The sequence below is a fragment of the Lactuca sativa genome, chromosome 1 (genome assembly GCF_002870075.4).
Source record: "Lactuca sativa cultivar Salinas chromosome 1, Lsat_Salinas_v11, whole genome shotgun sequence".
Lineage (NCBI taxonomy): Eukaryota > Viridiplantae > Streptophyta > Magnoliopsida > Asterales > Asteraceae > Lactuca > Lactuca sativa.
Window position 1 is genome coordinate 25,338,446 of NC_056623.2, and position 72,089 is coordinate 25,410,534.

General features: G+C 38.2%; 2 protein-coding genes across 2 annotated transcripts; both read left to right on the forward strand.

The window, feature by feature from the left end:
* Positions 1-17,635: 17,635 nt before the first annotated feature.
* LOC128127036 (uncharacterized) lies at positions 17,636-44,591 on the forward strand. Its single transcript, XM_052765261.1, has 3 exons — positions 17,636-17,868; positions 18,027-18,157; positions 43,936-44,591. Exons 1-3 carry the CDS (start codon positions 17,636-17,638, stop codon positions 44,589-44,591), a joined length of 1,020 nt encoding a protein of 339 aa, XP_052621221.1.
* Positions 44,592-69,088: 24,497 nt separating this feature from the next.
* On the forward strand, positions 69,089-71,828 carry LOC128132575 (uncharacterized). The gene is made up of 7 exons (XM_052769162.1): positions 69,089-69,178; positions 69,919-70,517; positions 70,607-70,748; positions 70,840-70,983; positions 71,064-71,435; positions 71,518-71,589; positions 71,681-71,828. The coding sequence occupies exons 1-7, from the start codon at positions 69,146-69,148 to the stop codon at positions 71,792-71,794; spliced, it is 1,476 nt and encodes a 491-aa protein (XP_052625122.1). The 5' UTR covers positions 69,089-69,145; the 3' UTR covers positions 71,795-71,828.
* Positions 71,829-72,089: the final 261 nt, after the last annotated feature.

A 72,089-nucleotide genomic window follows, 5' to 3' on the forward strand; every position in this document is an offset into this window, starting at 1 on the left:
CAACCATAGAAGGAAAAAGAACTACAACTTTTGAAGACTTTGAATCCTCTCGGGAAGTTGGAAGTTGATGAATATGGTAAAGACTCCAAAGTATAAGCTATCTTTATGTATCCAACAAGCAAGGGTAAACCACCAAAAGATGTTAGTCTTCACTTGTATTATATAATTCTTAAGCCTTAAAAAACTTGTACCAAATAAGTCTTAAAGGAGAAACAACTTAGAACACCCAAATCTACACAACCATTGCAAGAGGGAGAGAGGAAGTGAGGGAGAGAAACTCGTGGTTCAAAAGAAGAAAAGAGATCGAGAAAAGAAACTAGCTTTTTTCAAGTCAGTGATCTCTATTATACGGTAACATTTAAGGTAAATAATGTTGGATTAAAGTGTCTAAGCTCATAACTAAATTGATATAAACTTGCAAATAAAAGCAAAGTCCTTTTTGGGTTGTCCTCATAACTAGAGCTTGATTATAATGACATTTATAGAGAGGGGATGATTTATTAGATTATTATATGATTAATAAACTAATTGAAAATTATGAGGAAATGATTTGTTAATATATTATATGATTAATATATTAATTGGAAATAGATAGTTGGTTTGTTAATTTATTATATGATTAATAAATTAATATAAGATCAATTGTTATTAATTTATATGATTAATAAATTAATGAGAAATCAATTAGAATTGATTAATTATTAATCAGAATTAATCTGGAATTAATTTAAGATTAATTGGAATTAATTAAAGAAGCAATGGGTGAATTGTAATTGTCCAATAGTTGAACAAAATATGCAATTCTAGAACCATCCTAGGGTGGACGGTTTTGGGAGCCTTTCTAGGGTTTCCAAAAACCTCCTGGATGCTAATAATGAAAAGATTTGAATTTGATTAAATCTATTACTTAATTATTCAAATCCTACTTAGTCCCTAAGTTAACTAAACTATAAATAGGACCCCTTGGGCATCAATTTTCGTGACTACTTTTTCTTAAAAGCTTATGAACGAAATTTATGCATTTCCTCCTCTCTCCTAAAAGTGGATTCTAGTTATAGGGTTTAGGTGTGAGGCATTGGAGGCATCATCCTTTTGGTGCTAGCTTTCCAAGCTCTTCAAAGGAATTATTGAAGTAACTTGTTTGGTATAACAATTTTGAGGTACTGTGATTATTGAAATTACTAGGATACATATTAGGGTTTTGTTATTCAAAGTATGTTATCTTAATATGAAGACATAGATCCTTCTAGGTTGCATGTGCCATTCTTAATTGTTAAGTGTTTTTCTGTATTATGCATATTGTTGTGACCTAATAAACATGTAACATTCGTGAATTGATATGTTTCCCTTTTAGCCCTTAATGCAAAATCTTTATGTTTTTGGTCCCTATCTAGTACACAGGGCATACTCTATGATTACGCTTAGCGTACTAGCTCTCTTCTGGACACAGGATTCACCTACATACACAGGGTGTATATGGGGTATGCATGGCATACGTGGTGCAAGGGCAAACCCTAATTTTTAGTGTTTTCACTTTATTTAAGCAACTTATACCACCTTTGTACATTCTATTGATCAACCTCCATCACCCTAAACCCTTAGAACGAAACCCTAGTGCATTTTATGATCTTTGGAGCTTAGAAGTGAGTTTTGGTGGTATTTTTGGTGAGTTTAAAGAAGAAGAACTCCTGGAGATTGTCTTGGGATAGCTTGAGCTTATAGATCCAGATTCAACATCATCATCTTTGCAAGCTATTTGAGGTATAAAGTTCTTTACTTGATGAATCATTATGCTAGATCTAGTTTAGGGCCTTGTTTATGCATTTTTGGGTCTTTTGAGCTAAAGTTGAGCTTTTGATCTACTCCAGAAGCCATGGATGTAGATCTTAGCTCCATTAAGGTCCCTTGTCCTTAAAAATGTAATCTTTAAGAGATATTTTGGTCCATGCAAGTGTTAAGATGCTTAATAAGCTTCTTTTTGAGTGTTGGGTTCCACTAAGTCATGCATGGGTGTAAAGTTGCCAACTTTACGTATTAATCCACCATTTAGGATCAGATCTGAGAGTTTGGCAAGTTTTCTTAATTGAATAAGTGCTTAATGGAGTGAATTTGTGATCTGGGGAGTATGCGGGGTGTACCTAGCTGATACGCTTAGCGTACTGGCCCCGAAAGGAGTACACTAAGCGTATGAGCTGAGTATGCCCCATGTACTTAGCAGATTGACCTTCAGTTTGACTACCTCAAATTTAAGACATATTTTGGGCTTTTAGAATTTGGGCCTTGTGATGCCATTTAGGATATTGGGCCATTTGAGCAAATAGGTTGGGCCTTGGTTTTGGGTCAAGTAAGAAAAACAGTAAAATGGTCTTTTACCCTAGATATTGGACAAATAGCATAGATTCTTGATTATGGGTCGAGATCCAATTATTAATTGGATATTATTTGATGATGTTAGCACAAGGATTTTTCGGACCAGCAGACCAAGATTATTTGAGAGATTTAACAGCTAAGGTGAGTTTCCTCACTGTGTTTAGCGAGTGGATGACACCAATGTCGGTGCATAGTTTGTTATGTTTAGGATGCTAGTTGTCTGCGTGACTCTTGCATGTGTTACGTGTTTATACGTTTACCAGGCGGGTCCAGATGATTATTTTTGTGCTATTTATCTTTGTGATTTTTATGCATGTGTTTATATGTTATATGTTGGGTGTATACCGGAGGGCCCAATGCGAGGCGAGGCCTGATGACTAATAGATCTGTTCCGAGCGGGGACCGATAACGGGCGGGGTCCATTGTATGTTTGATATGTATCGTATGTGATATTTATGAAACTTACTAAGCTTTGTGCTTACGTTTTTTAGTTTATGTTTCAGGTACTTCTGGTTCGAATGAGAAGAGCCCGGGATGATTGAAGTGCACACACTACATCGTTTTGCATTTTTACATTACTTTGATGTACTTGGATGTTATTGATACACTTTGATTCACCATGGTTTCTATGATGTTGTTTTGGGATAATGGTTTTATTAATTTAAAATTTGAAATTTTTAGTCTTAATTTTTGGGACGTTACAAGTTGGTATCAGAGCCTTAGTTTGAGGGATTCAGACATACTCTCGGGTGTGTCTGAACTGAAACTGAGGGTTTGGTAGAATTTTTCAAAAAGAAGTATTTTATAAAAAAAAAAAGGTTTTCTAATATAAGAAAAAGGGTGTGGTGCATGCAATCGATCGAGCTCAAGTAAGTTTTCCCAAAATACCCATACATGTTTTATGATATACTTTGATTTGTGAATTTGTGAACCGTATGCTAGTTAGGGCTAATGATCTGCTCAGGATTTGCATGATAGAATGCTAGGAGAGATGCCTTTATATGCCTACTGTGTGAGCTTGTAAACTTGCATGCTAGTACTAATTAGTCAGGGATAGGATGGTCTGTTTAGGTTATGCTTGTTCTGATTACTCGATGCTCAAATGTTGCTTGCTTTATGCTTTTAGGAGTTCCCAGTAACTTCAGCTAACTAGTAAGCAAATATAATAAGTTACTTATTTTTTAGAGTAAATAATTTTAGAAGGTTAGGTTTTAACTCTATTGCGCAGCTCGTGTCTGAATCCAACCATTGTTGTGTGAGACCTTTCATTCGAAGAATTATTTGGTGTCGGCGATATGTAATTGTATTCATGAGCTAGTTAGAGGATGTTATAGGGAGTTCCTTCTGCAACTGATGATGGAGATTAGTGTGGTGGTTGCCCTAGGAAAACCTAGGAAGAGATTTAGTGTTGGGAGCCTTGTCTTGTTGAGGATTGTAAGTGTGGTCAAGGAGTGACTTGGAGGATTCAAAGCGATCCTTGAGGAAAGTACAAATTATAAAACCTAGATTCCAAGTATTTGTTTTAACCCATGAGTTGTGTTTATTTTGCACATTTAGTCCCTGATGGCATTTCTATAAATTTGAAGACATTTGCAGTACGCAGGGCGTACACCCTCGTACGTAAGGCGTACTCCAGAGTGCCTTAGAACGTTGAGCGTACACATGTATGCATGACATATGTAGTCAGAGTGCAAACCCTAAATTTTATGGTTTGGACCCTATTTAAGCTCTTTTCTGGCCTCAAGCACCTTTTTACCTTCATTCTCCATCCTTATCTCGAAAACCCTAAGTGTGTTTGTGCTTGTGAAGTTTGTTGGGGCCATTTTGGTGCATATTTGGAGCTCTTGGAGTAGAAGGAAGAACATCGAAGTGGTGGTGTTGCTTTCAAGGCTTTAGATCCAACATTTAGTCCCCCTTGTATACCATGTGGAGGTAAAACGTTCCAAACTTGATGATAGAATCTCTTGGATCTAGTTTTTCTCAAGCTGTTTCCTTTTTGGTCCAAAACTTAGCCTTATGAGTAGGAGGCACTCGAAGGCATTTGAGTTGTCCTTTCAAATGTTTTTAGGGATGTTAAGTCATAAAGTTGGGTTCTTGGTGACTAGTTTTCCCTCATGCAAGTGCTAGATGGTCTTAATGGTTTAAGAGGCTAGGGTTTTTGGTTGTAAGGACTTAATAGCCATGCTAGGCCATAAATTTGGAAACTTTATGGATTAGGGTATCTTATGTGACCTAGATCTGAAGTTTGGACGTGGGTGCTTAAGGGATTAAACACTTGATTAAGAAGTTGGCAAGCAGCCTCATACGCAGGGCGTACCGAAGGGTATGCTGAGCGTACGAGGTCAGCTCCCTGTCCTTCGGTCAACTACGAGGTATGCCCTGCGTACCGACTAAGTTAACTCAGTTGACTTTTACCTGGTTTTGACTGGGGTTTAACCTAGGGGCATTTTAGGTATTTGAATGGTAGTCTGAGTTTTGGTGGTTTTCTAATTGTAAAGGTGATTGGTAGTGTGAGTTTCGGAGCAGCGTGTCAGTTCAGCTTTCTATATGCCTTTAAGGTGAGTTTTCTCACTATATCAATGGGTTGAAGGCACTAAGGCCAACCTATTATTTGTGATATAGAGTGTTAGCTATAATTGAGATATGTATATGAAAGACCATGATTTGGCCCCTGGAACCTATATGAAAGACCAGGATCTGGCCCCTGACATTTGTATGAAAGACCAAGATCTAGGCCCTGGAAACTGTGTGAAAGACCGGGATTTGGCCCTCGATAGGAAATTGTTTGTAAGACTATGGTTTGTCCCATAGCACTAGTTTATTTATGTTTGGTGTGTGGTACTTTGTGGTTTCATTTACTTCCAGTACTAAGGGGAAAGGCCTGGCGTGATGACATTGCATTCACTCCTCACTATTTTCCGCAATTTTGATATTGTACTCTGACGATTTAACATTATTATTATGTGATGGTTTTGGAACAATGTGATGATTGTAACTTTTGTTTTTAATACAAAAAATTTTATTCTGATTTTTGGGTTGTTATAAGTTGGTATCAAAGTCTTGGTTTGAGGGATCCGGGCACACTTTCGGGTGTGTTAGAACTCAAATTGAGGAAAAGATAATCTTTTGAAAAGAAAAAGAATTTGAATTTTGAAAAAAAAAATCTTTTAAGTAAAAGAGGGGAGTGCAATGCGTGCAATCATTCGAGCTCAAGTAATTGTTTCCTAAGTTACCCATACATATTTATTGTGATTAGGATGCTTGATATGTGAACTGCATGCTAGATTAGGGCTAAGGATACCTTCAGGAACCATATGATAGAATTGTCTGATTTGTGTGATGCCTTATAGCTCAGTAGAACTTGATGCCATGTATTACTTGGAATATATATGGGCTCAATTATTTGCTAAGTGTATGCTTTCAAGTTGTATATGTTTAGGATTATATAACCCTAGAATGAATGATTTAATGTCATTTCATGTTCCTTGTTTGGTTGTGGACTTAGGGTAGAATCTTCATTTGATAGTCTAGTGATCCTACTTTCTGTATAACTTGCATTCATAAGGCAACCGACTGTGTTGATTAAGGGTTTTTGGTACTACTAGTGGTGAGGGTTGAGAGAATTCCTAGAAGAGTCTAGGATATGTATGTTGTGTATTATAGTGTGGTAACTTAGAGCAATCAAAATTTACCTTGAGAAAGTTACAGGTAGGTGCAGAAGGTAGTATTGAGCCAGTATTGCTAGATGCACAGGACCTGTACCTAAGACAAGTGTAGATCCAGGGATCCTAAGGGTACTTGTGTATTGCGAGTTTCCCTTGAGTGTTTACTGATAGTTTACATCTTGTGTTTCAGTTTGAGGATGTTGGTTAGTCGTTTGGGATTAGGAGATACCGGTGTTGGCGCTAAATCGGCTTCAGGTTCTGGCTATGGCTCAGAACCGATTGATAAGAGGCTGCTGGAGCTCATTGAAGCCGAGTTTACTCGCAGTATTCTTGATGCTACCTCGTAATCTTCGGTATTGTCAAGGGGGGGGGGGGGGAGGGATTTTGGAACTCATGGAGGAGCAGCTCAAGTCTTTTCGAGTCGAGATTGTTGCAGGGTAGGTTGGGGCATGAACTCCCTCATTCCAAGAGTTCAAGGCGCATGGAGCTCCTAAGTTCTTTGAAGTTAAGGACCCCATCACTAGCCGTCGATGGATCGTTGGCATAGATAATGCGCAACGCACAAGCTTTTTCCCTGAGGGGGCAAAAGTGGGATTCACATCCTTCTTATTGTGGGACAGAGCATGAGACTAGTGGGAGGAGATTACTCGAGTCGTGGAGACGACAGGGGTGGTAAAGATGTCATGTGAGGACTTTTTTCAAAGGTTCCAGAGGAATTTTGCACGAGCTATAGAGGTGCAACAACTAGTGAGGGAGTTCTAGGACCTTCGCTAGACTATAGAGACTGTGACAGAAATCACCGACAAATTTAGGGAGAGGGAATTGATGGTCCCATAGTACATTGTGAATGAGGAGATGAGGAAGAAGAGATATCATGCTATGCTAATGGATGAAATTTGGGAGTTTGTTAGTTTTTCGGGGTGTAAGACCATGAATGACATGATCGAGAAGGCCCACGTGTAATGCTCGCAGATTTGGGCTAGTCAATTTAGAGACAATAAGCGCCAAAAATGACATTTTTATAGAAGATTATTTAGAATAAATAATCTTAACCAACTAATAGTATATGTCACAAGGATTCCATACATATAACGTGTGACATCCCCAAAATCTCGGCCAGAAAAGACCGTTTTTCATTTATGCTTTAAAAATATTTTCGGAGTAAATCCTTTTGATTTGAAAGAGTTGCGGAATTTGTTCCCAAAAATAAAACATGATAAAACAATGTTTACCAAAGCATTTCATAAAAGAAATGTATTTTTCATTATATAATCAAAACTCGGGGTGTCATGTTCCGATACAAACCAATTAGCATAAACGATAACATTACAAGTCATTCAACAAATATATACATATACAGACTTGCAATCAAAACAACTGATGGTTCATCCATCTCATGCCCTCGCGCCACTTCCTGTAATACAATTAAAACTGAGTGGGTCAGGCTTGGGAGCCTGGTGAGCATATAGGGTTTTCAACCCACAATAAATAATCATATTTAATTTTCACCAACCAACAATAACCCAATTACCCATTCCCGGTATTCTCACTTTATGTCCCTAAAACAACTAACACAAGGGACCTTGTCTAAGAATATTTCATCGGGGCGACAACACATGCTTCGGGGGTACCTCAGCAATATAAGCCAAATAAGGCAACCATGAGGGGGATGGAGTACAACGAATGAACACCCGAGTTCATTAACACCTACAGGTGGCGAACCTGCTAATGTTTCCACAAGACTGTCTAGAATAGCCAGTGGTCGTCATCTAAACTCCGCTAGATGACTAAATCAAACAACAACGAGGCCTCTCATCTGTTTATTACACACCAACTATCTACCGATGTTCTACCCAACATATTAGTAGATAAAATATACATTTTTATACATAGTTTTGAAAACCTGTATAGCATGCTTTAATCAACACATAATCCACATAACAGATGAGGCACACACACACATAACACATATCTCATAGAGAATAAATCATATCTATGAGATGGAAGAGAGCGAATACTCATTCACACATAACACAACCAAATATATACACATAGCACGTATTTTATTTAAAATACTTCATATTATTGTATTTGGAAGAAGGTAACTACACACTCACACTTATAAACAACAATATACTTAATACACTCGAACCAAACTTGTATTATTATCGTGTTTATGAAAGGTAGTATACACTCACTTGATCAGAAGATGATCGGACAGCACTACGGCTTGCAGAAGTAGTAATCCTCAGCAGATCTGGAAGATCTCTTCAAAAATCGAACTTCTCGCGGGCAGAGCTTCGGCTCGGGAACTGCACTTCTCGGGATCTTCGGGATCTCGGGACTTGCCTCGGGGCTTGAGAACAATACCGGGGCTTCGGGATATTTCTGGCACGCAAAACGATGCAAAACGGGAGAGAGAAGAGAAGAAATTGGCAATTGGGTCGGCTGCCCTCGCATCCTATTTATAGGAGGCTGGAGCCTCGGAGTACGCGGGGCGTACTGCAGTACGCAGCGCGTACTGCTTCCGAAATCGTCATTGCATGCGTCATCCGAAATGTCGACACTCTTCGGAGTACGGGGGCGTACGTCGGATTGGACCGGTGATTCGTCTTCGGATAATGCCTCCGAATTTCCATTTAAATTTAAATACAAAATAATTAATAAACTTCGGAAATTCATATCTTCTTCATACGAACTCCGTTTTCGACGTTCTTTATATCCACGCGAAGGTGAGACTACGCTCTACAACTTTCGTTTAGACTCCGTCGGCTAATTTCGAATTTATTTTTATTATTTATTTTTAATAGGCCGCGACAGAAAAACTTCGTTATAAATTCATAACTTCTTCGTTTGACGTCCGTTCTCGCCTAACTTTTTATCGCTTTGATACCAACAATGAGACCTTCAGTCCATGACCGTTAGTACCAAACACCAACGTTTTACCCAAACGTTCCTCCTTTCGGTCATTTTTCTCAGAAGCTTCCTCTTGAGCTTTCTTTATACTTTCCACAATGGTCGAGACAACTTCAATTTTCAACGCTCTTGGCCTCTTCCTTTCAAGATTGACCTTCCGACTGAGAGCATCAGCAACAACATTAGCTTTACCGGGGTGGTAAAGTATCTCGCAGTCGTAGTCTTTAAGTAATTCTAGCCAGCGTCGCTGCCTCATATTCAATTCTTTCTGATTAAAGAGGTATTGGAGACTCTTATGATCAGTGAAAAGTTTGCACTTCGTGCCATAGAGGTAATGCCTCCATATTTTTAGAGCGAAAACTACCGCTGCCAACTCCAAATCATGAGTCGGGTAATTCTTTTCATGCTCTTTCAGCTGTCGAGATGCATATGCTATCACCTTTTCTCTTTGGGTCAAAACACAACCCAATCCAACACCAGACGCATCGCTATAAACAGCGAAGTCTTCAACTCCATCGGGTAGAGAAAGTATCGGTGCCTCGCATAGCTTCTTCTTTAACTTCTCGAATGCTTCTTTATGCTTCTCACTCCAAGCATAAGTAGCTCCTTTGTGGGTCAAAGCTGTCAATGGAGTAGCAATCGAAGAAAAGCCTTGGATAAACCTGCGGTAATATCCGGCTAATCCTAAAAAGCTTCGAATCTCCGTGGGACTTTTCGGTTGTTCCCACTTCGTCACAGCTTCGATCTTCGCTGGATCAACCATTATCCCTTCTTGGTTGACCACGTGACCCAAGAATTGGACCTCACGAATCCAAAAATCACATTTGGAGAACTTCGCATAAAGCTTCTCCTTCTTCAAAACTTCTAACACTTCTCGCAAGTGTCTGCCATGCTCCTCCTGGCTTTTCGAGTAGATCAGAATGTCGTCTATGAACACTATCACGGATTTATCAAGGAAAGGATTACAAACCCTATTCATCAAATCCATGAACGCTGCTGGAGCATTGGTTAGTCCAAACGACATAACCAAGAACTCGTAGTGTCCATATCTAGTTCTGAATGCAGTCTTCTCGATATCTCGCTCTCTTACTTTTAGCTGATGATATCCTGACCTAAGATCGATCTTCGAGAAATAGCTCGAACCTTGCAATTGATCAAACAGGTCATCAATCCTCGGCAACGGATATCTATTCTTTATTGTTGCCTTGTTCAGCTCTCTGTAATCGATGCACATTCTCATACTTCCATCTTTCTTCTTTACAAATAACACCGGAGCTCCCCAGGGCGATGAACTAGGTCTAATGAAACCTTTGTCCAACAACTCCTGAAGTTGCATCATTAACTCCTTCATCTCCGTCGGTGCTAATCGATAAGGTGCTTTTGCAATTGGTGTGGTTCCTGGTAACAAGTCTATTCTGAACTCCACTTGTCTATCAGGTGGTAATCCAGGAAGATCCTCGGGGAACACTTCCGGAAAATCACACACCACTGGAATGCTCTGCATCACCTTCTTTTCTTTCTTAGCATCAATCACGAATGCTAAATATGATGTACATCCCTTGGTCAAACACTTTCTGGCTTTCATTAGAGAAATGATTCCAGAATTCACTCTGCGTTTGTCCCCATACACCATAAACGAATCTTTTCCAGGCGGGTTTACTTTAACTATCTTCTTCTTGCACAAAATTTCGGCATCATTGGCGCTAAGCCAATCCATTCCCAACACGATGTCGAAACCATTAAGTTCGATAGGCAATAACGCCTCGAGAAACTTATTCCCATTAAGGTCGATCAAGACGTTTTTCATACGATGGCTAACAGGTACAAACTTGCCACTAGCTACTTCGACTAATAAAGCATTATTTAGTCTATCAACAGGCAAAGCTAGCTTTCTACCAAACTCATGCGAAATAAAGGAGTAGTTGGCTCCAGAATCAAACAATATATGAGCAGGTAATTCGTTTACGAGAAAGGTACCTGAAGCGACATCAGCTTCATCTTTAGCAGCCTCAAGTGTCATCTGGAAGGCTCTTGCCTTCGGCTTTGGCGGAATGTTGGGCCTAGCTGCCTCCTTCTTCTTCGGACAGTCTTTCAAAATATGCCCCTCTTCATTACACCCAAAACACATCCTTTTGTTGTTCGGACATTCATTGGCAAAATGTCCAACCTTTCCACACTTGTAGCAGGTCACATCCTCGCTACATTTCCCAAAGTGCCTTTTCTTACACTTATCACACCACTTTGCTTCGCCTCCTTTTCCTCCAAACCTTTTCGAATCAGATTTCGAAAATTTGCCTCTTTTACCGGAACCAGATGTTCCCTCAAACTTTCTTTTCTCACCAACCTCAACCTTGTCGGTGGTTCTCCCCTTGATCATGTTCTCCACAGACTTGGCAGCCCAGATAGCTGCCTCTAGAGTAAGTGCCTGACGTACCGGCACCTCGTACTCCCATGGAAGTCCCTTCGCATACCGATCCACCTTTGTCAGCTCGTCTGGAACGATACGCAAGGCAAACTCCATCTTATCGGTGAAGTTATTGGTGTACTCATCCACTGACATGCTACCCTTCGTCAATGTCAAAAACTTATTCTCCAACTCCAACAGATTTTGAGCCGAGCAGAACTTGCGCTTGAACTGCACCAAGAACTCTGCCCATGACAATTGCAGTGGCTCATTAGGGCTCAAAGTCTTCCCTAGAGTGTTCCACCAACGAACAGCTCCACCTCGGAATTGACGCACGGCATAGATAGTTTGCAACTTACCTCTGCAGCCACACGTCATGAAGGCTAGCTCCATTTCGGAGATCCAATCCATAACCCCAATCGGATCCTCCTTTCCATTGAAGGTCGATGGTTTACAAGTCAAAAAGTCCTTGTACTTGCATCCCATTCCATCATTCCTTCCTTCATGGTTATCTTGCCTAACTATCGGTGGGTTGGCTGGACCAATAGACCCACTGAAGTTTCCACCTTCCGAGTGCCCTTCATTTAATTCAGGCTCTTCCACACGAATCGACAGTTCTTCACGATTCTGTTGAAGCAACCGTCTAGTTTCATCCATATGACGATCCAACATCGTCTGAATCATCAATTGCACACCAGCCATGGTTATTGGCTCAGGTGCTGCTGCTACGACAGGTATTGGCTCAATCACTGGTGGTTGATTCCTGTTTTCGTCAGCATTTCCAACTCTACTTCTTGTTCTCACCATTTTGATCTACACCGAATAAGGTGAAATTAGATCCTCAATCACGATAGATATTCAAATCATCCTTATCACTCCGAAACGTTTACATGCTAGTTCTAATATCGTAGACGTACGCTTAGAATCCTACACACATAAGGTTTCTAGATCCGGTCGGCAACAGACCATAGATCCGAACAAATAATATCATATATGGCAACATATAACATTTAGCACATAAAGCATTTTAGGCAACTTTCCTAAAATAAACTAGTGCTCGTGTCTAAAACATAACAGACACGCATCTCAAAACTTCACTTAGCATTCTAAGTTTAAGTCTAGAAATCCAACAAATTCCTAGTTCGCTTAAACTAATGCTCTGATACCAACTGTGACATCCCCAAAATCTCGGCCAGAAAAGACCGATTTTCATTTATGCTTTTAAATATTTTCAGAGTAAATCCTTTTGATTTGAAAGAGTTGCGGAATTCGTTCCCAAAAACAAAACATGATAAAACATTGTTTACCGAAGCATTTCATAAAAGAAATGTATTTTCATTATAATCAAAACTCGGGGTGTCATGTTCCGATACAGACCAATAAGCATAAACGAATACATTACAAGTCATATAGCAAATATAAACATATGCAGACTTGTAAACAAAACAACTTGATGGTTCATCCATCTCATGCCCTTCCGCCACTACCTGTAATACAATTTAAAACTGAGTGGGTCAGGCTTGGGAGCCTGGTGAGCATATAGGGTTTTCAACCCACAATAAATATCATATTTAATTTTTTTTTCACCAACCAACAATAACCCAATTACCCATTCCCGTTATTCTCACTTTAATGTCCCTAAAACAACTAACATAAGGGACCTAGTCTAAGAATATTTCATCGGGGCGACAACACATGCTTCGGGGGTACCTCAGCAATATAAGTCAAATAAGGCAACCATGAGGGGGATGGAGTACAGCGAATGAACACCCAAGTTCATTAACACCTACAGGTGGCGAACCTGCTAATGTTTCCACAAGACTGTCTAGAATAGCCAGTGGTCGTCATCTAAACTCCGCTAGATGACTCAATCAAACAACAACGAGGCCTCTCATCTGTTTATTACACACCAACTGTCTACCCATGTTCTACCCAACATATTAGTAGATAAAAATATACATTTGTATACATAGTTTAAAGAAAACCTGTATAGCATGCTTTAATCAACACATATATCACATAACAGATGAGGCACACACACACATAACATGTATCTCATAAAGAAATAAGCAGATCTATAAGATAGAAGAGAGTGAATACTCATTCACACATAACACAACCAAATATATACACATAGCACGTATTTTTATATAAAATACTTCGTATTATTGTATTAGAAGAAAATAACTACACACTCACTTGATCAGAAGATGATCGGACATCACTACGGCTTATAAAAGTAGTATTCCTCAGCAGATCTGGAAGATCTCCTCAAAAATCGAACTTCCCGCGGGCAGAGCTTCGACTCGGGAACCGCACTTTTCGGGATCTTCGGGATCTCGGGACTTGCCTCGGGGCTAAAGTATGATACCGGGGCTTCGGGATAGCTTCGGCACGAAAAACGATGCAAAAGACTAGAGAGAAGAGAAGAAAATGAACAAGAATCAAGGCTGCCTTCGGATCCTTTATATAGAGGCTAGAGCCTCGGAGTACGCGGGGCGTACAGGCGTACGCAGCGTGTACGCGTCCGAAATCGTCATTGCATGCGTCATCCGAAGTGTCGACACTATGCTGAGTACGCGGTAGCGTAACCTCGTACGCGGGGCGTACTCCGGATCACACCGGTGACTCGGCTTCGGATAATGCTTCCGATTTTGAATTAAAAATAAATATAAAATGATTAATAAGCTTCGGAAATTCATAACTTCTTCATACGAACTCCGTTTTCGACGTTCTTTATATCCATGCGAAGGTGAGACCACGCTCTACGACTTTCGTTTAGACTCCGTCGGCTAATTTTGACTTTATTTTTATTAATTATTTTTAATAGGCCGCGACAGAAACTTTCGTTATAAATTCATAACTTCTTCGTTTGACGTCCGTTCTCGCCTAACTTTTTATCGTTTCAATACCAACAATGAGATCTTCGATTCTCATTTAGATTGCTTCGGCTAACAACCGCTCGATCTCAAATCGAGTAAAACAGGCTGTATACCGCTAAGCCGGAACTTCGATAAATCATAACTTCCTCATACGAAGTCAGATTTGGGCGTTCTTTATATATTCGGAAACCTCGTTTCAATTACTACAACATTAACCAAAGATATTAAGTTTATTTTACACTTAAATTTTGACGCTTATTTTTATTCTTAATTAATCAAACCACATAATTAAGCAATTAAGCACAAAACACATAATACTCAAATAATACAATCTTATTATTTCAAAACGGGTTACAGAAGTTAACCTAGACTATTACATTGCTAAAAATGGCAAGCCCGGAAACACAGGCGTTACATTAAACAATGTAATCTTCTCATACTGTTAAATCTAAAATCGGTCGAGAATTAGCCGATGGAGTCAAAAGAAGAGTTATAGATCTTTTCAATACCTATGTTTGGATATAAAGAACATAAAAAAAAGAGATCTTATGCAAAAGTTACGGAATTTAGAAGTTAGGATGGGCTGATTCGAAATGGATGACGTGGCACGATCTAACTCACTGTTTTCTCCCCACACCTTGCCACCAGATGGTAAGACCTGGCACCCACCTCGATGAGTTGGAGGCTTAGAAGTCGGCGAGTCGAGCCATTTTTCAACCTATAAATACAATGCGAAGCTCACTCATTTTCCTCACAACTTAACCCTTCTTTCTCTCTCTAACTTCTCGCTAAACCCCTCCCAAGCCTTAGTACTTCCCAAGTGCTAAGAGGTGAGTTCCGGAGTGCCAGAAGGCTCTGAGAAGAAGAGATTTTAGCTCAGAAGTTCTGCCCCCATAGAGCCCGGTTCCAAGCCAAAGCTCCCGGTAAGTGAGTTATGCTTACCCTACTTTAAGTATAGTTTATGTTTAAGTTCAATATCGTTATTATGAACTTATAAACAATAAATATATTATAAAATATAATATAAAAAGTGTTATTTTAATATATTTTTACTACCCATGGTACGGGCAATCTGTTTTGAAAGGCCTCATAGGGTTGTTGGATTTCAGAAGTGTTATAATGCCAAAATGGTCCTGCCCTCCAGTTTTTCATGTCTGGCCTCGGTCTGTATATAGTTGTTGAAAAGTATTGTTAACACTGATAAAACAATATCGCTCATAAATATTCAATATAAATATTTGACTAAAATCTAGCGGTAATGATACTAGGTTTCGTCAAAGGAAAATAGAATCGTTAGAAGCGAAGCACTGCCCTAGTTTGGAATCATCAATTTAACAAGTGAGTGCATAGTCCCTTTCATGAACATGATTTTAATAATAGTATTAATTAAAGTTTTAAATATATGTTTGTGTGTGAAATGTTTGTTATTGCCTGAAATACGTGTTAAGAGCATATTTGATAATATATGATGATTTAGGGTACAGAACAAACCTAAATTAATTGGGATGGATATCGAGTAGTATCTACTCATGAGTGTGGGTGAGATATACATAGAGAGTCGAACTTAAAGTTTTTTCATTGATCCGAGTGCATGGATTAGACATAGTTATTTGTCCTTAGTCCGAGAGTATAGAGAGGACATAGTTATTTATCCTTAATCCAGGAGCATGGAATAGACATAGTCAATCACTCAATTGTCCCTAGTCAGAGAGTATGGAATATGCATAGTTATTGATCCAAGAGCATGGATTAGACATAGTCAAGTGTCCCTAGTACGAGAGTATGGAATAGGCATAGTTTTTGATCCGAGAGCATGGATTAAACATACCCAATTCGGGAGTATGGATTAGGTAAAGAGGTTAATTTTAGATATGAGAGTATAGATCGTGTCGTTGTGGGTATCGACGGGGTGGGGTAAAATGCTTATATGAGGTGAAATTGTATATGCTGTGAGTTCTAAAACACACACACACACACACACACACATATATATATATATATAACATTGTGGGATTGAAATCCCTATGTACTCACCAGGTTTCCCAAGCTGACCACTCAGTTTATTTGTATCATAGGTGTCAATACGAAGCTACATTACACCGAAAGATTAAAGGAGATATAAATCACTAGTGTAAATGAATGTAAGGTCTGTTTATGCTTATGTTTATGTATTGACGGTGACATCCCAAAGTTTTAATGTAAACAAAATACATTTCTTCGAAAATGCTTTGATAATATAATTATCATATTTTCTGGGAACAAATTCCGCAATATATTTCATTAAAACTGTACTCTGATTTTCAAATAAAGCATAAACAAATCGGTCTTTTCTGGCTGTGAAATTAGGGATATCACAGTTGGTATCAGAGCATTAGTTTAAGCGAACTAGGAATAAGGATTTATTTCTAGACTTAAACTTAGAATGCTAAGAGATGATTGTGAGGAGTGTGTCTAATATATTTTAGGAAGTACACTTAAATAGACACAAGAACTAGCTTATTTAGGGAAGATGCCTAAAACGCTTTTATGTGCTAATGATTTGTGATGCTATCGTTTGTTCGGATCTATGGTCTGTTGCCGACCGGATCTGGAAACCTTATATGTTCAGATTTCTAAACGTTTAATTACGGTATCTAAACTGGCATGTAACTTTTCGAAAAATAAGGAGATTTATACGTCTATCGTAAATAAAGCTTTCCTATCTAAATTCCCGTCACTACACACCGAACGCCTGATTTAGTGCATAGATCGACATGGTGGGAAATCGAAGTGGATATGGAAATGGTAACACTAATCAGTGGCCTGTGATTGAGCGTGTACCAGAAGTAGCAGCTGCACCCGAGCCAATCACTATGACAAGAGTACAAACAATGATTCAAATAATATTGGATCGTCAGATGGAACAGACAAGGCACCTACTTCAACAGAATAGGGATGAACCTACTGTGCCTGTTGAACTGCCTGAATTGAATGAAGGTCAGTTAGAAGAAGGAAATTATAGTAGAACCGTTGGCCAAGATGAACCGCCAGTGGTTATGAGAAATAACCAAGACGAAGGGATTGAAAGAAACGGATGCAAGTACAAAGACTTCACGACTTGAAAACCATCAAATTTTATTGGGAAAAAAGATTCAATAAGAGTTAGGAACTAGATCTCTAAAATGGAGCTAGCTTTCATAACGTGTGGTTGCAAGGGCTAGCTACAAACCACTTATGCAACGCGTCAATTTAGAGGTGGTGATGTTCGCTGGTGGAACACCTTAGGGAAGACCATAAGCCCCAATAAGCCACTACAACTGACATGGGAAAAGTTCTTGGTCCACTTTAAATGCAAGTTTTGCTCAGCCCAAAACACGTTGGAGCTAAAGAATCAGTTTCTAACACTGAAGAAGGGTAACATGTCCATTGACGAGTATACCAGTGCATTCACAGACAAAATGGAGTTTCCTTTACGCATTGTCCCTGATGAGCTAACAAAAATCGATAAGTATACAAAGGGACTACCATGGGCGTATGTTGTCCCAATACGCCAGGCACCTACTTTTAAGGCGGCCATTTGGGATGCTAAGTCTATGGAAGAGACGATCAAGAGTAGAGCCGCCAACAAGTTTGAAGTTGGCGGGAAGAGGAAGTTTGAGGGGTCTTCAAGATTCAAAAATAAAAATAAGTTCCTGAAGTCTGACCCCAACAACAAGAGGTATGGGATAACAATGAAGAAAAGTGGTGAGACAAGAGTAGAAGGAAACACACTGGGAGATGCTCTAAAGAGGTGACCTGCTTTAAATGCAGGAAAACTGGTCACTATGCCAATGAATGCACGACCAAGATAGAAGATTGCTTTAAGTATGGTGAAGAAGGACACTTCAAGCAAGACTTCCTAAAAAGGGAAGGGGCTACAAAGCCAAACGTACCACCAAAAGGCAAGAGCATTCTAGATGATCCTTAATAAGGCATGTGACAACTATCAGGAGTGAGGATCTATATATCTGAAGATTGGGGTATGAAGTAGCCATATAGATAGTATCTTGTGGTGTAGCCTAATATAAGAATAAGAGTTATAGTGTAAGGTAAACTTGAACATCTATGTAATCGTTTCAAGAAATAATATAAACCTTGGTTTTGTTATCTGGTGTGTTAATTTGCTATGTGAAATTCTTGTATGGTGACTTGGAAAACTGCGAGACAATACTTGGGACGAGTATGAGTAGGTGTGAAATGTAGTAGAGGCCTATACTACCAGAAGCACAGGACTCGCACTTGGATCAGGGAAAGTCACAAGGTTACCAAGAAGCTAGTAATTGATTCTGTTTTGTTTAAGTATGTCGTTACCATCATTTCAGTAATGACTAAGAAGATGATTGTTATTCTGACCCTAGTGGTCATATCAAATCGAGTCCGACTAAGACGAGTATGTTACTTGGTTTAAAGAACCAAGATCGATGTAGCATCTGACTTAAGCCAAAAGATTGAAGTGAAAGATAATCGAAGCGATCAATAGAAGTATCGTGATCACCGTTAAAGTAAAGAAGCTTGTATCTAGAATTGCTACATGCTAGAATGGGATTATATCACATTAGAACATGAAGGAATGTATATTACATTACAGAATTTGACTCTAAAAGACCTAAGTCTAAGCTTTGCATCATACGACATGAGGTCATTAGAACATGACCTATTGGTCTGTCATGATAATCGAAGGAATGAACTTCTCTTAAGTTAATTTTGTTTAAGAAGAAGTAAGAGTCTCCAATGAGGATCGATTTTGTAACTTGAAGGTTACGATTGAAAGTCCAATATAGGATAAAAACAGGGTGGAAGATTGAGCACCGCCTACAGTCAACAAGTCGAAGAGTTAGATACTCATTTGAAGGAACATAGAAGTTATGGTTATTACCTAGGATGAAGAGATAACATATGGAGTCATTATACAAGCCCTATTTCGTTGATGATTCCGGGACGTAATCATCCTAAAGGGGGGTAATTGTAACGTCCGCAGATTCGGGCTAGTCAATTTGGAGACAATAAGCATCAAAAATGACTTTTAGATAGATGATTATCTAGAATAAATAATCTTAACCAAATTTTGGTATATTTCACAAGGATTACGTACATATAAAGAACGTTGAAATCCGAGTTATAACGAAGAAGTTGTGACCTGTCGAAGTTTTATGGCTAGACTGGCACGGCACCGCGTAACATAAAAAGTGAATTTTTGACAAATTACTTTTTAGCCTTAGTGATCTAAATAAAAGTCTTAGTATACGCTAAGCCGAGAACGTGCATAATCAGAACGTCCAAATCTGACTTCCTATGAGGAAGTTATGATTTTTTCTAAGATTTAGCATAACAGTGTGTAACGCCCGTAGATCAGGGCTAGTCAATTTAGAGACAATAAGAGTCAAAAATGACTTTTTGATAGAAGATTATTTAGGATGAATAATCCTAACTAAGTTGTAGTATATGTTACAAGGTTTCCGTACATATAAAGAACGCCAAAATCCGAGTTATAACGAAGAAGTTATGACCTGTCAAAGTTTCGCGACAGAACCGGCACGACACAGCGCGACGTAAAAAGTGAATTTACGTTAGAGCGGTATTTAGCCTTAGCAATCTAAACGAGAATCGAAGATCTCGTTGTTGGTATCGAAGCGATAAAAAGTTAGGCGAGAACGGACGTCAAACGAAGAAGTTATGAATTTATAACGAAGTTTTCTGTCGCGGCCTATTAAAATAAATAATAAAAATAAAAGTCAAAATTAGCCGACGGAGTCTAAACGAAAGTTGTAGAGCGTAGTCTCACCTTCGTGTGGATATAAAGAACGTCAAAAACGGAGTTCGTATGAAGAAGATATGAATTTCCGAAGTTTATTAATCAATTTGTATTTAAATTTAAAAGGAAATTCGGAAGCATTATCCGAAGGAGTCTCCGGTCTGATCCGAGGTACGCGCTGCGTACTCGAGTACGCCCCGCGTACTCCGAAGTGTCGACATTCGTAGCAAGTGGCTTCGGATGACGCACGCAGTGACGTTTTTCGGACCAGTACGCCCCGCGTACTGGCGTACGCCCCGCGTACTCCGAGGCTCCAGCCTCCTATAAATAGGATGCGAGGGCAGCCGACCCAATTGCCAATTTCTTCTCTTCTCTCTCCCTTTTTGCATCGTTTTGCGTGCCAGAAGTACCCCGAAGCCCCGGTATTATACCCTAGCCCCGAGGCAAGTCCCGAGATCCCGAAGATCCCGAAAAGTGCGGTTCCCGAGTCGAAGCTCTGCCCGCGAGAAGTTTGATTTTCGAGGAGATCTTCCAGATCTGCTGAGGAATACTACTTCTATAAGCCGTAGTGCTGTCGGATCGTCTTCTGATCAAGTGAGTGTGTAGTTATTTCTTCTAATACAATAATACGAAGTATTTTATATAAAAATACGTGCTATGTGTATATATTTGGTTGTGTTATGTGTGAATGAGTATTCACTCTCTTCTATCTTACAGATCTGCTTATTTCTTTATGAGATATGTGTTACGTGTGTGTGCCTCATCTGTTATGTGATATATGTGTTGATTAAAGCATGCTATACAAGTTTTCTTTAAACTATGTATACAAATGTATATTTTTATCTACTAATATTGTTGGGTAGAACATGGGTAGATGGGTTAGATAAACCTTGGTGACTATGGAGTTAGCGCCTGCTGTTAGATAAACCTTGGTGACTATGGAGTTAGCGCCTGCTGTTAGATAAACCTTGGTGACTATGGAGTTAGCGCCTTTTGTATAAACCTTGGTGACTATGGAGTTAGCGCCTATTGCATAAACCTTGGCGACGATGTGACTTCGTGCCTATTTGATGAACCTTGGCGACTATGGAGTTAGCGCTTGTTAAGTAAACCTTGGCGACTATGGAGTTAGCGCTTGTTAAGTGTACCTTGGTGACTATGGAGTTAGCGCCGCTTGAGTAAACCCCGACGACTATGGAGTTAGCGTCTGATAACTATGGATTTAGTACTCGATAGATAAACTTTGGCAGCAATGGATTTCGTGCCGATTCCTTAGGAATAAGTGAATGAAGGATAGTTGGTTCTTAGGGGGAAACCTTAAGAAGATGATGGGGATGGGTATTTGAGTTGATTGTTTGATAATTGAATATAATAAATGTATGATTGTGGGTTGAAAACCCTATATGCTCACCAGGCTCCCAAGCCTGACCCACTCAGTTTTCTTTTCATTACAGGTAATGACACAAGAGTATAAGTCGGCGGACTTGACGAGAGATTTTGGATTATAGATCAGTAGTTGAATAACTATTGTAAGGTCTATTTTATGTTGTTTATGCTTTTGGTCTGTAACGAACATGACATCCCGAGGTTTTATTATTTAATAAAAATACATTCTTTTCGAGAAATGTTTTGATAAAATGGTTATCATATTTTATTTTGGGAACAAATTCCGCAACCGTTTCCTTTAAAAGATCACTCTGATTTTGAAAACAAAGCATAAACAAATCGGTCTTTTCTGGCCGTGAAATTGGGGATGTCACACAGTGCACAACCCGAAATTCGAATTTTAGATCGATCATTTTTAGCCTACACAACCTAAATAAGAATTGAAAATCTCATTAATAGGAGCTCAAAAATAATAAGATAGTCGATAATGGAGTCCGTATGTAGAAGTTATGAATTTTACACGGTCGTTAAACAGTGTAATCTTCTCATACTGTTACATTTAGAATCGGTCGAGAATTAGCCGATGGAGTCAAAATGAGAATTGTAGATCTTTTCAATACCTATGATTGGATATAAAGAACGTTGAAAACAGAGCTCTTATGTCAAAGTTACGGAATTTAGAAGTCGGGATGGGCTGATGCGAAGTGCGTACGCGGCACGATCTGAGTCATTGTTTCCTCCCCACGCCTTGCCAACAGATGGTGAGACCCAACACCCAACTTGATGAGTTGGAGGCTCAGAACTCACCAACTTGAGCCATTTTCAGCCTAAAAATACCATGCGAAACTCACTCATTTTCCTCACACCTTAACCCTTCTTTCTCTCTCTAACTTCTCTCTAAACCCCTCCCAAGCCTTAATACTTCCCAAGTGCTAAGAGGCAAGTCCCGGAGCGCCAGAAGGATCCGAGAAGAAGAGTTTTCAGATTGGAAGTTCTGCCGCCGCAGAGCTTGGTTCCTAGCCAAACCTCCCGGTAAGTGAGTTATGCTTACTCTACTTTAAATATAGTTAACGTTTAAGTTCAATATCATTATTACGAACTTATAGATAATAAATATATTATAAAATATAATATACAAAGTGTTATTGTAATATCTTTTAACTACTCGATGTATGGGGAATCTGGTTTGAAAGGTCGCATAGGGTTGTTGGATTTCAGATGTAACATCCCAATTTTCAAGACAAAAAATTTCATTTTTTGATTTAACGTTTTAGAAAACATTTACAACAAAACCTTGTCAAGTAATATCATTGCATAAACCACAATCACATGTCTCAAAACCATATCATAAAAATAGTAATAATGTCATAGTACAATCCCAAGAATCTCATAATGCGGAAATCCGGTGTATGTGATGCGCCGCTACCGTGTTGGCTCCTTCCCCTTCGATAAAGAGGTACCTAAAAACAAAACTGAAAACTGTAAGCACAAAGCTTAGTGAGTTCCCCTATAATACCACATACCATACATAATACATATTGTCGGACATATCTAGGTTCCCGAACTACCCTGCTGAGCATACCGGGGTGCTCAACCTACCCCTGCTAGGCATACCGGGGTGCCTAACCTACCCCTGTCAGACATACCAAGGTGTCCGACCTACCCCTCTGGTTTATCTCAACCGGTTATGGGGACTATTTCACCCCTACTACTACCACATAAAACATAACATAATCATAATGTCAGGCATACCGGGGTGCCCGTCCTACATCTTGGCCCAATCGACTAGATATGGGGACTATTCCCCCTACCACCACTATCACATAACATCATATCATACTAGCACATAAACATATCAGATAGTGGCAAACCAGACAATTATCATGAAGACAATCATCCATAATCACTCCTGCTAGTGGGCCGACATTGTGGCCTTAGACCTACTTCTACTGGAAGGTAACTCACATCAGTGTCGTGAAGTGTTTGAACTGTCCTCGCTGCCGGGATCAACTCCTCTCAATTGCTACACATAACAATCCTCCTTAATTACCATTTCATGGTCAACTCAAGTCAAAGTAAAAGTCAAGGTCAACACCTTGGTCAAAGTCAACTCTGGGTCAAAGTCAACATTTGGTTGACTCAACTCGCCGAGTTGACCCCACAACTTGTCGAGTTCCATAATCCTTATGTAACACCATAAATTTCAAAACAATTTTTCACATTTTATAAAAACACAAATCATTTAACATTCATAAAAACATTAATGTTTGAAACTCAATCCATGCTATATAAAATTCCCAAGATCTGATAACATAAAATCCCGTGTGTGTGTGTACTGATCAAGTCGGCGCCTTCCCACGGTCATCACTAGTACCTGAAACAAATAACACCAACACTGTAAGCACCAAGCTTAGTGAGTTCCCCAAAATACCACACATAACACATATTAGCCACTCGAGGCTATAACTCTGTGGGTCCGTGGACCCTACTCTGTGAACCCTCTGGTTCTAACTCTGTGAACCTTCCGGTTCCAACTCTATAAACATGCACAACATAAATCACATAGAAATAATGCAGTACAACATATAACATACATATAACATACAAATACTCTGTCACATAACTCTGATTACCTACTCAAGGTAAAGTGTAGTGAGAAGACTCACCTCGCGTATCTCGATAACTCGCAAATCCCGGAATTCACTCACGCTCGATCCCCCAAGCTATAATCCTCCTATAACACAATATATCTCTAATTAACACTTTCACAACTAAGGTTGACTACCCCTATCAAGTCAACACTGGTCAACTCTGGTCAACGGTCAACGGTCAACTTTGACCGGACTCGGCGAGTGCACTAGAGCGACTCGGCGAGTCTATACGTGTTCACTGACTCCCTAGGATCCTCTCTTGACACGTCGAGTACTTCCCTGACTCGACGAGTTCCACCTGGCATGAATCGCGGGGCCACCACGACTCAACTCGCCGAGTCTCAAGAACAACTCGGCGAGTTCCAGCTTGACTCAGTCCACCCGCCAACCCTCTCGGACTCTCCCTGACTCACTGAGTCAACCCCTTAACTCGGCAAGACCACTCGCTGAGTGGTTATGGACAATCTTCATGCTACTCGCCGAGTCTGTTCTTCGGACTCGGCGAGTCTATGCCATGCATAAACTCAAACTCACTCCTGAGGTCAGATCCGTTCCAATTACTCATAGATCCAGTCCTTCCAAGCACATACATCACGTAAAGTTACAATCTTGGTGCTCATGCAAAGGTCCAAAGGCCTTATTTGATGATATGGTCTCTAGAATGCTATTCTAAGCTCATGGCCTCCATTAACACTCATAAAGCTTTAGGGAAGAGAGTCTCTGGACCTCTTTGGGTCCAGATCTAAAGCACCAACACAAAAAAAGAGGCCAATTACTCCATGGATCATTCCACAAGGAAACCCTAACTCTAAGATTTACACCAAGGACTGAGAAAGGAACGAATGGCTACCTCAAATGAAGTCTCTGAGCTCAAGAATCACTGGATTAGCACCTTCTTTGGTCTCCTCTTGCCTTGATCCTCTTCTATATGCAAAACACCCACAAATAGTCAAGGATCTTCCTCTTCTCTCTCACAAAACGCTCAAGGACTCTTTAGGGTTCTCTCTGGGGTTGGTGGCCGCCAATGACGGCCATAAGCCCCTTTAAATAGGTCTCATACCCTGGAAATTAGGGTTTCATTAAACAGCGTGGACTCGCCGAGTCCACCTTTTGGACTCGCCGAGTCTCCTCACAAATCACCAAAAATTATAAGAATAAATAATACCTGGGAATCCGGGCTGTTACACCTTAAAACACTAAAAGGTTCGACCCTACTCGCCGAGTCTTTCAAGAACTCGCTAAGTTCTCCTTCATACGAGGTCGGAAATTTCTACCACTGACTCGCCGACTTCATCCTTGAACTCGTCGAGTCCTTCTTCATGCAAGAAGGCACATCTAGTCCTGGAGTCACTGAGTTCCTTATGAAATCGTCGAGTTCGTCTTCATGCACTTGGGACTTAGTCTTGAACTCGCCGAGTTCCATGATCTTCAAGTCCATATCCACATCCATCTTGTTGAGTCCTCTTCTAGAATCAACCAGTTCAATCAGAAGCCAAAAAGGTTGGGGAACCATAGACAGACTCGCCGAGTCCTATGAGCGACTCACCGAGTCCCCCAAAGTCCAAGTCTACCAAGTCGATTATAGTCAGGATCAATGCATCCAGAACATAGATCTAACCTCCTAGGATCGATATAACACGTAAAGTTACAAACTTTACGTTCATGCATGGGCTAGCTAGCTCATAAGGACCCAAAATGAAGTGTACAAGGTGCATGGGACTCCCATGGCCATAAAGTTGGCACCTTTATGCCATGGGAACCCTCAATGGTTCAAGATTTGAAGTTATACCACCATAGAACCACAAAATCCCGAAAATGGCTCTACTAAAGCTTAGAAAAGGTACAAACTTGCCTTAACTATATATCTTAGAGATAAATGGCCAAGGTTGAAGCTTTTTACCTTAAGCAAGCTAGAAATGTGCCAAAACTTCTAGATCTACTTTCCTTCTCTTGATCTCCCAAGCTTTCTCCTTCTTCCCAAGCTTCTAACACACACAAAATGGCACAAAGAGCTTAAGAACACTGAAAAACGGTTAGGGTTTTGTGAGGATGGTCTGAGGGTGTTGGAGGCTGCAAAGCAAGCCGGTTAAGGTATTTAAATAGGGTTCAAACCCTTAAAATTAGGGTTTCATCCAGACAGGCCTACTCGTCGAGTCGGGGCATCCGACTCGGCGAGTAGGTCATTCCACCCGCATCCAAGCTTCACCCTGACTCGATGAGTTGGGACCTCTAACTCGCTGAGGCCCATAGAAAAATGAAAAAATTCATATTTAAATACATACGAGGAACCAGGCGCTACAAATCTCCCCCATTTATCTTATACTTCATCCTCGAAGTCTGCTACTACGGTTGGAAAAAGCTCGGGGTAGTGCTCCCTCATCTCTTCCTCTAGTTCCCAGGTCCATTCTGAGCCCTTGTGGTGCTGTCATTGCACCTTCACCAAGTCGACCCTCTTGTTCCTCATATCCTTCGACTTCCTGTCGAGGATAGCTATTGGTCGCTTGATGTAGTTCAGGCTGTCATCAACTTGAATATCCTCAAGAGTCACCACTGCAGATTCGTCTACCAAGCACTTCTGCAGCTGGGAGACATGAAAGGTACTGTGAATCTGGCTAAGATCGGCTAGCATATCCAGCCTATACGCCACCCTTTCCACCCGAGCTGCAACCATGAAAGGTCCAATGTACCTGGGGCCTAACTTGCCCTGCTTCCTGAATTGGATGACACCTTTCCAAGGTGACACCTTCAGGAGGACCATATTCCTGATCTGGAACTCCAAGTACGAACGACGCTTGTCGGCATGACTTTTCTGCCGACTCTGAGCAGTTTGAAGCCTGTTCCGAACCTTTTGGATCCTCTTTCTTGTCTTGAGTACCACCTCAGTACTCCCCATGACCCTCTGTCCAATCTCTCGCCAGCATATTGGGGTCCTGCACTTCCTCCCGTATAACATCTCGAAGGGAGGACGGTCAATACTTGCATGGTAGCTATTGTTGTAGGAGAACTCAGCCAATGGAAGATAGGTATCCCAGCTATCATCGAAGTCTAAGACACATGCCCGTAGCATATCCTCCAAGTTCTGGATAGTCCGCTCGCTCTGACCATCCGTCTGTGGGTGAAAAGCAGTGCTAAAGTGTAGACGAGTACCCAACTCGTCGTGAAATTTCTTCCAGAATTTGGAAGTAAACAACACGTCTCTGTCTGAAATCCCATAGACTGGCACTCCATGTCGGGCTACCACCTCTCGGATATAGATGTCAGCCAGCTTCTTGGCCGAAATGCTCTCTTGGATCGGTATGAAATGAGCACTCTTGGTCAACCGATCCACGATGACCCATATGGAATCCACTCCCCGTACGGTCCTGGGAAGCTTGGTGATGAAATCCATGGTGATATCTTCCCATATCCACATGGGGATGTCCAACGGTTGTGTCTTGCCGTGAGGCCACTGGTGCTCCGCCTTGACCTTCATGTAGGTCAGGCACCTCTCGACGTACCAGGCTACATCTCGCTTCATGCAGGGCCACCAGTAGTCAGGACGAAGATCTCTGTACATCTTCGTCGCCCCGGGATGAATAGAAAACCTGGAGTTATGCGCCTCCTCCATCAACACTGGCGCACACCTTCATGATACGGAACCCACACCCTACGGTGTAGTGTCAACAACCCACGGCTATCATAGTCTAAGGAGGAAACATGCCCCACAATACGCTCGCTCTTCCGATGTTCCTCCTCCATAGCCTCCTGCAGGGCCTCTCGGATTTGCTCCAACAGTGGAGTCACTACCGTCATCCACAAGCAAATGTCTCTTATCAGGGCAGTCTTGCGGCTAAGAGCATCGGCCACCACATTGGCCTTCCCCGGGTGGTAGAGGATCTCATAATTGTAATCCTTCACCACATCCATCCACCAAAGTTGCCTCATGTTCAGATTCAGCTGATCCATGAGGTACCTCAAACTCTTGTGGTTCGTGTAAATGGTACATCAGACCCCATAGAGGTAGTTTCGCCAAATCTTGAGGGCGAAGACAAATGCCCCCAACTCTAAATCGTGCGTCAGGTAGTTTGTCTCGTGATGCTTCAGCTGCCTCGAAGCGTAGGCGATAACATGCCCTCTTTGCATCAATACCGCACCCAACCCTGAAATGAATGTGTCGCAATATACCACAAAATCCTCTATGCCCTCTGGCAGGGCTAGAATCGGTTCCTCACATAATCTCTGTCTCAATGTCTCGAACACTGCTTGCTGTTCAGGCCCCCAACAAAAGACCACAACTTTCTTTGTCAACCGGGTCAAGGGTATGACTATCTTGGAGGATTCCTGATTGAATCTCCGGTAATAGCTTGCCAATCCCAAGAAACTCTGAATCTCAGATGGAGACTTTGGAACCTCCCATCTCATCACGGCGTCCACTTTGGCCGGGTCGACCAAAATACCATTCTGGTTGACAAGGTGCCCAAGAAACTGCACCTCGCGCATCCAGAACTCACACTTAGAGAACTTGGTGTACAAGCTCTCCTTCCTCAGGGTATACACAACCTCTCGCAAGTGCTCCTCATGCTGCTTCTGCATCTTGGAGTAAACCAAGATATCATTAATAAAAACTATCACACACCGATCCAACATCGGTCTGCATACGCGGTTCATAAGGTCCATGAATGCGACATGAGCATTGGTGAGCCCAAAGGGCATCACCACAGACTTGTAGTGGCCATAGTGAGTCCGGAAAGCAGTCTTCTGCATATCCTCGTCTTTAGCCCTCATCTGATGGTATCCTGACTGCAAATCTATCTTGGAAAACCAAGATGCCCCCTGAAGCTAGTCGAAGAGATCATCAATCCTCGGCATTGGGTAACGGTTCTTCATTGTTACCTTCTTCAGCTCCCGGTAGTCTATACACATCCGATGCGACCCATCATTCCTCTTCACAAGTAGGATTGGGGCTCCCCAGGGTGAACTTCTTGGTCTAATTAATCCCTTGTCTAACAGCTCCTGCAGCTATGTAGACAACTCCTACATCTCGGGAGGAGCCAACCGATATGGTGCCTTGGCTATCGGAGCCACACCAGGGACCAGGTCAATCTAGAACTCTACCTGTCTCTCCGGAGGTATCCCACGAAACTCCTCTGGGAATATATCCGCGTACTCTCGCACCACTGGTACATCACTCATCGTCGCCCTACCCACCTCCCGGGTATCCATAATATAGGCGGCATACCCTGCCCAACCCTGTTGAAGGTAGCGCCTAGCCCTCGCTGCTGAGCATAAAGCTGGTCCATGATGTAGGCTCTCACCCTGAATCACCAGCTCTCCCCCACTTGGGGTCCTGACCCATACCAACTGCTGCGCGCAGTCAATCACTCCCCCATTGGGGCTCAACCAATCCATGCCTATAATAACCTTTTTCCCACGCAACGGAATGGAAACCAAGTCTACCAAGTAGTGCTCCTCATACAGTCTCAGAACACAATCTCTAAAAACCTATGATGCTCGAACTAATATGTCGTCGGCAATCTCGACCTCTTGAGGGCAATCCAACATGGCCGAAGACTCAGGGAACCTCGTGCTAAGGGCAAGAGAGACAAATGATCGGGTAGCCCCCGAATCAAATAATACCTAGACCGGAATACCATTCACGTGGAACGATCCTAACAACACATAAAACATATACATAAATATCATAAGCTACATAAAATAAGAGCTAGGGAGAAGAAATCATACCTATCACCACATCGGGTGTGGTGCGTGCCTCCTCGGTAGTCAGCTAGAAGGATCAACTCATCACCACTGAAGCCTCTTTCTTGCATTGTCGGCCATCCGTAAGCCGCAGGGTCGCTAGAGCAGGCACCGCCACCGGCGTTGTTGCTGCTGTCAATCTCGGGCAGTCAACCTTTTTGTGGCCCTTCTGATTGCAATGGAAGCAAATCAGATCTTATTTCTGGAAGTTGGGGGTAATGGCCGTATAATCATTGCCGAAGTGCCCAATCTTGTCGCACTTATAGCAGCCCGATGACCTAGTCTACACACCCCCTCATGTGGTTTGCCGCATTTCCTGCAGCGGCTCTGGCCCTGATGTCCCTTCGACCTAGAGTCGGATCCCTTGGGTTTCTTCCCCAAAACCCCTGTCACCTGCCCCTCTTCCGCCTTTCTCTTCCTGATGTGCTCCAAGTCAATCTCCCTCTCCCTCACCCTGAAAATAATAGAATCCAGGGTTAGGCATGCCGAGTAGCTGACATGCTCCTGAATATAATCTCTCAGCATGTCATGATAGCGGGTCTTCCGCATCTTCTGATCTCCTGCATACTGAGTCACTAACAAGGCCCTCTCCCGGAACTTGGCGGTAATCTCCACCACTGTCTCTGATGTCTGCCTCATGTCGAGGAGCTCCCAGGCCAGCTGCTAGAGCTCCACAGTCAGTGCGAACTTTTCCCTAAACCGGGCCACAAATTCTGACCAAGTCATAGCCTCAATGGCTGAGGCTCCCAGAGAGTCACCAACTGACTCCCACCAATCACTAGCTCAGTCTCTCAAACACACTGCAACATACCGGACCTTTGACACCTCAGGGCAGAAGCTCTTTAACTGGGCATACTCCATGTCTGCAATCCATCTCCTGGCAACAACGGGGTCCTTCGCTCCATGGAAGTCTGGCACACCACATCCCCTGAAGTCCTTGAAGGAGAGTGTGTGTGTCCCCGTCTGGCCAGATGCCATATCGCTCCTAAACGCCCTAAGGCGATCCTCCATCAACTCGACAATTCCCTCCTTGATCTACCCAAAAATCACCAAGGTTGCCTCAAGGATGCCTCTCATGATCTCTGACACGATGAAATCGCGCAATCTCTCATCAACTGGTTTGGATCCCGAACCTGAACCGGATCCTGAACCTGATCCTGATCCTGATCCTCCAGCTATGTGACGCGTAATCATCACCATTCTAAAACAAAACATACAATTATCAGGGTCATACAAATCTCGAGAGGTCTCACACACTCTACAAGTTCCTGTTGGGTTTTGAGCATTCTAACACTCCTACGGTGTGCATGCAACCCTATAAACCTTGGATCTATGTTTTCTCTATTATACATGCAAATAAGAACTTTCCAAGGCTTTAATCCTAACTAGCATAATATGAGGCAACTATACTACAAAGACTAGTTAGATGACATACCTTTTGGTGTAGCTTGATGTCTTGAGCTTAACCCCAATAGTGTGGAAGCCTCAAGTGGAATCAGCTATCCCTCTTAGTGTACCCACACTAGTGCTAATTTCACCAACCAAGGACATCTGTATATAGTGTGGAGACTAGGGTTAAACCCATGACCTTTCATTTCATATGATCCATGGGTTAAACACTCCATGGACTATCCATGAAAGCTTAGCCCACCCTAAATGAACTTGGCCCATCACACACATATATCTAAAAGTCCAAATTTAATTAGTTCATTTTGATCACTTAATTTATTCTATATTAATTCTTGATCAATACTAATTAAAATAATATGATTCCATATTAATATATTAGAACTTATAATATATTAATATACTATTCTCAAAAGATTATCCATATAAATTGTGCCGATGAAGTGCAACCCAAATAGACCATGCCGGGTCGGGTCAAGTACATACCAAATATAGTTATGGACTTAGACATTAATCCAACAGTCTCCCACTTGGATAAGTCTAAAACTATTATTGAGTATGACTTCAAAAACCAACTGGCAATCGTAGCTCTTAAAGCTACTGTCGAACTCTGATCTTGTCAACAAACTCTGACCTTTGTCAATGACTTGTCCATTAGATAAGGGATCATATATTCCTCCATTCTAGATATCATATGGACTGAGACATGGATTATAATCATTCTCTCTATCCATTTGTTGTTTCCCGATATCCGATTCATGACGACTGACTGATTGAAGAAATCAAATCAGTCCTGGCTTGGCCAAGCACTCACATGTGTCATCACTAAATCATCGAGGGGCCCACAGATATCGCTTTTATCCTAAAGGTAAAAGGAATGGATAAACTTCGGCTCATATGGCTTGTTCTACTACTTGTTGAATCATACACAAAGGCACGTTTTATAACATCGAGTTACCAAATGCGTTTTCGTGCAATCAATGTACAACCAACTCATAGGAACAACTCATATCTCTAGGTTTGAAGAATATAAGATATTATCATCTCATGATCACTTGTGATAAAATCCATGAAGTGATTCAAATGAGCGCGGGTTGAATCCAGTACTCAGAACTTATGAGCACTCATGAGTGTTGTAGCACAACTTTGTCCACCAACTTGGACCTCTACAAGCCAACCCATGACAGTCTTGATTCATATCTATTTCCAAAATATGACCGACTGTGGATGGTTTGAATAACTTAGTCATTCCGGAAGAATAACCTAGTTATTATGGAAGTCAAAACATGCAAAGTGAAACACAAGAATAAATGAATCAAATATGGTATCAAACCCTATGAATATAAATAGAACACTTTCTATTTATCACCATACTGATTACTCACTATTAATTGTTTCAGTTTTATCAACTTTATACTTGAATTAAAACACTAGGTGTCCCATGCTCCAAGCATGTACACTATGTTTTCTAAACAATATGTTTGCCATACACCAAGTATGCACTCTATATTTGTCTATGATCCTTACTTTTGTGAAATAAACCAAATGACCAAACTTTCAATGATTCTAATTTCACACTCCCAAATCGAAATCTGTTAGATTTTAAACTTAAATGCACTACCCTCTTGTAATGAATGTGTACCAAGTCACAAAGACATGTCAACAACCATTACATGGTATTCCAATGATGACCTACTACATGTACACAAAGCCTTATGTTCAAAGTATGCGTTGCTTTGAACATGCTTCTTGCACTAAGTTTTTTCTAATCTTACACAGATTGCTTCCATCTATGGAGACAACTCTATATTCCCATTTTGACTATCACTTCTGAACAAGAGTTGCCTCTTTTTTCAGACTATGTCAATATGGTCCTTCCAATATTAACAATATAGTTCCAACTGTCCTTGAACAACTAATCTTTGGTAAACCTTAGATTGTCATCGACAATTGCTTAATCACTTTAGTTATATCCAATTCTAGACATTTTCCTCCGTCATGCCCCCAGGCATTTAGAAAATTCAGAAAGGATAAATATTATAGCACATGTAATCGATCTTGTACCCAAAGTAAATGGGACATGATTCATGATGTTTCACATAAAGACATGGTTCTATACCAGACTTTTTCCATAATAACTTTTTGTTTGCCATGTTCTCAAAATTAAACTATGAAAAGGGGTGTCGTAATCATAATCGAATTTTGAGAACGCAATATATAGAATTTTCTCAAGTTGAACCAATCCAACATGAAACTCATATATATATATATATATATATATATATATATATATATATATATATATATATATATATATATATATATATATATTAGGGCTGAGCGCGGTGCGGTTCGGTGCGGTTATTAGCCAAAACCTCACCACTAACCGCAAATGCGGTTAATCCATTTTCAAAACCGCATGGTGCGGTTATTTTTGCGGTGCGGTTTTGTTTTTTTAGTGTTGCGGTTATTAACCGCATGGATTTGGTGCGATTAATTTGTGTGGTTTTTAACCACAGTTTAGAGCTCAAATAGTTTTAAGAGTTCAAACATATTACTTGTAATAATAAATAAAAAAAACATAAGGTATAAGACAATTAACTATTTAACTTAAACCACAAACAACTAATATCTTAAAAACGTCAAATCATTAGTAATTAACAATAAATATCTTAAAATTGTTTAATTTCATCATTTTTCAAAGTTAAACATAAAAAAAAACCAACACTTTTGTTTTCTAGTATTTTATTTGTCTTTCATTCATGAAACTTGTCTTATTTTTAATATTTAATAAACTAATAATTGATAAAAAAAAATTGTATATAATATATGCGGTGCGGTGCGGTTTTTTTGCGGTTTTTGGAAACTAATAACCGCACCGCACCGCAAATTTGCGGTTGTTGAAAAACATAAAACCTCACCATCGGTTTTTATTGCGGTTGCGGTTTTTCGGTTGCGGTTTATGCGGTTTTTGCAGTTAATTTTAGTTGCGGTGCGGTTTTTGCTCACCCCTAATATATATATATATATATATATATATATATATATATATATATATTCTTGACTAAAGGTGATTAAAACCTCAATATAAGCTCTTTAGAATGATTATAAACTCAATCTAAGCTTTTTAGAATTGAAATGAAGTATAATTTCCTCTCCCTTAATTATAGCAAAACAACATTTTCAACCCCTACAACCTCAGGAATTGAAACTTTTGTTTTCTATAATTAACATTGCTAACTTGCAATTCTTATCATAATTATCATGCTCCCACTAACATGATGATTATTAGCATAACACTTATGCTCCCACTAGCTTTGACATGTATCCAGAAAACAGCTGGACCTCCAGAAGTCAATACTTAATTGACATTCTTACCAAAGTTCAGATTTCTGATACTAGATTGCTTTGATAAGGCTTTATCAAAATTATGCACCTTATCTTAGATAGCTCACAAGTGTGTCTAAACAATTTCAGAACTATGAAAAGGGATGCCGTAATCATAGTCTCAATTGTTTAGACCTTTTGCCATTTCTAATAAGTCAATGTTAGTATGCCAGTTAACCACGCACGCTCCACTAACGACTTTGAGAACTGCAAATATCACAATTGCTATCTACTTAAAATCTACTTAGTGAAAGAATTTCCTCACCATCATTTTCATGAATCAGAGAGAAACCTTATGACACTTAGATTTTATGGTGTATGTGTTCTTATCCACGTGAATTTTTCAAAACCATAATCACAAGACTAGGTTAGTGACAAATCATGACTCATATGGATTGAACTTGTGCAATCTTAACTTCTTGCCACCTGGTAGCTCAAGGGCCTGTCATTGCTTCCAAGTAGCTATGCAAACAATTGAGAACATGTAGAACTCAAATGTATAGCCAACTTAACTGGAATGGGCACATAAATGTCAACACGATAGGTTATAAACCTCTAGTTGTGTGCTAGTGATGAAATACAGGTTTTTATTCTTGATTACTTCTTGAAACCCTTTCAGGATCTTTTAGACTCCCACTGTCTCCTTGAATTATAAGACTTTCTTGCCAAATATTAAGGAGATAGTGTGGATTCTAATCAAGACAGACACTTAACACAACTGGCCTTAGTTGGTCTTTGTTTTATCCAAAACATCACAACTTACCAATTTCAAATGTACAAGAGTAGAAAACTTTTACTCTTACATTTGACAAGTGGTTTAAACCTTCTTTAAGACATGTCACTCAAGTTACAATCTTAGAGTATAACTTTAAGAATTATTTTTGGAATGAAGTATGAATCATCTTCTTGATTTAACCACTTCAATAATTCATAACTCCTCTTCTTAATTATCAGAATGCACGTAGAGGATGAATTGTGATAAGGTCTCAAAATCATTAGGATGATTTAAAAACATGATACTAAAGTTCTCTCCCATCTTTTCAGATTTGAGAAACTTTTATCCTTCTCCCTAATTTGATTCTTCTTATTTGTGCTGTCATACATTGAAACTTTTCCAATGATTCAGAATTATACTTAAGCCTGTAAGTATAACCATATTTACTAAACTTTAGTAAATCATGAGGAATAGTCTTATCGATCTTTTGTGGTGGACTTAATCAGTGCACAAGAATGTGTACTCGATCCCTTAGTCTTCTACTTGACTCACACATCCATGCGAACAAGTAATTAATCTTAATTTTCCAATGCTTGAAAGTTCTCATTCATCATACTATACAACTTGCATGATTCCAAGTTTCGGTCCAATTGAAACTTGGGTGATGAGAAACTTTCCTTAATTGGTAAATTTAGACACTACCATAAATGAAAGAATCGAAACCATTTTCCTATATTACTAGCAATGGAATCATACAAACAACAATTTTTTTTTCACAAATGTTATTGTAAGGATACTTAAAATAAATAAAATCAAAAATTTCCTTTTATTTTAAAATTTTTGTTGAAAACCTTATCCTTACAATCCATATGAAAACCTTGTTGTTATCTATTCCTAAGCAATGTGTCATAACTCCTAAGTAACTGCTTCAAAATTCTGATGCGATCGAAATCCATCTTCGCGATCAGAAGCAACATATACTTCCTTTAACAGAGTTAGACAATGGACTTTACCTAAAGTAGAGTCAAACTTATTGACTTTAACATCCTTAGGTAAATTTTGGCAGCTTCGCAAACAGTGCCCCTTCCTTTTGGCAATTCTAACAAATGGACCCTTTGTCAATGCTACATGGGACAATCACAGACTTAGTTTTTTCTCTTTACCATTTGGTCAACCGAGTTGACTATGGCCGATCCATTTCCATTGGGAAGAGAATGATTTTTCTGGATTTCCAGTGTCTTCATTGTCAATGTCCATAAAGTTTTCGGAAGTCGAACTTCTAATAAAAATTGCTTTACTGACCTACCAAATACTTGCTGATTTAGCAGCACCAAGAAAATAGATAAGATCATTAAGGGTCTTGTCATAGTCTATTTCATAGGAGTCCCAAAGGAACTCACTATGTGACTTAGAAAGTGATTGAAACACTAACTCTCTCAAGACTTTGACACCCTACTCTCCCGGCTTGTCAATATGTGACTTCATCTCCAAGATGTAATCTCACATAGACCTTGCTTGCCAATAGGGCTTCAGTGACCTTGAACTTGTGGGTTAGGGAGAATAATTGGAGGAGGTGGAGGAAGTGAAGTTCCTAGAGATTTGGGAAGATCATAGATATCTGAACCAGACATCTTTTTTTTGGAGATATTCAAGATAGTTGATTTAACGTCCTTAATATAACACCTAATATGAAATATTAAGGCTAGGACCCAACACAATATTTTATAACTTGGAAGAGAGATGTTGTAATCCAAGCTATATAATATTTGAATATAGGTGAATGACGATTCACCAATTTCCACCATGAAAAAGGAAATCAATTATTAGGTTTTTAATTGGATTTGAAACTCCTAGATCTTTTGAGATTCATTGAACTGTTCAATGGCATGTTTCAATCTTGAGTGTGCCCTTCAGGTTTTATGACTGGGATGCCGAGGATCACAAAACATGGTGTGAAGTAACCATGCAAATTACTTGGTACCCTTAAGTGTTTACCCCTCAATCGATGTGCCGGTTAACCACACACGCTCCATCGATACTATGATAAACATTAAGTTACCCTTTGCCTGCCTTCTTAAATACGAGTTAGTGTGCCGGTTAACCACACACGCTCCACTAACCGACTTAAACAAAGTGCAAAGTGTAATTTCATGGATTAGCACCTTATTCACATTTTCCTAAGTAACTAAGATTGGGTATTTATAAAAGGTTTAGTTACTTAGTATTTATCATTAATACTTTTAATGAAGGGAGAATTTATAGTCTTTCTCTGACCCGTTCGGCTAACGACCCTCCACCAGTCAAGGAAGTGGTGGGTGAGAGTGGACACCCATTAAAGTGCCATTTTATAGGCAGTAACCTTATACCGCCCTTATAGACCGGCTTCGTGAATAAGGCCTACTAACGGTAAGACTGACTTTCTCTTATACATATATATATATATATATATATATATATATATATATATATATATATATATATATATATATATATATATATATTATTAACCTATGATATTATAAGGTATAAGGGTTGAATTTTAACTTTTAAAATTCTAAGGGCTAAACTTGGAATTAAAGTATTCATAAGAGAAAACTTTTCAAATCCAAAACTTGAGGGAAAGTTTTGTAACTTTCAAAACTTTTCAATTCCATAACTTATGTGTTTAAAGTAGTTTTAATTAAAAAAACTGTTCAAGTTCCATAACTTGAGGACAAGTTATGGAAGACTTTAAACTAATTAAGAAAGTGACTTTTCATAATTCATAACTTATGGAAACTTTATGAGTTTAATTAAGGTTACACATATTTTATTTAATTAAGAGACTCCTGAACCTCCACAACTTGAGGACAAGTTATGGAGTCATAAAACCATTTAATGGGAACAAGACTCTTCCTTTTGTAACCTATGACAATTTTTATGAGTTTTAAGAAACTTAAATGTGACTTTTCATGTAACTTGAGGACAAGTTACACAAACACATTTTAGAATCAACTTTTAGATTAAAATGGATTGAAAACAACTATTCAATTAACTTTTCTATTAATCTAAGCAGCTCATATGAACAAAGATAATTCACATCAAACTTTTCCATGTAATTAGCAATACTCTTAAACTAATACAAAACATGAATCTATTGACAATTATCTTTGAAATTGGATTAGCATGAACATTACCACATCAAAAATAGGTTTATAAGTTCAAAAACAACTTAGGGTAATGTTCCTAGTCCATTTCTAGCCAAAACAGTCGAATATATGTTGTCTGGGGGTCCAACTCGGCGAGTTGGATCGTTTTGAACATTTTAAGGCATGGAATCGTCGAGTCCCCTGATGGACTCTCCGAGTTCGTTGTCCAGACAGCAAAAAAACTTCAATTTTTAAGTAGTTTTTGAAATTGTAACAAGAAAACAAGCCTAGTCTCTTATACCACTGTTGGGTTTTGAGCATTCTAACACTCCTACGGTGTACATGCAACCCTATAAACCTTAGATCTATGTTTTCTCTATTATACATGCAAATAAGAACTTTCCAAGGTTTTAATCCTAACTAGCATAATATGAGGCAACTATACTACAAAGACTAGTTAGATAACATACCTTTTGGTGTAGCTTGATGTCTTCAAGCTTTAAGAGCTTAGCCCCAATAGTTTGGAAGCCTCAAGTGGAATCAGCTAGCCCTCTTAGTGTACCCACACTAGTGCTAATTTCACCAACCAAGGACATCTTTATATAGTGTGGAGACTAGGGTTAAACCCATGACCTTTCATTTCATATGATCCATGGGTTAAACACTCCATGGACTATCCATGAAAGCTTAGCCCACCCTAAATGAACTTGGCCCATCACACACATATATCTAAGAGTCCAAATTTAATTAGTTCATTTTGATCACTTAATTAATTCTAAATTAATTCTTGATCAATACTAATTAAAATAATATGATTCCATATTAATATATTAGAACTTATAATATATTAATATACTATTCTCAAAAGATTATCCATATAAATTGTGCCGGTGAAGTGCAACCCAAATGGACCATGCCGGGTCGGGTCAAGTACATACCAAATATAGTTATGGACTTAGACATTAATCCAACAGTTCCCTGGTTCTATCTCAACCTTCTTGATTCGAGTAAGAATCCTCTACTTTCAGTAGTATGGGCCCATACTACCTTCCACGTCTATTCGTACTTTCCTTAAGGATTGCCTCAACTTTACCAAGTCCCTTCTACTACTGTTGTACTCTATGCTAATCTCATCCTAGGCTTACCCTAGGGTAACTCTCCAACCTACTCTCCGCCATCAACTGTATAAGAAGTCCCTTTCATCTCTCCCTAACTAGCTCGCGAATCCCATTACATATCACTAAGACTAGATAATTCTTCGAATGAAAGGTCTCTCCCTACAACGGTTAGACTCAAACGAGCGCTGTGAAATAGGGCTAAACCTAACCTTCTGAAATTATTTAGTACTCGTAATATGTAACTTAGCGTATTCGTTTAATAGCTAATTAAAGATACCTAAAACTCCTAATAGCACAAAGCAAGCAACATTTGGGCATTGAGTAACCCAAACCAAAATCTAGGCTATCATATCACTGACTACTCAGTACTATCATGCAACTTAATAAGCACATACAACAAGCATATCAGGCATCTTCCTAGATCCTTAGCCCTATTCTAGCATGCAGTTCTCATACACGTATAATAGGCATAAAAGGCATCCTTTCTAGATCCTTATCCCTAATCTAGCATGCATTTTTCTTAATCATATCATATCATAACATAAAATGTATGGGTATCTTGGGGAAAACTTACTTGAGCTCGGTCGGTCGCGCACATCACACATTTTGTTCTTTCTCAAAACTTTTCACATTAACTTTTGGAAAAACTATTTTCTTGTGAAAATCGTTCAAACCCTCGATTTGACTCTCGGCACTCCCGAAGGTGTGTCCGAATCCCTCAAACCAAGGCTCTGATACCAACTTGTAACATCCTAATTTTCAAGACCAAAATTTTCATTTTTTGATTTAACGTTTTAGAAAACATTTATAAGAAAACCTTGTCAAGTCATATCAATTCATAAACCACAATTAAATGTCTCAAAACCATATCATAAAAATAGTAATAATGTCAGAGTACAATCCCAAGAATCTCATAATGCGGAAATTCGGTGTGTGTGTGTTGCGCCGCTACCGTTCCGGCTCCTTCCCCTTCGATGAAGAGGTACCTGAAAACAAAACTGAAAACTATAAACATGAAGCTTAGTGAGTTCCCCCATCATACCACATACCATACATAATCATACTGTCAGGCATACCTGGGTGCCCGTCCCACCCCTTGGCCCAATCGACCAAATATGGGGACTATTCCCCCTACTACAACTATCACATTACATCATATCACACCATCACATAAACATATCAGATAATGGCAAACCAGACAATTATCATGAAGAAAATCATCCATAATCACTCCTGCTAGTGAACCGGCATTGTGGCCTTAGACCTACTTCTACTGGAAGGTAACTCACATCAGTGTCGTGAAGTGTCTGAACTGTCCTCGCTGCTGGGATCAACTCCTCTCAATTCCTACACGTAACAATCCTCCTTAATTACCATTTCATGGTCAACTCAGGTCAAAGTAAAAGTCAAGGTCAACACCTAGGCCAAAGTCAACTCTGGGTCAAAGTCAACATCTGGTTGACTCAACTCGCCGAGTTGACCCCACAACTCATCGAGTTCCATAATCCTTACAACACTAAAAGCTTTGACCCTACTCGCCGAGTCTTTCAAGAACTCGCTGAGTTCTCCTTCATAGGAGGTCGGGAATTTCTACCACTAACTCGCCGACTTCATGCTTGAACTCATCGAGTCCTTCTTCATACAAGAAGGCACATCTAGTCCTAGACTCACCGAGTTCCTTATGAACTCGTTGAGTTAGTCTTCATGCACTTGGGACTTAGTCTTGAACTCGTTGAGTTCCATGATCTTCAGGTCCACATCCATATCCATCTTGTTGAGTCCTCTTCTAGAATCAACCAGTTTGATCAGAAGCCAAAAACGTTGGGGAACCATAGGCCGACTCGCTGAGTCCCCCAAAGTCCAAGTCTACCAAGTCGATTTTAGTCGGGCTCAATGTTTCCAAAACATAGGTCTGACCTCCTAGGATTGATATAGCACGTAAAGTTACAAACTTTACGTGCACACATGGGTTAGATAGCTCATAAGGACCCAAAATGAAGTGTACAAGGTGCATGAGACTCCCATGGCCATAAATTTGGCACCTTTATGCCATGGGAACTCTCAATGGTTCAAGATCTGGAGTTATACCACCATAGAACCACAAAATCACGAAAAGGGATCTACTAAAGCTTAGAAAAGGTACAAACTTGCCCTAACTAGAGATCTTAGAGATAAATGGCCAAGGTTGAAGCTTTTTACCTTAAGCAAGCTGGAAATGTGCCAAAACTTCTGGATCTACTTGCCTTCTCTTGATCTCCCAAGTTTTCTCCTTCTTCCCAAGCTTCTAACACACACAAAATGGCACAAAGAGCTTAAGAACACTAAAAAATGGTTAGGGTTTCGTGAGGATGGTCTGAGGGTTTTGGAGGCTGCAAAGCAAGCCAGTTAAGGTGTTTAAATAGGGTGCAAACCCTTAGGGTTTCATCCAGACAGGCCTACTCGTCGAGTCGGTGCATCCGACTCAGAGAGTAGGTCATTCCACCCGCGTCTATGCTTGACCTTGAATCGACGAGTTAGGACCTCCAACTCGCCAAGTCCTAGAGAAAAATGCAAAAAATCATATTTAAAATACGTACCAGGAACCGAGTGCTACATCAGAAGTGCTAAAATGCCAAAATGGTCTTGCCAACTGGTGTTTCATGTCTGGCCCTCATTTATACATAGTTGTTGAAAAGTATTTTTTTAACTCTTATAAAACAATATCGCTCCTAAATAGTCGCTATAAATATTAGACTAAAATCTAGCGGTAATGATACTAGGTTTCATCAAAGGAAAATAGAATCGTTAGAAGCGAAGCGCTGCCCTAGTTTGGAATCGTCACTTTAACAAGTGAGTGCATAGTCCCTTTCATGAACATGATTTTAATACAAGTATTGATTAAATTATTAAATATATATGTGTGTGTGTGTGAAATGTTTGTTATTGCCTGAAATACGTGTTAAGAGCATATTTGATAATATATGATGATTTAGGGTACAGAACAAACCTAAATTAATTGGGATGGATATCGGGTAGTATCTACTCATGAGTGTGGGTGAGATATACATGGAGAGTCGAACTTAAATTTTTTTCATTGATCCGAGTGCATGGATTAGACATGGTTATTTGTCCTTAGTCCGCGAGTATGGAGAGGACATAGTTATTTGTCATTAATCCAGGAGCATGGATTAGACATAGTTAGTTGTCCCTAGTCTGAGAGTATGGAATACGCATAGTTATTGATCTAAGAGCATGGATTAAACATAGTCAATTGTCCCTAGTCCATGAGTATGGAATAATCATAGTTATTGATCCGAGAGCATGGATTAAGCATACCCGATCTCGAAGTATGGATTGGGTAAAGTGGTTAATTTTAGATCCGAGAGTATAGATCGTGTCGTTGTGGGTATCAACGGGGTAGTGTAAAATTGCTTATATGAGGTTAATTTATATATATTGTGAGTTCTAAAACACACACACAAACACACACACACACACACACACACACACACATATATATATATATATATATATATATATATATATATATATATGATTTAACATTGTGGTATTGAAATCCCTATGTACTCACCGGGTTTCCCAACCTTACCCACTCAGTTTATTTGTATCACATGTGTCGATACGAAGCTACATTACACTGAGAGATTAAAGGAGATGTAAATCACTTATGTAAATGAATGTAAGGTCTGTTTATGCTTATGTTTCTGTATTGACGATGACATCCCAAAGTTTTAATATAAACAAAATACCTTTCTTCGGAAATGCCTTGATAATATAATTATCATTTTCTCTGGGAACAAATTCCGCAACATATTTCTTTAAAACAACACTCTGATTTTCAAATAAAGCATAAAAAATCATTATTTTCTGGCCGTTAAATTGGGGTTGTTACACTGCAAGAGGGAGATTGAGTTGGAGCTCCAAACGAAGCGGAAGCCGAAGCAGGTTCAGACAACGGTGGGTCGGGCCAAGAGGCCCAAGACCACTGATACCCACACCTGAGGCCAGCAGATTCAAGGCCATTAAGCCAGGTCCGACAAGCCGCACGGTGGAGCTTGTCGATCAGCAGGTTCAGGATGTTTTAGTTATGGCCAGTTGGGCCACGTGAGTTGGGATTTCCCGAAGAGGGCTCTCATTTGCTTTCATTGCAATCAAACATGCCATAAAAAGGTCGATTATATGAGATTGTTTGGGAGAGCACTGGTGACGCATGCGCTAGCCACTTTAAGGATTAGTGATGGCCGCCAGGGCAAGGCAGAGGCTCCTGTGGTGAAGAGCAGGGCTTTTTAGTTGACCACCAATGAGCCCCGTGAAGCGCCAGATGTAGTGACTATTATGTTCTAACCCTATCTTTTATTGCTTCATTTGTTTATGCTTAAGATTATTATGATCTTGTATAGGGACCTTTTTGGTCAATGGTTTGTTTGCTCATGTTCTGTTTGATTTGGGGGCTACCCCATCCTTCGTGTCTCTTGTGCTTAGAAAGAAGTTTCCAGACACTCCAGGGACTTTGGATTCCCCTTTAGAGGTAGAGATTGTGGATGACCGTACCGTGTGTGCTTCGAGGGTTTTCCATGGGTGTGTCCTGAACATGTTTAGCGAGAGGTTCTCTATTGATTTGGTGTCGATCCCGTTGAGGGGATCAAAGGTTATCATTGGGATGGATTGGTTGGGCCCTAATGGGGATGTGATTGATTGCGAGCAGCAGCTGGTGAGAATTCAAACCCCAAGTGAGGGAGAACTGGTTAATACTGGCGAGAGAGCTTCACATGGGCCAGCTCTCTATTCAACCATGTGGGCCAGAAGATATCTGCAGCATGGTTGTTTTAGGTTCTTAGCTTATGTTTTTGACATGTGGGTTGAGGCTATGATGAAGTTGACTAGGGTGCCCATTATGCGGGATTTCCCAAATGTTTTCTATAAGGATTTGCCTAGAGTGCCTACCAAGATGCAGGTTGAGTTTCAGATTGATTTGGTGCTTGGTGTGGCTTCTGTAGCCAAGGCGACGTATCACCTAACACCACAAGAGATGGAGGACCTGTCTGCGCAGTTGTAGGAGCTTCTAGACAAGGGTTTTATTCGTCCGAGCAGTTCTCCGTGGGGAGCGCCAATATTATTTGTGAAGAAGAAGGACGGTTCACACAGGATGTACATTGACTATCGGAAGTTAAATAAGCTAACAGTGAAGAACCATTACCCACTCCCGAGGATTGATGATTTGTTCGTTCAACTACAGGATGCATCTTGGTTTTCCAAGATTGATTTGTAATTAGGGTACCACCTGATGAGGGTGAGGGATGAGGATGTATAGAAGACAACCTTCAGGACTCGTTATGGTCCTTATGAGTTCGTGGTGATGCCTTTAGAGCTCACTAATTCTCCCACAGTGTTCATGGATCTCATGAACTAGGTCTGCAGGCTGATGCTGGATTGGTCTGTGATTGTTTTTATTGATGAGATTCTGGTATACTCCAAGACCAAGGAGCAGCATGAGAAGCATCTTCGAGAGGTGTTGGAGACCCTGAGGAGGGAGATTTTATGCCAAATTCTCCAAAATGTGGGTCTGGTGCTGGTGAGGGTTCGGGCTTGGGTTCTGAAGTTGGGCAGTTAGATGATCAGAAATGGGAGTTCATTTCATCTGAGATTCCCGTATCATACTTGAGCAGACTCCTGTGATCTTTGGTATGGCCAAGGAGGGCATTCTGGAGATTTTGAATGAGAGTTTGAACACTTTTCGGTCTGAGATGGTGGCATTGATGGGAGCTCGCACGTTGACCTTCCAAGAGTTCCGATCATGTGGGACTCTAGAGTAATTTGGGGAGAAGGACCCGATCACGAGCAGACTATGCTAAACGGATGTCACTAACACCTTACGCACAAGTAGATGTCCCAATGGGTCAAATGTCTGACTTTCTTCCTGTCTTATGAAAGACAGAGCTCGAGATTGGTGGGAGGAAGTTAGGTGCTCTATGGGTGATGAGGCAGTTGATTCGATTACATGGGATGACTTTTGTTGGATTAGTGTCTAAGTCCATAACTATTTTGGTATGTACTTAACCCGATAGTGCATGGTCCTTTTGGGTTGCCTTCACCAAAGCAACTTGATAGAATGAATTATGGAGAGAGAGAGAGAGAGGAGTAATTATGCTTTATTAATATATTATGAGAATAATATATTAAAGGAGAAATCATATTGTTTAATTAATATTAGTCAATAATTAATTAAGAATTAATTTTGTGGCTAAAAGACATTAATTAAATAAAGGGGACTAGAACTGTCAATTGTGTGATAGTTGGATATTGGGCTAATGGACTCCATAGAGGATGGAGTGGACGAATTCTATGGGGAAACTCATTAGAAATCGTCCAAGGCCTCTAAGGAGGGAGTCCATGGGTTGCTTAGGGCCTAAGCATTCAAATTAGGGTTTCCTTGTTAGATAACCCTAATAGCCTCACTATTTAAGGACCCCTAGGGCACCAAAAAGGTAGCCAACTGATTCCTTAGGGTTTCTACACGTTTTTGGGTGCCTCCTCTCTTCTTATTCTTCATCCTCTTGCTCTTGGTGTTTGTGAGCCATTAGAGGAGTGACACTTGTGACTCTAAGCTTTCTAAAGCCATTACAAGGAGGATTTGAGATTGTTATTGCTACATAACAATCAAGGTAAGATCTAAACCCTATTCTTATGTTAATATGATTAATTGTATGCCATATCTAGGGTTTATAGCTTTGGATATTCAATTGCATGTTCATTAGACAAACTAGATCCAAAAGCTATTAGGGTTGCATGTACACCATAGGAATGATGTTTTGCTCAAAACCCATCAACTTTGTGACTAGATTTCGAGCTGAGTTTACACCAGTGATTAAGGTGCAAAAGTTGGCGAGGGAGTTCCAGGACCTTCGGTAGACTACTGAGACATTGGCTGAGATCACCGCTATGTTCCGTGAGAGGGCATTTTTGGTTCTGTTGTATGTGGCGGATGAAGAGATGAAGAATACGAGATACCATGAGATGTTGAGGAGTGATATTCAGCCATTTGTGGGCCGATCCAGTTGCAAGACATTGGTGATCCAATTGCAAATAACTTGATTCGGAGAGGAAGAGGAACTTGGATCAGGATCAGGTTTCAGGGGTTTGGGAAAGAGGCCCAAGGTATTTGATTCGAGATCGAGAGGCCAGAAGGGTCGGAGCCACTGTGGCAAGTGTGGCAAGACACACGATCGGGCGTGCAGGGTGGGTGGTTCTAGCTGCTTCAAGTGCGGCCGGACGGGTCATATTAGTAGGGTTTGCACTGCTGCTACTAGCACCACCACCCTAGTATCTGATCTGGTTTGCTTCCATTGCAATCTTAGGGGCCACAAGAAGGCCCATTATCCGAGTTTGGAAATAGCATGACCAGTGGTAGCACCCTCTCTAGCGACTCTGCGGATTACTGATGGCCACTAGGGTAAGGCGAATGCGCCAGTGGTGAGGAGCATGGCTTTTCAGCTGACAGCAGAGAAGGCTCTCACAACACCTGATATGGTGACGATTATGTATCTTCTCCTTATCTCTTTATTTATATTGAATTGTCTGCTTATATTTGTGTGTTTTATTTTAGGATCGTTCCTCGTGAAGGATATCTTTGCATTGATATTGTCTGATTCAGGGGCTACCTAATCTTTTGTATCGCTTGCGCTTAGCAAGAGGTTTGTTAGAGCTTCGTGGGAGCTGAATTGTCCTTTGAAGGTTGAGATTGTGGACGATCGATCTGTCCGGGTATCGATGGTTCATCGGGGTTGTGTTCTTGAGATGTTCAGCGAGCAGTATCCGATTGATTTGGTTCCCATTCCTTTGCTCGGTAACAAGGTTATTGTAGGGATGGAGTGGTTGAGCCCCAATGGGGTGATGATTGATTTTGAGCATTAATTGGTACATATTTGGATCCCAATTGGGGGAGAGTTAGTGGTTCAAGAAGAGAGAGCTCAACATGGGCCGATTCTATGTTCAGCAACTAGGGCTAAACGCTATCTTCTTCAGGGTTATTCTTAATGTCGCCTATATTATGGATACCCGGGATAAGGGTAAGGCGATTGTGGAGGATGTCTCGATTATATGGGAGTACCCGAATGTGTTTCCGAAGGATTTTCTTGGGTTACCTCCGAAGATACATGTGGAGTTTAGGATATATTTGGTCCCGGATGCGGCTCCAACAGTCAAAGCACCGTATCGGTTAGCTCCTCCAGAGATGCAAAAGTTGTCTACACAGCTACATGATCTGTTAGACAAGGGGTTCATTCGACCGAGTAGTTCGCCATGGGGAGCACTGATCCTGTTTGTGAAGAAAAAAGATGGGTCTCATTGGATGTGTAAAGGCTACCGGGAGCTGAATAAGATAACGGTGAAGAACTGTTATCCACTCCAGAGAATTGATGATTTGTTTGGCCAGCTTCAGGGCGCATCTTGGTTTTATAAGATTGATCTGCATTCGGGTTATCATCAGATGAGGTCGAAGAGGAGGATGTGCAGAAGACAACCTTTCGGACTTGTTATGGTCATTACGAGTTCGTAGTGACTCCTTTCAGGCTCACCAATGCTCCAACCGCGTTCATGGACCTCATGAACCGAGTATGCTAGCCAATGTTGGATCAGTCTGTGATTGTGTTTATTGATGGCATCCTGGTCTATTCTAATACCCAGGAATTGCATGAGGAGAATTTGAGGGAGGTATTGGAAAATTTATGGAGGGAATGACTATTCGGAAGTTCTCCAAGTGCGAGTTTTGGTTGCTCGAGGTGTAGTTTTGGAGCACTTTGTCAACAAGAACGGTATTCTGTTCGATCTTTCCATGGTCGACGCTGTGATGAGGTGTGAGGTTCTGAGGTCTCCATATGAGATTTAAAGTTTCCTTGGGTTGGCAGGCTACTATTGGACTGATGGGTTTTGATCAAAACAAACAATCCTATGTGTGCATGCAACCCTAATTGTCCCGATCTATGTTTTATCTAATTTAACATACACGTATCGAACATCAAAAAGGAAGAACCTAGGAAGCCTATATTATTTTCAAAATTAACTTCTAGGGTTAGTAAACATACCTTTGATTGTTATATAGTAATAACAATCCAAATCCTTAGTATTGTTGAAGCTTCGAGAGCAAGAACCCCAAATGTCGTGCCTCTAATGGTTCATCTATCCCTTTTAGGGTTTTAGTTGCTGAAATCAGGAGGGGTATAGCCCTTTATATAGTTGTGTTAGCTTTGAGCCAAAGCTTGGGTTTTAAGGAGGAAACCCTAATTCCTTAGCTTAAGGCCTAAGCAGCCCAAGAACTCCATTGAAGAGGCCCTTGGACGAAATATCTAGGGACTTCCTAGAAGATTTCATCCAACCCATCTTGGAGGTCCAAGAGCCCAATTCATCAACTATCAATAAATTGCCAAACAGCCCCTGCACTTTTAATTAATTCCTTTAAACCCAAAATTTATTCCAAATTAATTTCTTATTAAATTTTAATTAAATAAAATGATTTCTAATTAATATATTGTTTTCGTAATACATTAATAAATCATTTATTTCAATTTATTAACCAAATATTAAATTCATCCCCTCTCTCCAAAAGTCATCATGTCCGGTTGCTAGTTTTGAGGGCAACCCAAAAGGATTGTGCTACTATAAATTCAAGTATATACATATTATAGTTATGTTCTTAGACACCTAATCCAACAGTCTCCCACTTGGATAAGTCTAATATCTATCGTTTCCTGTATAACTTCAAAAACTGATTAGCAAATTATAGCTCTCAAAGCCATTGTCGAACTCTGACTTAGTCAGTTACGTGTCCTAAGATAAGATATCAAATATTCCTCCATTCTACAAGATATCGTAAGGAGATGAGACATGGATTAAAATCAATATCTCTCTAAGATTTGTTTCCCGATTTCTGATTTATGACGATTGATTCAGACTACCAATTGAACACATCAATTCAGTCTTGGCTTGGCCAAGCGCTAAAGATGTCATCATCAAATCATCTAGGGGCCCACATATATCGCTTTTCCCATTAGGGCAAAAGGAACGGGTAAACTTCGACTCTTATTCTTGCACTATTCACTCATCAAATCAAACACAACAATACGTTTTATAACATCAAGTTACTGATGCGTTTAAGTATCATCAATGCACAAATGACTTGTAAACAACAACTCATATATCTCGGTTTCAAGAATATAAGATATTATCATCTCAAAATTACTCTTGAAAAAATCCATGAAGAAATTCTCTGAGCGTGGGTTTATCCAATACTTAAAATCCCCATTTTCAAGTACTCGTGAACATTGCAGCAAAACCATTGCTATGTCTAATCCACATAGACAATCTACAATTCAATTCATGAAAGTCTTAATTCATTACTTACGTCCAAAAATACGATTTATTGTGGATGTTTGAATAATCCAATTATTCAGGAAGTAAAACATGCGAAGTGAAACAAAATAATAACCTAATTGACTGTGGTCTCAAAACTATTGAATATAAATAAAACTTTTATTATTTAATCTCCATATTAACTAGACTTTATTTATTGTATAATTTTTTGAGTAATCAACTAAACACTTGAATTAAACATCAGTCATGCCATGTAATAAACATGCATACTATGTTTCTCGACGGTCCTTCCTTTGTGAACAGATCGAATGGACATTATTCCAACGATGCTTATTTCACAATTCCAAATTCTTATTAGAAAGTGTAATAATTCCAAATTCTTGTCACTTCTAAATGTGATAGAGTCCAACCTTACATGCAATACCCTTTTGTGACGATGTGGCGTCAAAGTCGTCGAGACTTAGCCAACGATGCCATAAAAAGATCCATTGAAACTTTGTAACTGAAAACGATTTCATGGTAACGAAGTCTCAAATTCAAGATACACTCCTTGAATACCTTCCTTGCATTAAAGTTCCTAACTCACATATCGATTTTATCATCAACTTCCACTATGGAAACATTTTCATATTCCCATATGACCGTCAATTTTGATCAAGAATCATCCCAATCTAAAGCATGTCACTATGGTCCTTCCAGCCAATACTAAACTTTCAAATATCCACAAGCACCCAATCGTTTGGTATAACCTCAGAATGTTTTTGATAGTTGTTTAACAACTTTAGTCACACCAAGTAGTAGCCGATGCTCTCATCCGCAAGGCGGTTGCGGCTCTGATTAACGAATATTTTTATGAGGATGACCGTGATTACTCCTTTTTGGAGCGGATTCGAGAGGCTCAGGTTGAGGCTATGAAGGAAGAGCACTAGAAGAGTGAGCACATAGTGGTTCAGGTGGCTTCCTTTGATTATGATAGTCGAGGTTTATTGACTCTCCATCGGAGAGTGTGGGTTCTATATTGGGGTGGTGTGCGTCAAGTTCTAATGGAGGAGGTGCACAAATCTAGATTCTCCATTCATCCCGAGGCGACGAAGATGAATAGAGATCTTCGTCCTGATTATTGGTGGTCCTATATGAAGTGGGATATACCTTGGTACGTGTAGAGGTGCTTGACTTGAAAGAAAGTCAAGGCTGAGCATCAGCCGCCTCATGGTAAGATGCAGTCATGGAATTGTATCATCTTAGTAATTGTGGTATTGTATCATAATTAATCTTCCAAAAACATCTTAGTGATATTGTATGGCTAAGAATAGGAATCAAACATTGATGGAAATGGTTTGATCATAGATAAGTCATACTTTGTTCCAATCAAGTTTTAGAGTCATGCTCTAGTAACTATAAATCGTATCTCGAAACTCATTTCAAACTAAGAAAGATGATAACACCTTGTAATATGTGGAGTAATAGTGTTTTCTTACTCTGGAATATTTAGAATTAGAGTTTTGATGTTTTTCGTTGATTGATAAACAAAAAGATAAACTGAGTCCTATTTTATGAAGTGTTTCCGGACGACCTTTTGAATGTTTGTTTTAGCTCGCCAGGTTTTGTTCCTTGAGAAAAAACTCACATGTCAAGAAGTAAGTGGGAGTCATGTTGATCTTGATCTTGCAAGAGTCAACTGTAAATGATCCTTTAGTTATCACTAGCACACGATCAGAGGTTAATAACCTGTTGTTTTTCAGTTGACGTATTCATATTTCTATGCATTTCTAGTTGAGTTGGAAATGCTAATGAGTTCTATGTTCTTCATTTAACTACAAAGGCAAAGCATGTTGGTTAGTGAAAATGTACTGATCAATATGGGTGAGTAACTAACAACATGGAAGCACTGGTGGGCCCTTGAGCTGTTAGAAGGAAAGAAATTAAAATAATAGCAAAGTTTAGTCCATGAAGGAAAACTGAATTTTAATTTGGTTTGTCCTAAACCTTGTCTTATGACTATAGGTTAGGAAAGATAGATCCACTTGGATAGGAATGTATGAACCTTCCAATTTAGGTGACAAAAAGGTTTCACTCTAATTCATAAAAATGGTTACGAGGAAACACTTTCACTAGTATATTTTAAGGATCTGATAAAGATCAATATGGATATTGGTTATATTAATTGCATTCTCAAATTCACAATAGGATTACGACATCCCTTTTCATATTTTGAATTGTAAGGAATGGGAAGGAACTGTTTAAACTTTCAGGAGATATGTTTATCACGTATTGAAAGAGTTCTGAACACATCCACTATCTAGATTAAGTGAATAAGCTTAAGACGTCGAATTAGAGGCTTGACGAAGCATCACGAAATAGAAATCTGCACTTCCATGAGAAAGTCAAAGGGTATTGATTTCTAGAAATCCAATTGTTTATGAGTACCTGTCAAAGCTAGTGGGAGCATAATTGTTATGCTGGTATTGCATGTTTACAATACTATCCATACGGAACAATGTCTCTAATTTTCAAGTTGCAAAAGTTGTAAACTATTTCGCTATAGTGGACATAAGGGAGAGGGCACTCATACTTCGTTACAAATATAAAGGTTTAGATTGTATATTTTAATAGAACTTAGTCAAAGACATATATGAATAGCATGTTGAAATGTTTCAACATTGTATATTCTATATATGGAAATGTTATATCAAGAAATTGAACATATATTAGACCCTTGTAATAATGAGTCGAGTCCTATATTCTTCGGATATAGGATCAATTACATATGTTATAATGTTTGATTATTCTATTTTTCAAATGATTTTAGCATCGTGTGAAAATGATTAGAACTTCATGTGACTAAAGTTGTTAAACAACTATCAAGAACATTATGAGGTTTACCGAAGACTGGTTGCTTGTGGATAGTCGGAGTATGTTATTGTTAGGACGGACCATAATGACAAGTTATGGATTGAGATGATTCTTGGTCAGAATGTTGGTCATATAGGAATATGGAAATGGTTCCATAATGGGAGATGGTTGTAAAATCTACATGGGAGTTGGAAACTTTAATGCAAGAGAAGTGTTTGAGGAGTGTATCTTGAATTTGAGACTTCAGGAACATGGAGTTGTTTCTAGTAACAAATTCCAGTGAAACATTTTGTAATATCGAAGGCTCAGTCTTTGTGACTTTAGAACCTCGACCTTATAGTTGGTCAGTGCGTGTAAAGATGAAATTCCACTACATCTTAGATAAGGACAAGAATTCAGAATTATGAAATGAGCCTCATTGGAGTAATGTCCAGTCGATCTGTTCACAAATGAAGCACCATCGAGAGGCATAATATGCATGTTTATAACATGGCATGACTGATGTTATGTAATACAAGAGTTTAGTTAATTACTCGAAAAATTATGCAATGAATAAATTCATAATTGTTATGGTGATTATATAATAGGGATTTATTTATAATCAATAGGTATGGTACCATAGTTAATTAATTTATTATTGTGTTTCAGTTTGCATGTTTTACTTCCCTGATTAATTTAAATATTATTCAAATTCCACAATCGCTCATACTATTGGAAGTAAGTAGTGATTTAAGACTGTCATGAATCGATTATAGTTTGTCTATAGGGATTGGACATTGAATGAGATTGCTATAATATTCATGAGTACTTTGAAAATAGGGATTTGAAGTATTGGATAAACACATGCTTAGAAATTACTTCATGGATTTTAATCACAAGTAATTCTAAGACGATAATATATTCTATTCTTAAAGCAGAGATATATAGTTCATAGTTTACAGATCAATTGTGCATCGGTTTTGCTCAAACGCATCTCGTAACTGAATGTTATAAAAGGTTATTCAATCTGTGATTTTATATGTAAATTTTATGACTATATACTCAAAGTAATTTGTTCCTTTTTCCTTAATAGGAAAAGCGATATATGTGGTCCCCTTTGTGATTTGAGTTGATCTACGAAAACTAGGCGCCTGGTCTGGACTAAATTGACGTGTTCAATTTTGTAGTCTAAATTGATCATAAATCGGGAAATAGGGAAACAAATAAATGAACATGAGGTTGATGATTTAATCCATGAATCTGTTCATACGATATCCTATAAAACGAAGGAATAGTTGACCTCTTATCTTAGGGCCAATGTTTGATTTATATCCAAGTTCAGCAGTGGCTTTGGAAAGCATGCTTTGTTGTTTGGTTATACTTGCAATTTTAGTTATAGACTTATCAAAGTGGGAGATTGTTGGATTAAGGTGTCTAAGCTCATAACTAAATTGGTATAAACTTGAAAATAGAAGCAAAGTCTTTTTTGGGTTGCCCTCGTAAATAGAACTTGATTAGAATAACATGTATAGAGAGAGAGCATGATTTATTAGATTATTATATGATTAATAAACTAATTGGAAATTATTAGGAAATAATTTGTTAATATATTATATGATTAATATATTAATTGGAAATAGATAGTTGGTTTGTTAAATTATTATGTTATTAATAAATTAATATAAGATCAATTGTTAAAGTAATTGATTTATTGATTTACATGATTAATAAATTAATGAAAAATCAATTAGAGTCTGGATTCACATGAATGTTCATCCAATTCTCACAAACCAAGGCTCTGATACCAACTTGTAACACTCCAAAAATCATAAAAACTGAAAATTTTCAGAAACAACCATTATCCATAATTGTTTAATAAAGGAACCATTGTTTCAAAAGTAAAGTCATATCACAGTGTCCCAAAAATCAATATCATGAAATAAGAGAATTTGCACGGTAAGGCCTTCGCTTTCCCATGGTCCTCTGAAGTACCTGAAACAATAAACTAAAATTATAAGCCAAAGCTTAGTGAGTTCCCCAAAGTACCACCACACAACAAATAATCAAACAATTATCGGGTCCACAACCTCTCGGTTGGATTACCCCTGGCCCACAACCTTTCGGCTGGAATGCTCCGGCCCACAACCTTATGGTTGGAATACCCCGGCCCACAAACATACGATTGGATTACCCTGGTCGATTAATAGACATCACAAAGCAGTAGTCTCAACCCCAACATAACATATCAGTATATAACATATCACAAGCATACTCGGCAAACAAATACTCAAACAACCAATAATCAGAGGTAGTATTACGGACCTACCCGTCTAACGCCCACCATCAGCTATCATGTACTCAAATAGATCTACCATATACTTTACATATCATCGATCAATATATAACATGTTATCGAACCAATGGGTTGGCCTTAGTGCCTTCGACCCGCAAGTACAATAAGGAAAACTCACCTCTCAGACTGAAAAAGATCGGTGAACAGGACACAACTCTGAATCTTAAGTCAGCGGTAACCTAATCATCTGATAATGACCAGTCTCAAATACTGTTGGAATAGTGTCTAAGCCCGTAACTATATTTGGTATGTACTTGACCCGGTTGTGCATGGTCCTTTTGGGTTGCCTTCTCCAAAGCAACTTGACAAGGTAATTTAAGGAGAAAGAGAGAATATTATGGTTTGTTAATGTATTATAAGAATAATATATTAAAGGAGAAATCCTATTTATTTAATTAGTATCAGTCATAAATTAATTAGGAATTAATTTGGTGACTAAAAAAGATTAATTAAATAAAGGGGTATAAACTGTCAAATGCATGATAGTTGAGTTTTGGGCTGGAGAACCTAATGGACTAAGGGGGAACGAAATTATAATGGGGATCCATCATATTTTCATCCAAGGGCCCTAATCTAGAAGGTTCTAAGGGCTTCTTGGTGATTAACCTGTCCATTAAGGTTTAGGCTGAAACCCTAGCAGCCAGCAGTATAAATAAAACCCCTAGGCTATGGAAATCAGCTACCACTTCATTCTAAGAGAACCCTAGGCTGATTTCAGCACATCTCTCACCCTCTCTCATATTGCCTTCTTGCTTGTGGGGTTCGTGAACCATTAGAGGAGTTACAATTGTGACTCTAAGCTCAAGATCAAGAAGATTACAAGGATTCAAGCTACTTGGAAGAGGTAAACTATTTATATATGTTTTCTATATGATAATTTTGAATTATATATGAAAGATCTAGGTTTGTAAGTCTTGGAATCAAAGCATATACAATAGAGAAACCTAGATCCAAGCATTAGGGCTTGTATGAGCACATAGGAATGTTTCTTATGCATAAAACCCATCAATTACAACTCAAAATACCCAAAATACCCTTAGGTCAAACCTTGGTCAAAGTCAAAATCAATCCACACTCGAAATTCCCACAATGTGTTAATCACGTCATGACCCCCAGTGGTCACGTCGTGACCTAATAAGTCCAAAATAGTCGAGGAACCCCATCCTCACGTCGTGACACCCTTGTGTTCACATTGTGAGAACGATCTAATCAGAGTTCTTAATGAACCTCTTAATCTCTTCTTGGCCCATCAACCAAGTCCCCCATAGAGTCTTATTTACTCCAGAACATCATAAAAACTGTGTCTTTTTATACATGCATGTACCAAACACTAACTATGGCATAGAAAGAAAAAATGACATCAAATCTCATGCAAGAGCCACAAAACTCAACCATCTTCCATATCTAGCTTCTATACTACTCAAGGGACACTGGAGATCCATAAAGTTGGCAACTTTATGGATTTCAACCACTGCATCATCTTGAATATGAATTTTTAAGCATAAAAAATTAAATCTAAGTTTATGGACTCATAAAACAATGAACTTGAAACTCACAAAAGGTCCAGAAGACATGCAAATTCTTTGTGGTAAGACTTGAATGTAGAAATAATGGACTAGATGGTCTTCCTCTTCTTTTCCTTGGCTAAAATCACCACAAATAAGCTTCAAGATCAAAAATAGATGCTATGGTTTCAAGAGGGAGTGCAAAGAGGTGATGGAGGCTGAGGGTGGGCTAATCCTAGCCCTCACTTTCTTTAAATACAGAAACAAAATGCCTAAAATTACGGTTTCCTTTTAGGCAGCCCTCACGTTGCGAGCCAATATGTGCTCACGTCATGAGCCCAAAAGTGATGTGTGTACTCATTAAATTCCTCATGAAGTGACATACATTCCACATGTTGTGAGTAGTGTTAAATCCTTTGAAATTTTAAACGTGAAAATTTCTCACCTGAACTAAATGTTACAGATACTTGGGGCAACTCCTCTTCCAATGGCCCTTGTCATTGCAATAGTAACAAGTGGTCTCTTTGGGGTCACTAACAGCTGGAATCTCTAAGTTTGGCCTCACCTTTGGCCTGTTGCTAGATGAGCCAACATGAGCCTTCTTCTTCCAGTTAGCTTTAGGAGCATCCTTCCTCTTCCCTTTTCTTTGCCCAATGGCGAGAACAGGAACATTAATGGAAGGGGCTGGATTCTTTACCTTCATTCATGACTCAACAGTCTGTAGCAAGTTATGGAGTTAGGACAATGTGGTTTCTGTGTTGTTCAAATGATACGCCAATATGAACTGATCATAACAACTTGGTAAGGAGTTCAAAACCATGTTAATGGCCAACTCCTCATTGAACTACACATTGAGCCTAACAAGGCATTCCAAGTACCTTTGCATTCTCTGCAGGTGATTGCACATAAACTCTCCCTCTTTCATCTTGCAAGCCATGAGAGCTTTGACCACTTCATATTTCTCTTGACGAGATCTCTTGTGGTACTTTTTCACAAGGTCATTGTTCATCTCATATGGCCAATAGTCCTCATAGAACCTCTATAATTTGGGAGCCATGGTAGCGACCATGATGCAAGCAACTTTTGTTGCATCATCGTAGTGTTTCTTGTAGGAGGTTAGTTGTTTTGGAGTAGCAGTGGCTTCATTTATTTCAACAAGATCCTTTTCAAGGACATACTCTTTTCCTTCGAATCAAATAGCCATATTTATATTGTGTATCCAATCGTTGTATTCGGTGCCATCAAATGTCACCTTAGACACGATCGAGAGTAGTGAGAAACCTGAGTTGTGGGTAGATGACGAAGGGGCAGAAGCATCACCAGGAGTAGACATTTATAGAGAAAAATGTAGTTTTAGTTAAATGATAAAATAATCCTTAATATTTAACCCGTAATAAATATTTGAGGCTAGGACCCAACTATGAAATTCATAATCAAGAAGAGGGATGTCGTAATCTTATCGCGAATTTATAAATAAAGGTAAAAGAAATTTACAAATTTCAATCAAAATGAAATTCCTAGATCTTTTGAAATTCATTGGATCTATCAATGGCATGTTTAATCTCATATTATGATCTTCTATTTGTAACTGGGATACCAAGGATCACAAACAAGATGTGAATAACCATACAAATATGCTTGGCACTCTCAATGTCATTTATCATCTCCAATTAATGTGTTTGTTAACCATACACGCTCCACTAACAATGATAACTTTCGAGATGCCCATTATTACTCTTTATCGCCACTATTAGTGTGTCGGTTAACCACACGCACTCCACTAACTACTAATAAAGTATAATGTGCAATTTTATGGATTAGTATACTTTTCACATTTTTCCTAAAGTAACTAAGAGTGGGATTCAATAAAATAGTTTAGTTACTTTATATCATTATACTTATTAATGAGATTATGTCTTATCAAACCCGTTCGGCTAACGACCCTCAACCATACAAGAGAACCATGGGTAAGAATGGATACTTAATGTCAGATATTTTATAGTCCGCTTCCTTAAACTCCCCTTATAATATGGCTTCGTGAATGAGGTCTACTATTGATTTGACAGACTGTGTCTTATACATATAGTATATTAAACTTTTTAATTATATATATATATATATATATATATATATATATATATATATATATATATATAAGATGTATTTTCAAACTTTTCTAAAATACTAGGTTTAATTTAAATTTTCAAAATTAAAAGATATAATTTAATCTAAAATAAACCAATTAAGATTTAATCTTTATCTTTTATTTAACAATTAGTTAAATTAATTTAAATCTTGGAGGATTAAATAATTATTTACCATTAACTATTAACCGGATAATTTAAATTTAATCTTAATCCATTTCCATCTAAATTTTCAAAAATCAAGGGATAAGGGGTTATCAAATTTTAATTATCCTATTTTAAACAATTTAAAAGCAATAATTATCAATTAAGGAAACCCTAGTAAACCCTAGAAATTTCGAAAATAAGGGTGGAGGCTAGGGTTTCAAGAACCCTAGCCCAAGTCGAAGTTTACATCCATTAGGGTTTAATTTCTATAAACTCTAATCTTGATCTATTCATCTATTATGCATTTCAATTGAAAGAAAACAATCTGATACCACTGATGAGTTTTATATGTTACATAAATCATATTTTTGGTAAAAAAAAACATAAACCCTAAGTTCACATGCACCCTAAAGGATCTATGTTTTCACTATTTAATGCAATGACCAATTGAACATCAAGAACCCTAGTATTTTCAAAAATAATAAAAGGTTTTCAAAAAACATACCTCTTGATTATACTAGTAGATAATCAATTAAAATCCTTCTTATAGTCACTTGGAAGCTAGCACCAGAAATCTCGTGCCTCTGATGGTTCACACCCAACCCTAGCAACAAGGAGGCTTAAAGAGAGAGAGGAGAGAGGATAAGGAAATTTTGCTTATACCTTGTGAGAATGAAGAGGCTGAAAATTAGATCCCAAGGGGTCCTTATATAGTTGAGTTAGGAAACCCTAGATAACCCTAATTTGAATATTATATTAATATTTCAAATTTGATAATTATCTACTCCCTAATTATCTATAAGGACATTGTAGAAACCTTAGAATATCCTCCAAGAAACTGTCCACCTCTTATGGAGGAAGGTTCTGGAACGCCTTGCTCAACTATTGAACAATTACAGTTAATCACCTGCACTTTTAATTAATCCAATAAATCCTAAATTTAATTCTAATTAATTTCTGATTAATTATCAATTAAATAATATTATTTCTAATTAATATATTATTTTCATAACATATTAATAAATTCAATTATTGCTATTTATTAACTATATAATAAACCAATAAATCAGTCTCTCTCTAATGATTCAAGTATACACTAATTCAATTATTGGATTAGACAGCTAATCCAACATTTAGATCCAATAGGTTGCATGTGAACTTATGTTTAAGTTTTTCCACCACATATTTTTTTTGTAACCTGTAAAATCTAACAATATGTAGCCAGGGATCAGATAGACAGTCGAACAGATGACCCACTCAAGAGACAACAATCAAACAAGAACATCACAATCAGGTATTCGACCAATAGTTCTCAGGCTATCCAACTTAAACTACATAGAACCCAAACTATCTCTATCACATAAACATGTAACATAAGCACATAACAAATACTAGTATGTCCATACCCTTAGTAACTAGCCTTCCCTAGTTACCCTGCTATTGACCACTTCTCAGTTAAGTCCTTTGTTGGCCAGTCTAACCAAACATAGCTACTAATAGTAACTTACGATCAACAAGAAAGACCCTACCAATCTATCATACTAAGACACTAAGTGTCATAAAATACAAATACATACAAAGGAGTTATCTCAGCCACTAACATACTTGTGCTCTAACAACACCTATATGCTAACATCCAAATGATGTACAATGGGATACACAACATAATGAGATACTCACCTGAACTGAAGAGCCAAAGATGCACAACAACACTCTCACAACTTTAACTTCTCTATCCTACGAACCGACTAACACCAAGACATGTAAATCCTCAATCAGTAACCCAAATCCTCTAAGTTTGACCCTAGATCAAATTGTTCAAAAATAAATGGTCAAAGGTTCACAAATTCAATAATCAATTTTGTCAAAGTCAACACCATGTCGTGGGCCCTCTGTAACGACCCAAGAATAATGACATAAAAATTTTGTTTTTAGATTAATAAATCGCTAATACATATTTTCCTAAAAACCAAGGTAACAAAACTTTAACATAACATCATCAAATCATAGTAATTCGCAGAATACGAAAACATGTGGTGTATGTCATGCAATCATCCAAAGCTCTTCCAATTGAAAACCGAAGTACCTGAAACATAAACTGAAAACCGTAAGCACAATGCTTAGTGAGTTTCCCCAAAATACCATATAACATACAACCACATAATATCATGCAACATACATATAGTTGCAATAGGCTCCTCCATGGTCTTAACCTGGAATGCCATGGGATCCCCCACATGGACTGATATCCAATTGTCACGGGCCCCTTAGGGTCTTCCATGCAAGTATCACAGAGACAACTAGCATACCACAAAACACGTAATGGGATGGAATTAGTGTCTTCAACCCATGGATATAGTGAGAAGACTCACCTCGGACAACTGAATCCCACGGATACTCTCTGATTGTAGATCCGCCCAACCCCTACATGGGCCTTACCGTAAAGCCCAAAAACTTTTACCTAATCTGAAATACATAATCACAGCTGGACCAACCAAAACCCCAAGCAATACAAGCTCAACGATAACCCAACCCGAAATGGCACCACAAGGCCCAATAAGGCACAAAGGTCATTCCCAATTCTATATTGGGCCATAAGGCCCAAGAGGTCCAAACATATCAATATTGGCTTAAAGATAATTTCAGGCCCAAACACCAGCAAGTCCAAGCCCAAAACCATTAGGGCCCAAAGATCCAAAGTTTGCTAAGGCCAGAATCCTCTTGAGAGCGTACGCCTAGCGTACCTCTTCTATACGCTTAGTGTACTAAGCAAAGGGGTTGTAAGCTCATCGTACAACATAGTACGCCCGGCGTACAAACCGCTCATGCATAAAATCCATTAAGTGCTTAACGCATGCAGGCCCTTCTATATCATTAAGACATAAAGTTGGCAACTTTATGCCTTTGCATACTATATAAGATCCCAACAACTCAATCTATATCATTAAGACCTTTCCAAAGGTTTTAACTCATGCATGAAGCCATAAGAGACATCAAGATTGCATTTTTATACAATAACCAAGTCCAAGATGTTGGAATAGTGTCTAAGGCTGCAACTATATTAGACAAGTGTTTGACCCGGTTGTGCATGGTCCTTTTGGGTTGCCTTCACCATAGCAACGTGATAGGATGATTTATTAAGAGAGAGTAAATATTATTAATATATTATGAGAATAATATAATGAATAATATATTTGTTATTTGATTAATATAAGTCATAGAATTAATTAGAATTAATTTGGTGACTTAAAGAGATTAATTAAATAAAGGGGTATAAACTGTCAATTGTTTGATAGTTAAGCTTTAGACTGTAAATCCATTGGGATATGCTTTGGACGAATTCTAAGAGTGTTAGGATAGCCAAAATCGTCCAAAGGCTTATCTATGGAATGGATTTGGATAGCCTTAAGAGAAGATTATCCAATTAGGGTTTAGGTTGTAACCCTTAAGGAGTCTACAAGTATAAATAGACCCCATGGCATAGGGAATTCGACACATCTCATAAAGTAAGAGCATCCTGGCCGAATTCCTTCCCTCTCCTCTCTCCTAAATCATTCTTCTTGCTATTGGTGTTTGTAAGCCATTAGAGGAGTGATATTTGTGACTCTAGAAGCTCCAAGACCTCAAGATCAACAAGGAACTCAAAGGTATGATTCTAGATTTGTTTCAATGTTGTTATTTAACCTAATTAGTCATTAGAAGACTTGGATTCAAAGCATGTTTATTAGAAAGCCTAGATCCAAGCATTAGGGTTTTGCATGCGCACATAGGAAAGTTCTTATGGCTAAAACCCATCACAAGAGTCTCAGATCTAGCCTTTCTAACCTCTAGAGTTGCCCAAACTCACAAGAGATGATTTATGGACTCGAAAGTGGACTCTAGAAAACCCTAACTCAACAACCAAGGAGGATAGACAAGGTCCAAGCCTTTTACCTTCAAATACTCTCCAAGATGCACTAGATGTAGGATCCAAAAGCTCCTTCCTGGATCAAAACTTGAACACCGCCTTCTTATTCTTGTACACCCTCTAGAAAAACCATAAACACACCTTTAAGCTCAAATCTCACACTTTCTTGCAAAACTAGGGTTTTAGGATGAAATGAGGCTATAAAGGTTGATTAGGGTTTAATCTAAATGATATAAAGTTGTTTAAATAGGGTGCAAGACATAAAATTAGGGTTTGTGGCCTCTGCCCTCGTACGCCTCGCGTACGAGCCTTAGTTTCGCGATGCATGCTCGAGCGTACGAATATGTACGCCCAACGTACGGGAGGTCCTCATTTGCCAAAAAGAGATACTTCAAGGGCTAAAATGAAAAGGTATCGAGGATTCAATCCCAATGCCATAACATTCTCGATACAACTCCGATTTCGACCATCCTTATATCCATGAAAAGGTATCGAGACGCTCTACACTATCATCAACTCATTCTTTCCCTAAGATTCCCGAACGAACATCCACTTCTCATAAAAGCCCGAGCTAACAAATTACCGAAATGCCCTTTGATTCCAAAACACACATCGAATACCCAAACCATCCGAATTACTTTATCCAACTCCAACTGAGTCTGAACCTTAATTACCTAAGGGTCCGAAGTCTGCTAATACCTAATCCCTAATTACCATCCCCAACATGGGAACAATCTGAAACACACCTTACACCCTCCTTGGCCACGTCGTGGGAAAGCAAGGTCAAACAATCAACATGCAGGACATTGCCATGTTGTGGGCCCTCATTGGCCACGTCGTGGCAATTCCATGACAAAACATTCGTGATTTCAATCACCACGACGTCGTGGCTAACCCTATGCCACGTCGTGGCTTCTAGCTGAATTCCAAAATCTCCATTAAGTGCTTAATTAATTTAGATCAAGGCCCATAACTTCTGATCTAGTTCTTTTACTGACTTAATGGATAAATTTTATAACTTTATCCATTAGGACTCCATCCCAAAGCCAGATCTACAACCCTAAGTCCTTAATAGCATAAAACCTTCCTCAAAACATGCATGGCTTCAAGAACAAGATCAAGATGCAAACATTTCCAGTCCAACAAGATTATGAGGTGATAAAATAAGATCAAGAGGTGTTAGAGTTCACTCAGCTCCAAAGCACAAGCTCACATGGACCAAAAAGGGACATAAATGATCAAGCTACAAGATCTAGCAACCTAGAGGTCAAGATGGAAGCTTTTTACTCATAATGGTCCATAAATGAAGTCATTTTGCAAGATCAACATTTGCTGCTTTTTAAACAAGAGGGAATTTTTTTGTAAAATATCCCACCTTACTCTTTTTCCTTATTTGTTTTACAATGACCATTCCATGACAGTCACCTTCATCTTCTTCGACTATCCACCCACAACCAACAGTCTTGAACCAAGTTCCAGTACAATAGATACTCCAGGTTTTAAATTTGGCCAAAAAAAAATCTATAATAAGAAAATGAGAAAACCCAAAGACACAACACATGAATCAAATGGTTCACTGTTTCCATGCTTGTACTAACCACATGAAAAAAAACATAAGTTCTCATGAATTTGGCACAAAAATACAAACTAGAAGTAAAACATTTATAATAAATGTTGCTAATTAGGTTGTAGACACTAGATGTTTCTTATGCTCTAACATACACATATCATTTTCAAATAAGATCACTAAAATCCAATATAAGTTTTTTTATTTAGATTTGAAGGGTATATCATCTACGACTAGGGGTATCAAAAAAGCCCGAACCCGATTAACCCGACCCGACCCGACCCGAACCTGAATAGGGTCAGAATTCTTAATCGGGTTAACCCGACAAACCCAAACTGTAGTTAGGGTCGGGTTTAGGGTTGAGTATTTTTATAAAATTCGGGTTTCGGGTTAACCAAATTAACCCGAATAAAGGTATACTACAATATTTATGTATTTCATTCCACCTCACGTCTTCTATTTTTGTACATTATGTGGCCTAAAAAAGAGGAAAATAAAATGTAATAGAATTGTAGAACTAAATATTGCTTTGCACAATTGAAAATTAATATGTAGCATAGTAAAATAATATGCAATAGTAGTTTACGTGGCCTAAAACAAAAAATACATAACCTCAAATCAAATGCATAATGCTTTTTACTTGTATAGTACAAACAACAAATAATAAACCATATGCATTCAAAGTCATTTAGATTTAACACCTCCTAATTTAAGCTTTTGAAAATAAATCTTATTATAAATATGGCACAATATTTATATCTTACATTTTAACCCGATTAACACGACTAACTCGACCCTATAAACCCGAAACCCGAATAACCCGAACCCGGCTAACCCGTACCTTAATAGGGTCGGGTTCCGGGTGAAATTGTTTTTATAAAAAACCCGACTAACCCGACCCGTTTAACCTGAAACCCGATCGGGTTGACCCGATTAACAACCCTATCTACGACTCTAGATACAAAATTTTAAGACAACCGTCCCAAACCATTTTTCATGTAAGTTTTTTTTGTTCCGGATCAAATGAAGATGGAGGCACACGATATATATATATATATATATATATATATATATATATATATATATATATATATATATATATATATATATATATATATATATATATATATATATATATATATATATATATATATTCTCATCAAAATGAGTCCACCACCCGCCTACCACCAAAGAAGATGAAGGTGGTGGTGGTGGAAGCGGTGGCCGACATCGAGGAAATGTGACCAACACCGACATCGATGTTGTATTTGTCTCCAACAAAGGGAAACCAAACCTATCCTTTCAACATATTCGTATTTGGCGTCAGAGAAGAAAGAAAGGCGGTGTAGAGGGTGGTTGGACTTAAAGGATATAAAGAGAGGGCGACGAAGAGAGTGGTCGGAGTTGGAGATGAAGGGAAGAGGATGGAGAGGTCTCACTGGTGGATTGGTTGGGAAGTGATTGTATGTTATATTTCAGGGTTCTCTTTATCAATTTCATATAAATAACAGAACATGTCCCTCAATTTTCAAAGTGACAAAAATAAGAAGACAAATAAAATAGGTATCTTCGTCATTTTACACGTACTTAACAGATGATTATAGACGTTAACGGCCTCAGGGACCTATGGTGCAAGATTGGAAACCACGGAGATCATCCATATCAATATTTTCAAAAATTGGACAAAAAATGTAGGTTAAGCAAAAAACTAGAGTTGGTAATGGGTCGACCTGGATTGGGTCCGGGTTCAACCCATTTATTAATTGGGTTAAAGTTTTCAAACCAACCCAACCTGTTTACTTAAATGGGTTGATATTTCCAACCCAACCCAACCTTTTAGATAAATAGGTTGTCACCAGGTCAACCTATTTATATAGTTTCCGACCCAACTTACTAAATAAAATGGTTAACCTTGAGGTAACCCATTTAAAATAAAAAAATTAACTAAAGATTATATTACTAATATTAGTTCCAAATATAAATAAAATTTCAAAGTATGACAAAGCACAATCCTAATTAAAAAATACATATTAATTTTTCAAATAACATTATAAATGTTTAATTTTGAAATGAGTTTGGAGATTGACTAATATTGTCGGTGCTAAAAAAAGAATGACAATTACGAATGAATTTTTTTTAAACATAAATAATAGTAAAACATTATAATTTATAAATAAATACTTTCATTTATACATGATAATATTAAAATAATTATTAAATTAAATATATATTAAAGTTAAATGGGTTAAACGGTTTGAACCATTTAACTTAAATGGATTGAAAATCTCAACCCAACCCGTTAATTCTAGGTTGGGTTCAAATGGATTGAAAATCTCAACCCAACCCGGTAATTCTGGGTTGGGTTCGGATGAGTTAATGGGTTGGGTCAATTTTTTCTAGCTCTAGAAAAAGAGGGACCATATGTGAGTTTACTCTATAATCAATATTTCTCCCATCTAGTCGAGACAATTACTCAATTAACCCCAACAATCCTATACGAAAATAGCAATCAACGAGAAACCCTTGTCGTCCTGCCCGTTTCTGTCCCCGCGTAAGCTACATTTCTAGGGTTTTGTCGATTGCAAGTTTGTCGCTTATTGGTTAGCAAAAACATTTACATGGAGTACGAGCTTTGATTCACGTACTTCAAATTTTGAAGTGCATACTAACTGTTCATTGAAATTTCCAGGTTGAATTCTATAGCTACCACCTATTAGTTTCACCACAATTTCTAGATATAAAAGGATGTGAACTGATATTTGTGATGAAATTTGTAATGAAAACCAATTACCACTCGGCTTGATGGTAACGTGTTTACTCGATTTCTGCTGATATAGTAGCACTTTCTTTCTTCTTCAAAATTTTGCAGTGCATACCAACTGTTAGAAGAGATTTTTAAGTTGAATTCTTTGTTGCGACCAATTACAACTCATTCACCACGGTTTCTTGTTTTAAAATCATACTGACTAATAAGTTAAATGAAAATTGTCGTGAAAACTTATGTCACTAATGGGGTTTTCATTGAGTATGTGGAAGGTCCCTACAATAAAGACATATTCCTTGAATTTTGATTACATAGAGTTGATGAAGAAAAGATGAATGACATCGCCTTACAGATTGGGCATACAATTGAGAAATTACATTCATGCAGATTTGACCACATCGAAGTTGTATTTATGCATTGGGATAAGTGCTTGATGAATTTGGAGTTTTAATATGAGATGATGTGGCATTGAAAAACCATAGAATGTTTACATTAACTACCATGTTAAATTAAGAGTAAATTATGTAGTTTATTAGGGTTTGTAAACTTAGCATTTCAAGTGCAAAAGATGGTGGTGTTTATGTGTACGTGGGCCTTAAGCCCATTTGTAGAAATTATTGGGGGTGTTTGGATTTGTATTTTGAAGCTTGGTTATCTAACTATTGGGACTCGAAATTATACTTTTAGTTATTTTTTGGTAAAAAAATGTATTGTTTATGCTTGTTTAGGGAATAAATAATCAATTTTGTATGATCAGTTTTATACTAGTTATAGGATAAAATGAAAAATGTCAATTTCTAGCTTTTGGAGATGAAGTTTTTCTGTTTTTTTTTTTCTATTTTCTGTTATATCTTTTCATATAGATCAAAATTCAACAATCACAATTGTTCTATTTCTAGATAAGTTACTAATGGTGTGCATGGACCGGGTTGGGTCGGTTTGGGGTAAAACGAACCCAACCTGCGTATTTCGGTTTTTTGGTTTTAGAACCCAATTGGTTTGGTTTCTTGGGTTTTGCGGTCAGTTTCTCTGTTTTTGGGTTCAACCTATGGCTTCATAGGTTTTGGGTTTAAACCCATTGATTTTGGGTTTACACCCATTTTCCAGAAAATATAAATAATAATATGTTACTGTTTTCTACATCATATAAAACACAATAGTAACCATGTTTCTAAAACAGAACCTCATGTTTACATGTCGAATGTCTTACTAATCCAACCAGGGTAATGTTTATACTTTTTTCTATAGATTTATATTAAGTGGACTTCCAATAAACTAAGTTTTTTCTTTCGATTTATAAATACCTATAATCTGGAAAATAAAAAAATGAATTAAACTACCAAACTATTATGTAAACTATTAAAGTGGACCAAAGACAACGACTTAAAAATAACAATACAAGACAATTAAAAAAATGTTTATACTTTTTTCTACAGATTTATATTAAGTGAACTAAGTTTTGTCGCCGGCATGATGGTGAAAGTAGGGAGGGGAAGAGTGAAAGGAAGAAGATGGCGATGAGGGAAGACGGGCGGGTTTAATATTTTAGAAACATTTAAAAGATAATAATGATTAAAAAAATAGACGAGCAATTTAGTCATTTTAATATCTAAACAAATCAAAGTTCTAAGTGAAAAAAATAATTAAAAAAAAAACAAAACTTACATATTAAACCAAGAGTAAATGACAAAAATAGCCAATTATACTAATTGCATTACAAAAATAGCCAAAAAAAATCGGGATTACAAAAATAGCCACCCATTTCGCAGGTGAGAAGGCCCCATCTGCGAAATGGGCATCTCATCTGCGAATGTACAAGTGCCTGAAGCACAGTTGTGCTTCAGGCACTTGTACTTTCGCAGGTGAGATGCCCATTTCGCAGATGGGGCCTTCTCATCTGCGAAATGGGTGATTTTTAGGTATAAAAACGTTTTTTTTTTTTTTTTTTTCATTTTCACCATTCTCTACACAAAAACTCTCTCTAACTTTGGGCTTCTCTCGGAATTTTGGCTAGTTTTTGAAGAAAATGGAAGATTATGTCAACAATCCCGCAAATATGGTTAGATTTTAACTCTTTTAATGTTTAAAGTTTTTTTTTTTTTTTTATCAATTTTTGTATTATTTAGTGTTAAAAAATGGTAATTTTGTTGTGTTTGATTGATAGTTTTAGTATATTTTTAGTATACTTGAAGTTTAAATGCAAGTAGAAACAAGTAAAGACTGTGTAGATAATGTTTACAATTTGTTTTTGTAGTTTTTTTAGTTGTTGTATAACCTGAAATCTTGTAAGTTTTTTAGTAGAAACTGCAAAATAGTTGTTTGTATATATATTTGTCATATAACATTTGTATAAGTTGAAAATTTGTCGTATATATATTGTTAGAAATTGTTTTTATTTGTCGTATAAGTTGAAAATTTTGTATAAAGTAGTCGTATAACTTGGAAAATTGTTAGTTTGGTTGTCGTTTTATTTTTAAATTTTTTTGTTTATATGGTTATATAATGTTAGTTTTAATTAGAAAGATAAAAATTGTTTATATATTTATCGTTTAAGTTGAAAATTTGTTTAAGTTGAAAATATGTTTAAGTTGAAAATATTTATATATGATATTGTTTTCTATCGTAAATATATTTGTTGTATAACTTGGAAAATTGTTTATATATGTGTATGTTATTGTTTTTTATCGGGGAAATATATATATATTAGTAATTAAGAAAGTATTTGCAGTTCGTAATCATATATTTAAAAAAAATATATTTTTTAGTTATCTAATTTGTTTTTGTGTTTTTTTTTTGCAGCATGATTTTAGTTTAATGAATACGAAAGCCTTTGCGAACCTAAAAGGCTCTGGCGGTAACATATGGGAAGTCTTTGAAGTTTTAGATGATGCCCGACGTGCTATTTTCAGAAATACCGTCTTTGGCTATTTTATTGATGTCCCTCGTTTACAAGGGGACGCTTTATTGTTTCATAAAATGTTCCTTCATCAGATCCGGCCGGACCCTGTTTTATCTCCAGATGGAATAAAACGTTTATATTTTCGAGTAGGCAATACCAAAATGGTTTATGGGCCGGAAGAGTTTTGTTTGATTACCGGCTTCAATTTTGGGGAGTATCCAAAAAACATTGGGAGAAAAGGGTCGGAAAAATTAATAAGCAGTAAAAAAAGATGTTTACTGCGTGAACGGCTATTTCCGGACCATACTAATAGTTCGGTGAAAATCGGCGACTTGAAAAGTTTAATTTTAAATCAAACATTCTTAGCACTTGACGACCTTGATGCAGTTAGAGTATGTTTGATATACATTTTGTGTGAAGGTTTTTTGGGCAAAGAAGTTAACGATCGGGTGCCACAAGATTGGTTTTTTTTGGCTGAGAATTTGGATCTCTGGAATAGGTATATTTTCTTTACGTTAAAAGTTCTATTTTATTAAAGTTATAATTTATATAATAATCAATTTTGTTTTTTTTTTTTTGTTTTGTTAGCTTCGCTTGGGGTAGCTATCTATGGGATTTTACTTATGTTGACCTTGAGGATACGTGGAATAAGATACATCATTATTTATCACTTCCTGAGCGTGGTCAAACTTTAAAGTATTCCGTCTCAGGATTTACGGCTCCAATTAGGGTATAAAAATTTTATTTTATTTAAATTGTTTTATTGTTATATTTTTTATTTTAATTTTAACTTTTATTACTGTTATTGTACAAAATTGTAGATATGGATATATGAGATGATTCCGGCTGTTCGTGCATGTGGATTTGCATTGAGAAAAAATAAAGACTTGCCTCGGATGAAAAGATGGAGCGGAACAAAAAAATTGAAATGGGTTGACGTGAACAAGATTTGGTCAAAGATGCAGGTTTAAAAATAATTCGTTTATTATTAATAAAGTTGATTATTATAGTTTTATATGCATTTTTAATATGTTTAATTTTTTAGGAGGGGCTACCACCAAGACAAAACATGTTACCGGGTGATGGTGAGATGACATCTTTTTATTATATGTCATTTCAAGAGTATGTATATGGTGAAGGGAAAGCAGTTCCATCCCCAGTACGGGACCATTTTAGGAGACAAGACGAATCTTCGTCTAGTATGTCGTCCAGTGGTCGCTCTCATGGTAGAGGTCGGGGCAGTGGGAAACACAAGCTAGACGAGTTGTTGAAACGGGTACATGCACTGGAGCAGCATGTGTTTATGAATCAACAAAAACCTACAGAGGTTTTTGTTGAAGAAGTGAATAATGACCAATTTTGGAACGACATTTTTTTTGAGGACCCGACAGTGTCACAAAGAAATTATGATGAACAGGTTAGTTACACGCTACATTATTTATTAAATTTTATTAACATATATGAATACCTGTGTTCATATTTTATATTTGAAAATATAGGTTGTGCAAGATGAAGAGATGAATAAAAACAATACAACTCAAAATGTTTTTGGTGATACTCAAGACGACAAGGTTGTTATAGATGTTACCTTTACGATTTTAATAATTACTTTTTAATAAAGTGTCTTTCGTTATTAAGTAAAAAGTTATATTTTTAATGTAGGTGTTGGAGGAGAGTAATCAGTATGCGGGGAACAAATTTGATGATGATGTGTTTGATGTAAACGATTATAGTGAAGTTAAAGAGGTTATTATAGTTACATTAATATTATATTAATATTTTGTTTATTTAGATATTATTGCTTATTAAATTATGTGTATTTCGTTATTAAGTATAAAGTATTATCTTTAATGTAGGAGTGGGAGGAGAGGAATGACAATGCAGGGAACAAATTTGATGATGATGTGCCGGATGAAGACGAACTAATAATAACGGGAAATGTAGATTATTTTCATGATGATGATGATGACAAAGAAGTTACACCCGATAAACCTAGGAGTCGAAAACCATCACAATTTTTATGCACTCCTTACACCGAGGTATTCGTTTTATTTATAAACTGATGATTTTA

What these genes read in the sequence shown, in the direction of transcription:
- LOC128127036 (XM_052765261.1), top strand. Translation starts at nt 17,636, where the DNA reads ATGTCCATTGACGAGTATACCAGTGCATTCACAGACAAAATGGAGTTT. An exon ending in GAAGTTGGCGGGAAGAGGAA is followed by an intron (nt 17,869 to 18,026) that starts GTTTGAGGGGTC and finishes CTTTAAATGCAG; the next exon opens with GAAAACTGGTCACTATGCCA. An exon ending in GCCAAACGTACCACCAAAAG is followed by an intron (nt 18,158 to 43,935) that starts GCAAGAGCATTC and finishes GATCTTGTATAG; the next exon opens with GGACCTTTTTGGTCAATGGT.
- LOC128132575 (XM_052769162.1), top strand. Translation starts at nt 69,146, where the DNA reads ATGGAAGATTATGTCAACAATCCCGCAAATATG. An exon ending in AATTTGGATCTCTGGAATAG is followed by an intron (nt 70,518 to 70,606) that starts GTATATTTTCTT and finishes TTGTTTTGTTAG; the next exon opens with CTTCGCTTGGGGTAGCTATC. An exon ending in GTGATACTCAAGACGACAAG is followed by an intron (nt 71,590 to 71,680) that starts GTTGTTATAGAT and finishes TTTTTAATGTAG; the next exon opens with GTGTTGGAGGAGAGTAATCA.